At 43.1% G+C, this 72,089-nt stretch overlaps 2 protein-coding genes and 1 pseudogene across 12 annotated transcripts; 2 read left to right on the plus strand and 1 right to left on the minus strand.

Moving 5' to 3' along the window:
• The first annotated feature begins 9,764 nt into the window (after window positions 1-9,764).
• Window positions 9,765-13,013, plus strand: LOC127305464 (ABC transporter G family member 36-like; annotated as a pseudogene).
• Window positions 13,014-13,511: 498 nt separating this feature from the next.
• On the minus strand, window positions 13,512-26,899 carry LOC127305463 (stromal processing peptidase, chloroplastic). 2 transcript variants are annotated; one of them, XM_051335878.2, is made up of 25 exons: window positions 26,660-26,899; window positions 26,424-26,586; window positions 25,622-25,851; window positions 24,763-24,961; window positions 24,394-24,441; window positions 24,045-24,152; window positions 23,718-23,906; window positions 23,321-23,617; window positions 22,690-22,791; window positions 22,088-22,222; window positions 20,912-21,136; window positions 20,585-20,788; window positions 20,272-20,442; window positions 19,991-20,140; window positions 19,455-19,592; window positions 19,125-19,352; window positions 18,871-19,023; window positions 18,534-18,657; window positions 18,217-18,331; window positions 17,710-17,830; window positions 17,549-17,629; window positions 17,113-17,214; window positions 14,375-14,525; window positions 14,077-14,193; window positions 13,512-13,969 (listed from the first exon to the last, which is right to left on the minus strand). In XM_051335878.2, the coding sequence occupies exons 1-24, from the start codon at window positions 26,839-26,841 to the stop codon at window positions 14,111-14,113; spliced, it is 3,699 nt and encodes a 1,232-aa protein (XP_051191838.1). In that variant the 5' UTR covers window positions 26,842-26,899; the 3' UTR covers window positions 13,512-13,969; window positions 14,077-14,110. The 2 variants fall into 2 exon arrangements, with proteins under 2 accessions (XP_051191838.1, XP_071677356.1); XM_071821255.1 differs by having other exon boundaries at window positions 18,217-18,334.
• A 27-nt stretch (window positions 26,900-26,926) lies between these two features.
• On the plus strand, window positions 26,927-32,222 carry LOC127305466 (uncharacterized). Of its 10 annotated transcripts, none has more exons than XR_007853965.1 (6): window positions 26,927-27,694; window positions 27,866-28,474; window positions 28,659-28,766; window positions 28,844-29,010; window positions 31,301-31,385; window positions 31,973-32,222. XR_007853965.1 is itself a non-coding variant. In XM_051335881.1 (6 exons), the coding sequence occupies exons 3-6, from the start codon at window positions 28,714-28,716 to the stop codon at window positions 32,097-32,099; spliced, it is 369 nt and encodes a 122-aa protein (XP_051191841.1). In that variant the 5' UTR covers window positions 26,927-27,694; window positions 27,866-28,474; window positions 28,659-28,713; the 3' UTR covers window positions 32,100-32,222. The 10 variants fall into 10 exon arrangements, 3 of the variants coding, with proteins under 3 accessions (XP_051191841.1, XP_051191843.1, XP_051191842.1); XR_007853961.1 differs by having other exon boundaries at window positions 28,854-29,010; XM_051335881.1 differs by having other exon boundaries at window positions 28,907-29,010.
• Window positions 32,223-72,089: the final 39,867 nt, after the last annotated feature.

Genomic DNA, 72,089 nt, shown 5'->3' on the forward strand with positions numbered 1-72,089 from the left:
ACACCTAAGATAGGTGTAAGGACAGCTAGATATCTAGGGATAGCAAAGCTAAGAGAATACATCAAGTAAAGTACCGATGCTAACCCTAAAGTATCTACGATAACGGTGTTGCTCGTCATCAAAAAGGCTTCAGTACGAGCAACACATGAACAACGAATAAACAAGATACTGCCTAGATCGCAAGGCAGCATAGCACTTACCCGGGAGAAACCCTCGAAACAAGGGGTGGCGATGCGCCTAGATTGGTTTGTTGTGAACGTGTTCGTCCTCCTTTCTCAATAACCCTAGATACATATTTATAGTCCGTAGACTTTCTAACTCGGGAATAATTCCAACCGTGTACGAGCTAAACCCTATCTTTTAATTCTAACCGACACGTGAACCTACTATAATTTACAGATACACGGGCAATCTAGCCCAAACTCTTGCACGAGGCCGATTCATGAATATTTTCCGTGTATATTCTCCAAGCCCATCTCAATCACGGCCCACCTCCTGACTTGGTTAAAATCTGGTGATAACAAAGGGCAGTGGATGTGTTGGTTTTGGCCAACGGACGCTCCATTTTCATAACATGCTTAATTGCCATTGGAAGGTTTTATAAGGATGAGATAATGCTGAAGAAGATGCAAACATGGGAGCAACTTGTGTCTTGGTTGGGCAGTTGTAGCGTGACGAGGATGTGGGGCGTGCCATGTGGCCGCATCTGAAATTTGTGCATGGTGACCTGGTAGGGCCATGCGATGCGATTGGCAGGTACACGTCGCTTAGCTACATAAATTAGATTTTTTTTTTTGTCATCCATATCTTTTTCTCTCGCATACCAAGAGACGTTTTACTTATCCATATTATGGGTAAGCTAGTGCTGTTGCTAATGCAAGAGTCAGCTCTAGCACGTGTTTCTAGGCACTTTATGAGAGTAAAAAGTGGATCATACATTGATAAAGTAGCACATTTTTATACCTCACTATTGTACATGTTAACTCTAAGTTAGCTATAGATGATATGACACATGACTTACAACCAACAGCCGGCTATACTATTGAACTTGCTCTTACCTAGTTAGCAGCAAAGTAGACGATGTGGGACCTAGGTTGGAGTTGACAAGACCGGTGAGGAAAGGAAATATTATTCCTAGTCGGTTGCTAAAATGGTCGACCTCCACTCACGATTTTTGTTATAGGATTATGGACTTCCAATGAAACTCAATGTTGTCCTACGATGCAGGTTAGGTTATATTGGCCCAGAGGGGAAAGCATTACTCTCAATGTTCTAGGTCGTCCTAGCTAACTTAATTATTTATTCCGTGGATATAATTGTCTTTGTGGTTGATGGACATCTTGCACCAAGCAGGTGTTTTATCTAGACCATTATGCAGAGGAGAGGAGGGCTTACGTTTTCTGACGATTAACAATCCAGGCGGCGACCAATAATTCGAGCAAACAAATATTTCGAGCAAACAAATATTGCATCCTTCGTTTCGCCGTCAACCGCGCGCGTGAGGGAGTAGGGCAGACTCCGACCAACCAAGATCTGCAAGCCAACCAATGTCTGGTGGCTTGGGATAAGATCTGCAAGCCAACCAAGTTTGGGGGTTTAGGGGTGAAAAACCTGGAGTTACAAGGCCTGGCCTTAAGAGTTAGATGGGAATGGCTGAGGCGTACCGATCCTTTGCGACCTTGGCATGGGTTACCAATGGCCGGAGACAGGGAGGCCAGGGATCTTTTCTGTAGCCTTGCTGCAATTGAGATTGGAAGTGGCGCGAGGGTGATGTTCTGGTCGGACAGATGGATCTGGGGTCGCACGGTTGCTGAAATTGCTCCACTTTTGGTCACATTGGTTCCCACTAGGGTTCGTAACAGGAGAACGGTGGAGGAAGCATGCAGGAATAATGCATGGATTCTAGACTGTCAAGGTGTTTGGCCAGAGGGTGGAAGCGTGCAATGTGTCCGATTATGGGTTGCTATCAGTGGGATCAACTTGGATGAGACAAGGCCGGACAATTTTCTCTGGAAAGGAGCGAAGTCGGGGAAATATTCTGCCAGAGACACTTATAACCTGCTCTGCCTGGGACAGGTGAGTTTTGGCATGGCAGAGCCTATCTGGCGATCTCATGCGCCCCTCAAGTGTAAAATTTTTGCCTGGCTAGCTCTGAACTATCGGCTCTGGACGTCGGATAGGAGACAGCGACATGGACTTCAGACGTCGACAGATGCCTGCGCGGTTTGTCTGCAGGAGGAGGATCGGTTAGATCATATTCTAGTGCAGTGCAGCTACGCCAAACAGGTTTGGTTTGGGTGTCTAAGGAGGGCGCGTTTGCGTTTGCTGGAACCACAGGGGGAGACTACATGGGAGCGCTGGTGGAGTAGTACCAGGGTACAAGTCGCCAAGAAGGACCGGAGACGATTCGATACACTCACCATTCTGACAGCTTGGATGATATGGAAACAGAGGAATGCTCGAGTGTTTGGCAACAACAGAGACAGGTGCAGTGAGGCACAGCTGATTGACCGCATCCACGATGAATTCAAGATATGGGAAAGGGTGAGGAGGAGAGGTGGAGGAGAGGAGAGGGAGGTGTTAGATAGAGAGTAGGCTTTTGTGTGTACCGTGGAGTGTGTGGGTGGTGGCTGAATAGGTTGCTCACAACCGATTTCAGCTCTTGTATATGACTCTCTATCTTCTATAAAAATATGGCACGCAATTTGCGTGCTCTCGAAAAAAAAAAAGGGCAGACTCCGACGGAACTTGTTGCCAAATGCCAACTATCAATAATCCAGGCGTGCCCAATGAGGTGAGCAGCCTGATCAATGGATGCTTAGGCTCGACACCGGTTATAAAATAGTGTAATTTTTTCTTGGAAGTCTACACTGTATAGTCCTGCACTACATATATCAGCGTAATTTTAATGCGCTGTCAAGATCAACTAATTAGGCCGCGAACCATCTGGACAGGGCATGAGTGGGGCAGTGATCATCTGTCCATTTTTTAGGGAAGTGATCATCTGTCACTGGGTTTATTAATTTGAAGTTTTGCATTTATGCCTTCTGTTTTAAAATCATCCATGTGTCTCTGCCCTATGTTTTATACTCCTACATAATTACCTATACTATTATGCATTCTAAAAAGGAATTTTTCAGAGTGTAGAAGGATAGAGAGGGAGGAGAGATTGCGGAATATGATGGATGTAGTATTGCGCCTCATGGGCGAGTATATATAGTGGTACAAGACTTGGAGGCTAAGATAGCTCTCCTAGAGATATGGTAGGTAGAGATTACAAATCCTAGACTACCTAATATACCTATACCAAATATATCTCTAACACTCCCCCGCAGTCGTAGCGGTAGTGACGTGAACAACAGTAGCGTCGCGGACGGTCAGACTGGAGAGAAGCCGAAGGTAGGAACCAACGGGCTGACACTCCCCCGCAGTCATAGCGGGAGCGTCGTGGACGGAGTTGCGTCGCGGATGCTTGGACTGTAGAGGAAGCTGGTGAGGCGCAGGCGAGGTGGTAGCCCTTTGTGCCGATGTCGAGGTAGCCGAGAGCGTGGGTGCTGCAACCTTGGTCGAGGGATTGCCGTGGTCGATGTCGTGGGCGGGTGCCGGTGTCGATGTAGCCGCAAGCGCGTAGTGCGCGAGGAGAGTGACGGGGACGCATCGAGGCAGTCGTGGAGGTTGTCGATGCCGAAGTTGATGCAGTCCGAGCCATCGAGGACGAGGTGCGGCCCTAGTTTTGCCAGAACCAGGCGCACGTCGGGGACGAAGGCATACTTCGGTTTTGCCAGAACCGAGTACACATAGAAGAAGTCGGTGACGCGGTCGAGGCAGTCGTAGAGGCGATGCCGAAGAAGACGTTGTCGAAGCCGATGAAGACGAGACGTCCGGCGCGAGTTTGCCAGACTCGGGAACGTGTCGGGGACGAAGGCACTTCCGGTGTTGCCAGTACCGGGCATGCGAGGGGCAGGGACCATCATGAACTTATCGCCGTGTCAGAGGGACTAGCAGAGGAGGCCTCCGGAAGCGTCGCGGTCGCAGATCGACGGAGATGCCGACGCTGCCCGCGGTTCTCAGAGTAGAGTAGCAGGTGGTGTAGACGGGGACGAGGCGATGGCACGGGCGACGAAGTCGAGACGGTTGGAGACGTAGAAGGCGGCTAATCCAGCGGTGACCAGGGGTGGTCATGCTGGACGCCTAGACGGGCGTTGCGGTGGTCGGCGAGCTCAGCGCGACCTGAAGTGGTTGGCGAGCCCAGCGGCGACCTGGGGTGAAGCGCGGCGGCGGTACACGAAGTAGGCGAGGAAGACCCAGCGGCGTGACGAAGACCATGCGCGGACGGAGGCGACCCGCGCCGAAGGGGCGGCGCTGTGGTGGCCTCGGACGTCGATGCGCGGGGGACGGCGAAGGTGACCGCGTGCGGCGACGCCACGGCCTGAGGGGCCGGCGTAGCTGCAGTGGCGCAAGTCGGTGCAGCAGCCGGGACGCCACTGCCGACGTACGCGCCTCAGAAGGCGCGTCGTTGGCTAGCAGCATGGACCAAAGGCGGCGGCGCTGCGACCCGAAGGGGCGACGCAGCGGCAACCCGATGCTCGATCGGTGGTAGGCGTGTGCTCGGGGACGTGCTTGGCATAGACGTGTGCGGGGTCGGTTGATCATACCGACGGTGGCGCTACACGTGCCATGGCGTGGACGACGCGCCGCAGATCGGAGTCGTTGGCGACGTTGTCGGTGATGTCCTTGGCGATGACGGCGAAGACGAACCGGCGATGGAAACCGTGCAGGCGAAACAGCCTGCTGCGTCGCACGTAGGGGCGCCCCGTGTGCGGTACGTCCGGCTGTGCCATGCGGTTGATGGCCGGTGCATGTCGATGCAGTTGTCGGAGTAGAGGCGCAAGTGGATGACGGCGATGGGCGACTCAATCCGATCTATGATCGGTAAACCAAAAAAGAAAAAAACGCCGGTCGAGCGACCGGCGACGCAAAAAGAAAACCAATCTACAGATTGGAAAAAAAGGACTCGAGGGCAGCGGATCAACGGATCGGCGAACGAACCCTCATACGGATTGCGCGGCCCCCGGAGTAGATCATGGAGATCGACCTCCCCGGGGGCGGCGCGGCGCGGAAGCTTGGGCGGCGGCTAGGTCAAGGAGCGTGCCGCTCTGATACCATGTAGAAGGATAGAGAGGGAGGAGAGATTGCGGAATATGATGGATGTAGTATTGCGCCTCATGGGCGAGTATATATAGTGGTACAAGACTTGGAGGCTAAGATAGCTCTCCTAGAGATATGGTAGGTAGAGATTACAAATCCTAGACTACCTAATATACCTATACCAAATATATCTCTAACACAGAGGAGAAAAACCAAGTTGTTATTCACTTTAGAGCCACACCTTTATCTATTTTGTATAGCAAAAAATGCAACGTTGTATTTAAAAAAAAACTTTACAGATATGACCACTATCCAATGAAGGATTCAGTTTTTTTATTGAAACTTATAAATATATTTTTATTTGGATCTTAGGAAACTTATGAATGACTGCCTTCTCCAATGATTATACCGTCTAATTAAAGTGTTTGACATGCATACACAGCATATTAACAAAAGGTGTTTCCGCCCATGGTTTCTCTCTAGGGAGCCCATGGTTTCTCGTTTGTTTGAGTGGTTTTGTATGCAATCGTACAACAACAGACAACATATGAGATGAGTTGGCTTTGGCCGATTAAGTACAGCAGCTAATACTAGAATAATAGAAGATCATTAGGTCAAGATAATGTAGGAAGCACTGAAGCGGATCTGCGGATGCAAGCAAACATGGGACAAACAAACGTATGTATTAACTATGCAAGCAATGTGGCTTACCTGAAGCGTCACTGGTATGCCGGGCCATATTGGCCCCACCTGAGAATCCTGCATGGTGGGGACTGCATGAATGATGCGTGACAATTGGCAAGGTTTGTTAGCCTCTATTTTTCATTTTCTTTTCTCCGTAAGTAATCGAACTATAGACAATAACAAAATCTAATCAACTACTTTTAAAATCGTGATTCATTTTAAATAAAATCCCTGCTTCTCGACATCCGCCGATTGGTCGATGCAAAGGCAAAACATGGTGGACCAGCCATTGAGACTCGAGCGAGACATAACCATAGTTTGATAACAGCGAAAGGTTTTATGATCGGCGCGTGCATATGATTAGCAATAAAATAACCGAGGAAAATAAAATTGTGGGTTGGACTAGTACTCCATTTCCGGGGACAGAGCTGGGTGGTGTTTATCTTTTGTTCAAAGGCTCCAGATAACCTCGGAGGGTTGACTATTTTCTTTTTACAAAACATGGTACAAACGTGAATGCTCATAAATATGTACATATAATTGTCGAGGCTGATTCAAAAAATATGATCCGACGGATCTTGAGATTGACAAAGTCACCACATGCGTCTTACCGAAAGAATTTTCCGAATTTACGGAAACTAGAGTTTAAACTCTGTTTTGTTGGAGTGGCAATGCTCTTCTAACCATCTAACCACATGTTGGTTGCATGCTTTGATTAGGACATCCCATCTATTGATACAACCGTTATACCTACAGCCACACAAATACAAGGACCAATCACTTGAGCTCGTGCCAAACAACTTAACTATCAGGTACTTTCGTTTCTTGAAACTATTTCTCACATACATGAGAATATGATGCTGCCTAAATCAGATATGTTTGTTACTCTTAGCAATGATGGACCTAGCATGGATGAGGAGAACAAGCACTGGAGCATGATCACACATGGAGGAGATGGCAGCAAGCATTTGAGAATTGAAGATGACGCTGCAAGTGGAGATTTCAGAACTTTAAAGTCACCATAAGAAGAGATGAAGACATGGACCAAATATAGAGTTCTCCACTTCATAATTTCGTCCATAGCATAATATGGTGCTGCGTCGCCTTTAGTTTTGGGCCAGACCCATGTCATTTTTGTAGAAATTAAATCAGCCACTTCTTAGAGTCTGTATTGAAGGGGGAAAGGCCTTCTAGGGTTTGGTTCGGCCACCATACGTATGGCTGGCCGAAACCCCACCTTTTCCTCCATTAAATACCCCCATAGCCATCACATTTAGACTCGGATTTTGATTAGATTAAAAGTTAGCCATCGCTGCAACTCTCGTGTACTTCTTTTGAGGCCAACACCCAGAACAAGACCGACTATTTGGAATCCCACATTTTCAATAAAGCTTTCATCTATATCCGCAATATTCTGATTGCAATATTAGTTCTTACTTGCGCTCGATTTCAGGTAGGAATTAAGACCCTCGCTGGTCAGGCTGATCGTGCATCCGCAAGATCAGTAACTCCTGGAGATTGTTCTAGCGATTGCATTGGCGCACGAGCTTTGCACATGTAGTCGGATCGTCAAGCACGAACTACACCAACAAATCGAATTATCCACGTCTCATCGAAAGATCGGCCACCTTTGCCCCATCAATTGGTATCAGATTTCAGGTTGCTCGGTGAGATTTTACTGTTTTCCTAGTGTAGATTGCATCTGCCATCATACCCATGAACCACGAAAAAGCCAAAAAAATAAATACAGTTAGGGTATAGATCATATCGTCCCATAAACCCCCTGCCACGCCTTTGCATTGTCTTTTCAGTTTTGCGTGGTTGAATTTGTGTCTGCATCTTCATGTCGAGTTGCTGGTTTTAGTGTCTAGTTCCTTTAGAGTTTCGAGTTCTGGTCATATTAGTCACGCCGCCGCCACTCGCACCATACGCAGATCACCGCCGCCATCGCCATATACAACTGCATATACACCTGCCACATACTTCCGCCATCGCCATATACACCTTCCATATACACCTGCCATATACATCCGCATCTACCATATACCCCGTTTCCTACCACGACACGGATTGTTGTTGTTTCTCTGCCGCGATAGACTCCGAGTAGAATTAGGTTTTATTGTTTTCCTCCTTAGCTGTTGCCTTCTAATTTCGTCCATTGATGAGGACATCCCTACCACACTACTACCTCCGTCATTACCAAATGAAGATGAAGCTAATGTGAAGCTCAAGTCCAATGAAGTTCGGATTGGACCTATTACAAGGGCTCGTGCGAAGCTACTTAAACAACAGGTGAACTTGTTCCTAAACGATACTTTGATTGATGGGAACTTTATACTGCCTAAGTCATGTTACTTATGTATCATCAGGTATGAAGAGGAGACAAGCATCGCACGAGGAGGAGAGGAGCAGCTGGACGTGAAGATGGACGTGAAGCTGGACATGGAACTGGACATGAAGATATTCCATGGACGCGCGAGGGAGGAGCGGGAGGCATGCGCGAGAGAGGAAGACGAAGTCCAGGTCGGCCCAGCCCCCGGTCAGACCGCCGCCACGCCGGCGCGCCCGGTCCGACCGGGCGGTCCGCCGGATCCACCCCGGCGCCAACCGGGCGCCCTGCTGATGCCAACCGGATGGGCTACTGCGCGACAATTCCAGCCCCCGGTTGCCACCCGGTCCCTGGCCCGGTTTTAACCGGCCAGCCCGGTCCCAGGCCCGGTCGACCGGCCCCTAGACCGGCCGTGTCCGAGTCTGTCTCGACCAGATCTATTCTAGGTTGGTTATTTTCGTACTTTTTTGACCTGAGGTCGTCCCGAACGCCTATATAAGTGCCCAGGACGCCCCCAAAGTTGCTTTAGACCACGTTTAAGATAAACCCTAGTTCTTAGTTGTTTGCTCTGCAAAACTATTGAATTCCCTACACCATATTGCTTGATATTGGTGTAGATCTGAAAGTCTTGTGTAATCTGCTGTTCCATTGGGAATTAGAAGGTTGCAACTTACCGCTTCGTGGTCGGCGGCTACGTGCGCAAGTGTGTGGAGTTGCGAATATCTTGCAGGGTTGTGAGCTGTTGCATTGGCGACAGGGACCAATCGAGAGATCTCGTTGCGTCATACAAGTTATCATCCACTTCATCATCTGTGATTCTCCGCTGTGTTCATCCCGTGATCATCATCACCACCGTTGCTTACTGAGAAGATCGGGCCACCCCTTATCATCTTGGTATCAGATTTCAGCGTTTCCTTGGTAAGCCATCCACAATCCACCCCATAATTGAGTTGTGAGTATCATTGGTTGTATACGGTCAGCGCTAGAGCTTGTTATTGGTGCAAATAGGTAGCCCACCTACAGTCCCACATATATCCTGCTTTGCCGTGTGATTTGTTCTTATACCCTTGATATTCGCTTCGCTACATCCGTGCACTAGTTGTCACTATAAGTGGTAAGCAATACTAATTCACTTTGGAGCGGTAAGATTTCCTTTCCTTATCAGTTTTGAGTGAGTTGTGAGAGTACCACCATATATTTTTGATTTAGTGCACTAACCTACTAACCATGTCTGCTAGTGATGCCAAAATTGTTAACCAGGAGAACAAGAACTCTACGGATTTGATGACATGGAGGGAGTATGAGGCTCTCCGTAATGAGATGCGACGTGAATTCCGCGCACTTTATACCAATTGTTAGTTACTAAGTGACTGAAACTTTGGTCATCGCCAAATTTGCAGTAGATGCAGATATACTATTACACTGGTTGCCAACGGAAAAAGAAACCAACTAAACCTTCACAGATAAACACATCCCTTCCACCAACTAGCCCCACACCTGATCTAAAAGAAACCTGCCCCACACCTCTCCTGAGAAGATTTCTCATTTTTTTACAGCAATTGGTCACTCCTATCCATCAGTATCAGAAGAGGCGCTGAGGGAGAAAAAAGCAAATTCGACTGGCAGTGTTGTAGATGTGCTGTTTATAGGGAAGGGACCCGGCAACACTTGCTTGACATCTGGCAGTGCTCATCAGGCAACTGGCTGCCATAGTGAAACATGGTCATCTATTTTTGATCCCGATTCTATGCCCGCACAAAGGGGAATGATTCTCCCCTTCGTTCCACTCTCGCTTGCTTTTGACGATATACACTACTCCGTTGAGATCCCAAGGGTAAGTTGTTAAGTAATGAATTTACAAAGTTAGGACTAGTTGCACTGTCATTATTCATTATAAGCTCGTGATCTTGATGCAAAACTTCAGGAAATGAAAGTAGGAGTATTGCACGAACGGTTGGAGATCCTAAGGGGTGTCAGTGGGTATTTTAGACCAGGAGTACTGACCACACTGATGGGTATTAGTGGTGCTGGAAAGACAACTTTGATGGATGTGTTGGCTGGAAGAAAGACCAGTGGATTCATCAAGGGAAGCATCAGCCTTTCTGGCTATCTTAAGAAGCAGAAGACATTTGCACGCATTTCAGGGTACTGTGAGCAAACTGATATCCACTCTCCACATGTGACAGTGTATGACTCACTATTGTTTTCGGCGTGGCTCCGACTTCCACGGGATGTGGACTCAAACACAAGAAAGGTCAGTTAAGTAGGTTATGTCAAAACTTCACGTTGTTTGTTTGCTGAAATGTTGTGACTTGTGAGTGCAGATGTTCATTGAGGAGGTCATGGCACTCGTGGAGCTCACGACGATGAGGGATGCTTTGGTTGGACTGCCTGGAGTGAACGGTCTGTCAACCGAGCAGAGGAAAAGGTTGACAATCTCTGTGGAGCTTGTTGCAAACCCTTCAATCATTTTTATGGACGAACCAACATCAGGACTTGGTGCCCGGGCAGCAGCCATTGTCATGAGGACAATAAGAAACACTGTTGATACTGGTCGAACTGTTGTCTGCACAATTCATCAGCCTAGCATTGACATATTTGAATCTTTTGACGAGGTGAATAAGTTATTACCTCACAATATTAGAAAGTTCTTTTAGATAGACTCATTCCTTTGTAGACACAATGTGGGCCACATCAACCTTGGTTAATATTAAATATTTTCCTTTTAAACTAAGAATAGGGGGTTGCCTCTGAAAAAAATAGGTGGAGTCCAATTGACCTAGCAAGTGGTACAAACTTTTAAAAAGGATTCAGGAGGGACTGTGGGGGTTTATGATATAGAGGAAAAGAGGGGATGAATCGTCAACTTCAAGAGGAAACGAGGGGAACTTTTGAAAAGGATTCGGGAGGGACTGGGGGTTTACGATATAGAGGAAATGAGGGGATGAATCGTCAACTTCAAGAGATGAATACTATTACTGGCAATTAATTCTGTTTCTGATTGTGATTTTACGAATCCTGAATTTTTTTATTCTATTCACACAGCTTTTTCTGATGAAGCAAGGTGGAGAAGAGATCTATGTAGGTCCATTAGGACACCATTCTTCAAAACTGATGGAGTATTTCGAGGTACTGTGATATATTTTACAAATATGATAATTCAAATGTTCTTCACCTTATTTCTGTAGCTCATGCGGTTTGTTTCTATTCAGGCAATTGAAGGAGTCACTAAAATAAAGGCTTGTTTTACAATCCAGCAACATGGATGCTGGAAGTGACGACAGTATCACAAGAACGGCTATTGGGCATTGATTTCAGTGGCATATACAAGAAATCTAAACTCTACCAGTGAGTAACCTACTTCCTACTAATTAATATGGCCATCCCTTTCTTCTCTCCTGGTTGCTCCTAGTAGTAGATAAATAATCAAAATCACAAGCAAATGAAGCGATCTGATCAACATTGATTAGCCAACTGAAACTATCTGAAAGGCACTACTTGTTGTAATACCAACAGTAATTTTATGTTTACATTGCATAGGAGGAACAAAGCCTTGATAGATGAGCTGAGTACTCCACCATCTGGTTTGGACGCCCTCTACTTTCCTACCAAGCATTCAAGGTCTTTCTTCACACAATGCTTGGCATGCCTCTGGAAGCGGAACTTGTCATACTGGAGGAATCCCCAGTATAATGTTGTCCGTTTTTTCTCGACAACGATTATAGCTCTACTCTTTGGCACCATATTCTGGGATCTTGGCACCAAAAGGTACTTCCTCCGCATTCTTATAAATATCAATGATGACACGATCCTCGTGTCACTTTCAAAGTGATTCATTATGTAGTGCCTTTTGATTCAGAGAGAAACCACAAGACTTGTTCAATGCAATGGGCTCAATGTATGCTTCTGTTCTAACCATAGGCGTGCTCAATTCAGCATCAGTTCAACCAGTGGTGGCTGTTGAGCGGACTACCTTTTACCGTGAAAGAGCAGCCGGATTGTACTCAGCTTTCCCATATGCATTTGGACAGGTGCTTCTACGAACTTTGGACCTTTGATGCATTGGCAGGCTAAGCTTTTTTCTACTGCCTGAAATGCCCAGTAATTTGGAAGCTAGTACTGCTGGACCAATCAGTTGTTTTCTCACTTGTAGGTCGCCATTGAGATCCCGTACACATTGGTTCAGTCTGGCATATATGCGGTAATAGTGTATCCTATGATCGGATTCGAGTGGACAGTACCTAAATTCTTCTGGTATCTCTTTTTGATTTACTTTACGTTGCTCTACTTCATATTCTATGGTATGATGGCAGTCGGGTTGACAGAGAACCACACCATAGCATCCGTTGTATCCGCTTCGTGCTATGCCATATGGAATCTCTTCTCCGGGTTTGTGATCCCCAGAACTGTGAGTTAACTCTCCTTTCTCCATGCTTTTTCGATGATTAACCTGAAACGTAAGATTTTCAGATTTAAATGTCTAATATGTTGTATTTGCACATTACGTGCATCCAGAAAATTCCTATCTGGTGGAGATGGTACTATTGGATGTGCCCTGTTGCATGGAGTTTGTATGGGATGGTTGTGTCACAGTATGGTGATATTGATGATCCGTTGTATGATGGTGTCACCACCACTACCGTGGCAAGATTTGTCAGTGACTACTTCGGCTTCAAGCACAACTCGTTGATGGCAGTTGGCGCAGTTGTTGTGGCCTTTGGGCTGCTCTTTGCCTTCTTGTTCGGTTTTGCAATAATGAAGCTCGATTTTCATAGGAAATGATGTAGAGGACCTTGCTGACAATGAACAGTTCGAAATTTGGTATGTATTTACCGGGAAGATTCCAGCTTGATGTCATTAGAATATTCCTAGCATCATGAACCAACTGTGTCATGTGGGAAATAAGAGGTTCATATGTAAACCAAAAGTTGCTTTTGTTGGCAAAGGTGATAGCAAATCGTACTCAGCACATGATATTCTCCTGAACTGCTGATCGATCTATTTGTTAGACCTTGGGCTGTATTGGTTGTTCTTTCTTCTGCTGTTAATTTAGTGCCATTTCTTGAAACGGGATTTGTTTTGGGGGTTTGTGGCATATCAAATGGGCCACGACGACTTGTTATGCCATCCTTTGGAGATCAAAAGACTGTCCATGCCTAAAACTTAAATGCATGGTATGTTCATGCCTCAGAACTTTATTCATTTTGGACAAGGAGTATCATGAATATGAACCCTCCCCCTCAAAAATTCTCTGGCTGCTCTAAAAGACATATACGGGCTTCATTTATACACAGTATGAAGCAGCTCTCTCCTGTATTCATCAAGTCATTGCTTGCAATTCAATCCAACATTCTCAGCAAAATTGTATCCATTTCATTAGCAAGTTCACACTATCAGACAAAGATAACAGAATGTTACCAGCGTATGATATTATTACTATTGTGTTACAGATGCTCTATGCTACTTTGCCGTTGCTCAGTAACTTATCATCGATCCTATGGTCACTCTATCTTCTGCAATGACCTGAAGAATACTACTAGTTACAACAACGGGAATGTGCATGAATCAAATCGGTCTTTACTATACATCTGAAAATGGCCTTCCAGGGAAGGCTTTCAAGTTCCTTGGGAACATTCATATCTATTTTCTAGAAAATGCAACAATCAGAGCTTTCTGTTGCAATTGCTCAAGGAATACCAATTGGCTTGACCAAATGCATTGATGGGTATAGGGAGTACTTATAAAATCATCATATGTAGTCTCCACAGGGTCACATACAGATCCTCTCTTCAGGAGCTAGGTTGATGCCTGTGGTGTGGGTTTAACTGAATTAGAACAGAAATCTGCACGATTGGAAAAGTATTGAATGTAGAGCACTTAATATAGCACACTTTTGTCCAAAAATTCTAAGATACCTTGAGAAAGTTGGGGTGTGAAAAAGTGTACTACTCATGTGGTTGGTCTGGTCATGGTTGATAGACCCCGGCCGCCAATGGGAACCATACCAGGAACCCCCATATTAGGCTCATCATCTGCCAACATAACAAATAAATAAAGAAAAATTGGATAAAACTGCGAAATTTGATTAAAAAAATACATCTACACCATATTGCGAGTGCTGATCAGCACACACATTAAATTTCAAATTAACAATATACTGAGATACTTATGTAATAATTTTCATCACGAGCACTTAATATTCTGGTCCCGTACCATTCATGTCTTCACCAGACTCGGCACCAGCGATCCCGATGCAGGAAAATAAAGATGAATCATCAACTTTCAAGTGCTCATATGCGAGATACAAGTCCTCAATTGTGGCACTTTCATATAGGGTCGTCATTTCCTTAATACAGGATATATCCTGCATGTAATTGGAACAAATGAACTACAGTTAGACAGTGATACAACACAGGAAGAGAAAATAACAAAAATGCGCAAAATAATAGTCCAAAAATACTAATGAAGAATAAGATGTGGGTTGAATTCCAATAACTGATAAATGGGTAAAATACAATTTATAGAGATTTAACATGTGATCATACATTAGAAGGTACAATACGCTGACTGCTGTTTAAATTTTTTGTACAGCCCTAGAACCCAAATAGACCGGTCCTAGCCATATCAGTATTATTTCATATATGTATTTACAGTTTCCATTCAATTAAGGCCCTCCAGAAGCGTGGGTACAAAATCAGAAAAGCACAAGGTTTAGATGTACTTAATTCAGTAAATTACTTGATTAACCAACTGAATGCTACAGCATGGTAAGCTCAGATGGTCCCAAGCTCCCAAGTACCAAGTGTCAACCAAATCATATACTCCCTCCTTTCCAAATTGGTTACAGCTTTTCTTCCAAAATAAGCGACCCTACACATTGAAATGCGTCTAGATACATGTGTGCCTAGACCAAAGCTGCAACAACTAATTTGGAACGGATGAAGTAGTTATAATTGCAGCCTGAGCCTGGTGGAGTATACATAGAATAAAATTTTCATTTATTTTTCATCTGCTGCTCATACGACAACCCCTAGGATTTTTTTGCTATATCAACAAACTTCTCAACCCAGAAGTTTCTGAGAATAACTGTCACCAGGATGATGGTCCCAGGTATGGATGCTTCAAGAAGTTTGTCTACAAAACTTTCATGAAGAAAATCTAGCCGGAGTACCTATGCAGTCTTAACGATAGTAAAGTGTGACAAGAACAAGGCAACCGAAGTGCCCTGGCAACCGAAGTCCATTTCCTTTTCCGATTTTCTACAGAGTATGCGCGCTTATCTCTACTAATAAGTTACGGATCGGTGGTGTTGGTAGGTCAAAAAAAACCGGAACAAATTTTCGTCCATCAAAAAAACCGTTAAGAAAACGTTTTGTACGAATAAAATTCCGGAGGGATCCGTGTCATAGTCGAATTCCCTACTCTTCCTTCGTGTATGCTTCTAACTCCGTTGCTGACCGGCCTCTTAAAAGCGTCACCAACCCACGTTACCCGGCCACAGGTTCGCCGGTGAGCTGTGCTAGAAACATAACACGGGAGGGCGGCTAGATGTGTTGCAGGAGGACGGTGGCTAGATGCGTTGCAGCGTTGACGAACTGGACCACGACCAGTTCTGGATCAGGTCAGAGGACTTGGGGACGAGGTGGGACGAGGTGTGCTCTGTTGACGGATGGTTTGCTGGCGACATGCGGTGTTGTGGGACGTAGGGGGCGCCGGACTCAGGCGTGTACTCCCCTCCGTCTGGCCAGGAAAGGAAGTTGATCGGTCAGCTCGTCACCATCCTCAAGGGCAAGCAAGAGGCTGGCTGGCCTCGCTGTGATTCTGGACTCCACCGCTGCCTGCATCTTTGTTCTTGGTGTGTCCTTGTGCATAGCGTAGTCGTCCGAGTCATGGAGGAAAGAAGATACACGGGGCACAATTTTCTGCTGTAGCTAGAGCTCGGGCTCGGAGGCCGCCAGCGGGGTTTCCGTGAAAGCCGAGACCGACTTCAAGCTTTAGGATAGGTTCATGTTGTCGTGGGGTAATGGTGACGGAGGTGGGACGACTTTCACCGGCCTCGACCCCACCTTGCCAGCGGTGCGTTTCAGGCTGCTGTGTTATCAACACAGGCAGCCTCGATCAATACTTTGATGGCCATGGTTCTGCAACCTCTAATTCCGGTAACGACATCCATGGTTGAGACGGAGACTACTTGAGGTGAAGCAATATGGTTGTTCAGTTATATTTTCTGATCCGATTAGCTTATTCCGCATCCCGCTTTGTATGCACACATGCGACGGTGATAAGGGATGGGGCTGCAGAGAGTACACAAAAATTTGGGAGGGGGCGATTACAGAGTACAAACCGACGAGCAGCGGCATCGGAGCAGTGGCAAGCTATCAGCAGACGATTGGGCCTGCGTTTCCTTGAATATAGAGCAAGCTAGACTTCTAGAGCACGGACAAAAATACAGAGCAAGGCTAGCGCACAATTTTTTTAACAAGTACAAAACTTCACTCCTGAGTACACTGTTGTGAGTAATTCTTTCATGTTTGTTTACAACCTCAATAACTTTATTTTGGGCCCATAGGAGTACACTGGAGAAGACGGTGGAAGTCAAATTTCAGTCAAATTTCTGTGTGATTTTAATTATATATATACTGTGTGATTTTAATTATCCAATAAGTGGTCCGTTGAAGAAGACGGTGGAGTACAAAGGAGTTGCTGCACTAGCATTGAATTTGATGCAGATCATGCCGATGATAAATAGCTGCTTTATTATTGTGTATCTCGGTGGATGTATCGGGTGGCTTGGCTCAAATTACGGGCAGAGAAAGTAAGAATGCACAGAATTGCAATTCCCACCCTACCTCCTCATCTCCCCCATCAACAGTTCCTTCATTATAATGTTATTGGTGGTTCCGTGGCGAAGCACAGGTATTGTACTAGTAACACACATATATAGAATTTACCTTCCTAGGCACGGAAGAGGACTGCAGATGGGCTAGCAGACCAAGCCAATAAGCATTTGTCTTTGTCTCAGCCTCGTGTTTCATCAGCAATGTTCTCTTTGCCTAAACACAAGAAAAATGCTTACCAAATTAACAAGTAGAAAATGATGATGCTACATAATGTCCAATAGTCAAGTGTACACATTAGAACAGTACAGTTATGCTTAAAGCTTTGAGCTTGGTATTCAATCGACAAGGACATAATTTTTTCCAAAGATGCGTATTCAGCTTAAGTGCATGAACTTTAAACAAGATGTGCAATACTTCAAAATGCACGGTTTTCTTAAACTAAACTAACTGTCATGATTAAAAAGGATGGCAGTATTATTTGCATACTAGCCGGTATAATAGTAATATTAAAGCACATAATGCAAAATATAAAGAAAAATTGACTAACCCGGTCCAGCTCTCTTTCAACAATTTTGTTACTATGTAAACCTCTGAGAACACCTTTGCATGCATCCACAGCTTTATGGACCTGGCATCAAAGATCACAAAACGATAGTATTAGCAGCGGAAGAGCACAGAACAACAAGCTCAAGATCACAACTTAAATACCTTGCTCGGGGTTGAAGTTACCGCGATCACATACCAACCCAGCTCCAGTTTGTCAAAAAGATTTAATTCAAAAGAAACATCATAGGTTAATCCCATGGAATCTCGTACTGTTGTGAATAGCCTGAGAGAAAAAGGTGCATCTCATCACGTTAGTCCTATTAGGTAAAGACCAACAAAAATATGCAATGTCCTGAAAATCATGAAGTATCTTGTTTAATAGTGTAAAGTGAAAACTGAGATTCTTTTAGTCAAGAATAACGAGGCGTGGAACATTAGTAAGATGTGTAACGAAGTATATTGCTTTAATAGTGTAAAATGAATAAATAGGGGCATCATCAAGATTTTTGCAGAAGCAAACCACTTGTAACCTAGTTATCCAAAGGTACCACGGCACAGTAAATACACCATGCACTCTATAGTATTAGCAGCGGAGTAGAATATATTGCATGATAGAGCTTTACAATGATGTATAGTAAAAAAAGAAAAGAATGTACAGAAATTCTTTACCTGGAATTAATAATTTCAGCCAGCAAACTCAAAGTGATACCAAAGAAAAGAGGATGGTTGCGAACATTAATATGTGTCTTCTCCATTAGATCAGAGTTTGCTGGTTCAGAGATTTCTGCTGCGGTAGTAGGACAAATATCAGTCCACGTGTTCATACACTACTACACAAGGTCATTGATAGATGATGTGTAGGAATTCCTCAAATAGAAATAAAATCATGTCTAACTCAAAATATGTTAATATAAACTGCAATGGAGTCGGACATGGGACTCATGTGAGAGTGCAGCACACAGCACAGAGTATTAAGTTAGAATTACCATTTGCGCTAGAACTTCGAATTACATTAAAGAGGTCCTTTCCTTCAGTAGCAAACCCCCATCGATTAGGTGCCGGGCCAGCAATGTACGCACAAGCTCTCTCATCTGTATCCTTTATGTATACCTGGCAAAGAAGAATCCGCAGCCAAATTATGTCTAGATTATGGACGACAGAACAATCTGAGCTTTCAGACTCAAAATTTTCAGGAAAGTATCAAAATGTCCATGTGTCTTTTTCCCCAAAATGCTTCAGCATGAGGATTGTAATATAACTATCCCATTGCTTCTTTGCTTTACACAAGCCATGAATATGCAAAAGATGGTAATGAAGGCATACTTGCTGGGAATGCAGATCCGATGGAAACGGCAAGAATGAGATCTTCTCAATATGTTCCTTGGTGTTTGAAGAATTTGCGGCCCTCACAGTCCCGAGATAATCGAGAACACAAGATTCTACCTCTTCTTCTGTGAAATCACCAACTACGCTGACCTGTAAAAAAAATCAACATTAAACTTGAACAAAGTTAAGAAGAAATGTTAGAACGAGGTTTAGAGAACGGAAACTCAGAAATGACAAACTATTCAACAAACCTCCATGTTGCTACCCACGAATTGGTTCATGACGGCTTCTTTAACTGACTGAAGAGTCAGCTTTTGCAATGAATGTGGAGATGGCTCTACAAACCTTTCATCATGGTTCAACATGGCTACCATAAGCTTGTGAGCCGTGGCACGCTCCAAACTTTTGGGGATAGAGCGGTAGTAAGACAAATATAACTGAGCTGCTCTATCAAACGCATCTTCTAGCCACACATTATGCTGTAACACAAAGAAGTAAATTGTGTAAATGCAACCTCATGTTTCAGAGAGTTTTTCCTATGGTGAGACAGGTGAGTATGTTCGTAAGCTGAAAAGCCACACCTCGAGGACCATATGCAGGAGTTGGAAAGCAGCACGCATGCCATTATCTCTTAAGGCAAACCTAAATTCCATAAAGATGAACTCCTCGTTGGATTCCAGCGAGCAATTTATGAGATTGTTCACACAGAAAAGTTCAACCTGAAATAAAAATCATATGCAGATCGTGTGAAATGTTAAACAATTATCAGCATTAGTTAATAATACAATATGCAGACGATATGTGAACATCACTGGTGGATTACACATACTAATACAGGGGCCAGTGGGAATGAATTGGAAGGATAAAGTGAAATGGTGTATGCAATTAGTAAAAACAACAGTAACTTCAAATTTATTACTCCCTCTGGCCCCAATTAACTGCAGTTCAACTGCATGCTTGATTGTATATGGGATGCAACAAGTAATTGGGGCCAGAGGGAGTAGTAATTTTTTTTAATGAACAAGAATTTGGGGCTAGAACTACATTAGCAGAATAGACAGTGTAATCTTGCAATACGTGTATGTTTTAAATGTTGATCATAGAATGTGGAAGATACCTGTTCCCTTGAGAAGTTACCAACACAGCCACCTTCACTCAAAGTACGTACACCAACAATAACAGATCCCTTTGACTCAGAATCTTCGGTGGCTCTCCCACCACCTACTATCAGGCGCATAACACCAACCCTTGCCTCATTTTGTGTGATCTGTCATCAATAATTATTAAGTTTTTAGTATGAAACATGAAAGAAAAGCTAAACTATCCAGAATGGCTACTGAAGTGAAGATGATTATTTTGTCTTTAAAAAATACCCTAAGGTTTCAGTTGACTAAGTACCTTGTAGTTGACAGAAATTCCATTGGAAAGGCGGCGCTGTGTTATACCAGTTTCACTGTCAAATACTTTCACCACGTCCTGCTCTTTACCGAAAGGGGCAAATGATGGTTGGTGTTGCAATTTCAAGTCTTCAAGTTCTGATTGAGTAATCAATTCCTTTGGCACCTCAAGCTGCAACAGCACAACAACAATCAATAAAATGCCGCTTTACGGTTTTCACAGTGGCACGAAAACAAATTCAAGCATGAACCTTGCTAAGCCAGGTTAGTATAGTTTTATAACACGAAAAAGACATCAAAAATAACCAACATACCTCAGGCTCCGGGTAAATGGGTTCTTCAAGACCCGCCTTCATGGACTCAGTTATCTCTTCTGGATGTATCTCAAAATCACTTTCGCCTACTCCATCAATATGGACCTTTCTTGGTACACAGGCCACAATAGCAGCAGGAAGTGGTGCATTGGGTTTTCCAAAGTCGGAAATAAATTCAAGTACTTCTGCGCCAACAGTGTTAACCTGCATATGGTAAAATGTATTTATTACAATGTCATTAAAAACTAGCAGAAGGTAAAATGCAATGATGTCATTTATTTTGAGTATGGCCTTTGCAAGAGAAATGATAATGACATGATGTAGTACCTCTTCAAGCGTGACAGTTTCTGCAACTGCAAGCAAACTTTCATGTCCCTGCAACTGATCCATGACAGTATGGCCAAGTGCATCACTCTCCATAATGAAGTCCAAGTTGTCAACCGAGGGAACACTATCAATCATCATAGCGAGCTGCTCACTATCTTTTATTAGTGCATCCATATAACGGGTCATTTCTCCCATTGTGACACCAAACTCTTTGAGTCTTCGAACCTAAAACAACATAAGGAAAAGTTGGTAAACAGGAATTGAACACTTGCAAAGTTGCAATGAACCTGCTAGTTGGCTAGAGTTCAAGCTTGGCCTGGATTTGACCTAGGTTAATGTCAAACCTGAATCAGCTAGGGTTTGTTCTAGCTCACACTGGGGCTGGATTGGACTAGATCATGGTTTTGAAGGCGTTAAGGCGTCTTAGAGCGAAGGCGCGGGGGGCTCTGACGCCTAAAGCGGCCGTTTTTTTCAAGGCAGGGGAGGGAGCGCTTGGACGCCTAAGCGACGCCTTCAAAACCATGGCCTAGATTCGAGCTTAGATGCCATATTAGACTGGAATAGTAGAGGCTAGACAGTTCAGACCAGGCTAGGCTTGACATAGGAAGGGCTCATGCTAGGACAATCTTGCTGTAATATCTTCTGTTCAGTTCCTTATCATCTAATCTTTTTAACAATTGATGTTCATAAATCATTCCTTGTTTATCATCTGATCTTTTCAACAATTGATGTTCATAAATTATTCCTTGTGGCCAAATAGGGCAATAGTTCTTCATGTACTCCCTCCGTTCTGAGATAGTCTACATTTTAGCCCTAAAATTTGTTCTGAAATACTCTACATTCTAGCTTTTGGTCAACAACATAGAAAACGAGGTGGTTTTGCTCTCTTTATTGGATGTTGTAATTTTCAATGTAGCTTGGATTGGTTGTTCACATATCAAAGTAGTACTAATAAATGCAATACTAGTTTGTCTCATTTTTCCTAGAACATAGACTAAATCAGAACGGAGGGAGTACGTGCCAAGTTGACACTTACATTGGCAATAGATAATTATATATTAGTACTGAACTGGTTCGAGGATCATGTTATCTAGATAATTGGTCCATACTTCGAATGACGCAATACAGCCAGCTAAAACGATATATACAGGATAACTGAGCCATGAAAGCACAAACCTCATGAACAGCAACTTTGATAGCACTCCTCCAATTTTGGGGTTCAGCTGTCACTGTTAGAGTAGTCACCGTGCACCCTTCCCTTCCGGAGTCGCTGTGATCCAGCTCAACTGATGTAAAGGGAGGATTTGAGCTCTGCATCAAAGAAGGAAAAGGGAGACTTCGCTCAGTCGGAGAAGCCATGTAACTACCAGTTCCATTGTAAAATATGTAGTGCGCAAACATGTGCAAACTCCTCACTGGGAGAACCTGGCTATTCTGACTCGCATTCAAGTCCAATATCAAGTCTAACTGATCCTAAGTAGCTAATAGTTGAGCTAAGAGACAAAAACAAATATGAATCCTCTTCACATATAAAATGTCATTTTATGTGAACCATGGCAAGACTGATAGCCACAAAGCTCCTAACAATGAGAAAATAACATGTGCAATTTGCATAAATATGAAAATGTGAAGCGCTCTAATTATATAAGGATATAAAGTTACAAACCAAAAAAAAACAAGATTCTCATACAACAACAAAAATGGAAAATAACATCTATAAGATTTGAAAATAGTGTCCATAGGACATCAGATCATGAATGTTTCTCAAAATCACAAACCTTGTATCTTGTATTGATTCGAAAATGCAGAGCAGATAAAAATATCCGTTTCATCAGGACACTGCGCAGGTCTTTGTATGTCTGAACTTGGTTGACGGGTATCTGTCAAACAATGGAAAGCAATAGTTAGCCATGGGCAGCATGATTAAGGAACTGCGCTTATAGAAGCAAGTAAATTAGTTGCAGAAATCGGTATATTAAAATATCTTTAAAGAAGACCATATTAAGGGCACCATGTTAACATAAGACTTCAATATTACCCAAAAATAGATGGACTATGAAACTCTACGTGGTGGATGCATTACAGCAATACCAATATGGTTTCTTTATCAACCAATATTATAAGATGAACTAAAGCAGTAAATTAGTTGCAGACATCAGTATATCAAAATAGCTTTAAAAAAGACCAAATTAAGGGCACCATTGTTAACATGAGTCTTTTCAATACTACCCAAAAATAGATGGACTATAAAGCTCCACATGGTGGATGCATTACAGCAATGCTGATATGGCCTCTTTATCTACCAACTATTATAATATGAACTACTATCAGAATTAACATTTTAGTGGGTAAACTAGTCACGACGGTGCAAAACATAAATTAAGTGTTAAGACTAGCAGCAAACCATACCTTACAAAACATGTTGATAGAGAAACTCTGAATTAACTCATGTTGAAAAATCACTGGAGGCTTAGCATCTTGATGAACATCAGGAAGAGACCATTTATGCTCTACGGGAGGTCTAACTGCCTGTCTTTCCCTTTTTACAGGTTTTATTTTATCTGTGGCAGGTGATCTGTCACCACTTAGGCTTGCAGCCAAGCTACCTGGCAGCTTTGGGGCAAACAGGCTTGATATGGCCCCAAACGGACCTGCAGTCGACATAGGGGCTGCTTCGTTTCCAGTAAGTGTATGTTCAAACACAGCCTGCATTGTGATGGGTCAACTAACAAGCCTGCTACTTAATCATACTGGAATCAGCTAATCTATCAACAACAATGTTTAGTAGGATGTAGTTTCTAATTACCTCTATCTCCCGCACTGCTCTGGGAATATCATCAATTTCTCCTACCAGGTATAAAGTGGCATTCGCAGGGTAATACCATCTCTCATGGAATTTGCGGATCTTATCAGGATCCCATTTAAGTATTTGCTCCTCAAGTCCAATTGGAAATCTGTTGCTCAATTTGTTTTCCGAGTGTAAATGTTGCAACAACTGCAGCATAGGAGCCACAATCAGTACAGAAAGATAGTGCCCTGGAATATAAAATGATTCAGCACTGTTCCAGGAATATTAAAATAATATCCCTTCTTGGAATTTTTCTCAAGTAGTAGCAGTGGGAAAAAGACTTGCCTGACAATCAACACGGTACTCGATTGTGTTCATCATCTGGAGCTCTGACAGAATTGCTCTTCTCTCTTTCTCGACACGAGATGAAGAAAACTTTGGATGAAAAGCTATCTGAAGAGAATATAAAGTGAACAACTTGATTATGCATCTACGTAATAACGTCAAGAGATCTGTCAAACAGACTAATAGCATGCATCTATATTTTAGCTAGCAGTTTGAATGTGTTGCTGTAACAACAACAAAAAGTGATAGTGGGTAGTTCAAGAGTCTGTAATTGCTATGGGCCTCCAACCAATTGAATATGCTCTTAAAAAGTGGCCTAAATAAGAATGCAATTGAGTAAATATCTTACCTCATTCAAAGCATCCAGCACAGAAGGGAGCAAGGCTTCACCGTATTCCTGCCACATGGAAGACAAACTAATATGTCAGATCATAGATAAACAAGAGAAGAAATCTAAGATGAACCATCAGTTCTTTTAGAAAATGTTATGTATATGGTACATATCCAGATTTATATGCAAGTCCTTGTCAAATAAAATATGCAACAACAACAACAACAACAACAATCAAGCCTTTCAGTGCCAAACAAGTTGGGGTAGGCTAGAGTTGAAACCCAAATAAAATATGCAAACAGAAAACAAAAGAAGGCATCGAACAAATCACCAGGAGTTAATGTCTAATTCCAAAATTGATATTGAGAAAATAAGCAAAATAAGGACCTTTGTTTTAGTTGGAGAATGGATATGGAAGACTGTATGGTGGAAGTCTGTATATGCATTAGACCTTGCACCTGTCCCCAAGAGTTTCTCGCGCTTTTTACTCCCAAGGAATGCAACATGCTCAATCATATGTGCAATTCCCTGCTCATCCTCTTCCTCGTCAATTGATCCAACATGAACTTCCATGTGAGCCTCAAACCTGCAAACTCAAATAGTTAGAAGTCCATAGTGCACATATTCCATATGTATAACAAAGTAATTTTGCTTGGTCCAACTTGGCCAAAGTTTCTGTGTGACATGAATTAACCATGGTTCCATATTTACTGAGGATCCATGTGCTGGGGTACACTTTTCATGTTCAAGAACTTAAATTAACACCTTGTCCCAGAGGATTTGATCTATATACTTCTTCAAATGTCACGAAAATTGAATACAAGATAACAGAAGAGCACGAAAAGCCACAATGTTTGCTGATGTATCCAACTATCCATGTACAAGCACGCATATTTTATGCTAGCTAATCAAGACAAATCAAAATAATATACTAGCTCAACCATTCAAGGGTTTCACCGATAGTTCTGCCACATATCTTTGAACATTAAATTAATTTAAAAAAAGCACACAAATTGATAGATGACTGGAAAATTGTAGTTGTGATTGTGCAAAGAGTTGAATATTAATTCAGTTGCAAGGAAATGACCATGGCAGTACAGCCTATGTCATACTCATAACCACAAGTCCCCACTATGCTGGGAAATCCAGCTAGAAGCAGAAAATCATATGCTAGATAGTTTCGTTTCAGCAAAAGAAAATCATGGAAGTGTAATATATGGATGGAGGTGAAAAGAAGTTCCATCACCTATCAGCTGGAACTTTGTTTGGCAAAATAAGATATCTGAGGCCATTCTTCAACTGGCCCCGGATTAGCTTTGGATGGGAAGGAAGAGGAGTGTCCAGGACAGCTTCAAGCTCCTCACTTCCGATGGCTTCATCAAGATAAGGCTTATCAAGAGCTGCCTCGGACCATGTTGGGCTTGCAACATGTGGCTCGTCAGGTCCAGCAGCACGCAGTATGTGACTATGCCTGGTCTGAAAAGCAAATAGTCAAGTCAGAAAATGATACTACTTAACTGGTTTTCAACATGAACAAGTGAAGGGATGGATATGATCATGATACACCCTGCGAATCTGCAATATATACTATGTACAACTTTTAAAAAGATTATATATTTTCTCATAACAAAACTGCATCATTGATTTGCAAGTACAAGACCCACTCGTTAACTTGAGAATTCAATGTTCCTTGAATATTTAGGTTGCTGCATACTCAAAACACCCACAGGCAACTGCCCCCTTGTTTGTAGAATGCTACTTGGTAGAATGATTTAAGCCCAGCACTAATTGTTTTAAACTTGTCCTGATGGTCAATTCACAATTATTGTGCTAATCATAAGAACCTAGGAAAATCAGTAAGAAAGAAGACAGCTTTTCCCAACATTGGCCACGAACTGATGGTCAATTCACAATTGTTGTGCTAACTATCAGAACCTAGCAAAATCAGAGCACGGAAGTAGGAAAGAAGAATTTTTTTTGCCAGCAGTCGCGCAATCCATTGACAAGGGAAACAGCTTCCCTGATTTACGAGTTGAGACGGAACGAACCTTGGGCCTGCCCCAGCGGCCGTGAAGCGATAAGCCCGAGGCGTGCGGGAGCGCGCAGGGCGCGAAGCTGGCGAGGCCCGGGCGCCCGCGCCTCCGGGTCCTGGGGAAGCACGAGAGGCACCCGTCCCTCTCCTCGCCGAGCCCTTGCGCCCGCTTCCTCAACCTGCAGGCAGGCACGTGTAGGAGTTAGCCATGATGAACCATGGAAGATGGCGGGGGTGATTGTAGGTGCTGACCGGGGCGAGACGGCGCGGCGGTAGGAGCATCGGAGGGGCGCGGCGATGGCGATGGCGGAGGGGCGGAGGGCGAGGGACGGGCGGCGGCGCGGGCGGAAGTGGGAGGAGTGGTGGACGGCGGCGGCGGACAGGGAGAGGCCTGGGGCGAGGCGCGGGGGCGCCGCCGGCGCGACGGAGGCCATGGTGGGGATGGCCCGTGCTCCGTCTCCGTGGGGGGAGGATAGGAGAGCGAGAGAACAACGCTGCTCGCTATATATATATATTACTACAAGAGTTAATCCTGTTGAATACCCAGCCTGCTGAGGGCACTCTTCCCGCACGCGGTTTGGACCATAGGATCTTTCTTAAAATCGATCAAGGCCGTCAGTTTCCATTGTTTTCACAGATTTTTTTCACCGTGGGTTGTCTTTTTACGTAGATTGTAACTGGATCCGGTGTAATCTGGCCCCATCCGTCAGTCTCATCCCACGATGAAGGCGTCGTAGAAAAAAGTCACCGCTCCCCTGCTTCTCCTTCATCTCTGCCCTTCCTTCGTTCTCCCCTAATCCGTGGCCCATCCCCACCTCGGAACCCTAGCGGCGGCCTCCTTCGACGCCTGCTGCGCGTGTGCACGGGCCTCGCTGCCGCTGGCACAGCTCCTCCGCGTGTCTGCCCCGGTCTGCACCGTTGCGGGGGCACCCTGCGGTTCCAGCCCGACGAGGACGGCGGCAACGGGAAGGTTGCGGCTGAGCTTGCGCCGGGGGAGATCGCAAAGAGGTGCGGCCCCGAGGATTTTGGAAGGGATGAAAAGAGGGGGTTGGTTTGTGGATCCCGTGCTATTCCCGTACATCTCGCAGCTGGTGTTGTCGGCGCTCGTGTTTGCCGGCACCCTGAAGGATGACGCAGACGTCTGGGGCAGGGTGGTTTCCGGTGCTGCTAGGAAGGGGTTGTCGGACTATCGGTGCAGGAGTTCACGTCCTGGGTGTTCTGCGAGTCAGAGCCAACAATTATATGCAGTTTGCTAGCAGAGGGCAGCCTCTGGTTTGATCTAAAAAGGTCAGCCCTTGGCTCACATTGTCTCTGCACAAATAATTTCTAATGACCGCACCATTTGAATTGATTTAGTTGTCTACTATTTCATTGCTCTTATGTTGGATCAAATCATTAGAGATTTTATTTCAATATATGTACCCGTCTCTATCTTAATTTATTTCTACATGTTGTTAGGATATGTAGTCTGCTTGATTGGTGCCTTTCTTGGCTTCAGAGGAAGATTCCCGTGGATTTCCTTTCCAAGTGCATGCTGTTACTATACTTGTTAGACCAGTGCCTCTTCCATGTATTAGTTCTTAATCAGCATGTATATTACTCTCCCCCATCACGGGGTCAGGAGCCGTGGAGGCGGCGCTTAGTTGTACAGGCCGACGAACGTCAAGGCATCATAGGAGCCACAATGATGGATAACGCTGAGGGGGAGAAGAAGGCGCTCTAGCGGCGCTTGGTCGGGCAGAGGAGGCATGGGGATGTGGAGATCTGGTGCAGAACAACAGAGGCGTGTGGTGTAGAGAAGTGCTGGGGAGAGAGGATACGTCGTTGGTTTTGTTGATGCTACTTGCCACTACCAGAACAAGGCTACAGCCTGTGAGAAGCACTGTGCTTCTGCTTGCTGCTAACGTTGAGTGGAGTCAGCGATTAGTGAGAGAGATCGGGAGATGGAGACATGGAGTGCTGCTAGCTGATGTGCTACTTATTTCTTGGACAGTGAGTTGAGTGATGGTGCTGCATTTTGATTACAAAGAAATTCAGAGAGGGAGCTTCAGAGCTGGACTGTTTTTGGTATGGTATTTTAGAATTTTCATTGCCATAATTTAGATAAATATTAGTCTCTAATCTGATTTGTTGGACTGTGAGTTCAGTGATGGTGTTGAATGTTGACTACATAGAAATTCAAAGAGAGAGCTGGAATGTTGGTATTTTAGATTTTCATATGTAGATGCCATAATTTCGTTATTGCTCACAGCCCTCTACACATCCGGTCCGAGGGTGAAGTGCAACTGTATCTGCCGAGCACACATATGGTAGAGGGTGGTACAAGGGTCTCCTTCGACCAAACCGTGGCAGGTCCAAGGTAGTCGTCTCTGAGAGTCATCTTTATATCAGTTTACAACAATTATTTTCTTCGTTTCCTTGCCTAATCCTTATCAGCGCGAACTAGATTGCGCCATCCAGGAGCTGTGTTGAACATGACCCACCTCCGCTTGCTCTCAGACCGGCTGCCACACCCTGGAGTGGTGCTGAATCAGGACCTGCCACCACTCAATCTCGGACCGGCTGCCGCAAACCTGCAAGGATGACGAACATGACCCTTTATGGTGCGGTCCATTGATGTTTCAAACTAATAATTCAGTGTTACAAGATATTGCTTCCAAACCCTGGGTTTTACTCCTTAGCTTGATTTTTGTTTCACTGTTATTGGATTACAAATCAATAGTATGCTATTTCCCTGGAATTACTCAGCCTGATAGGAGGCAGAGGTAGGTATGCATGACGATATGCTTTAGTGGATTTGCAGTTGTGGTGTGATTTAGATGTGAGTTCCAGTAGCGTCTGATTGTTTGAATCTATATTTTGATATGTCTGGTTTGTTCTCATTGGATTTTGGGGACAAAGATAAGAGCTGAACGCTGATGTTGATCAAGAGTTGATGCCTGTATCATTTTATTTCCAAATAAAACCATCCCGGTAATTTTTTATTGGATCTATATTCTTGCCAAGAGCATACATAGTGTGGCTGCAGATTGATACCACGAGTATAAGGGGTACACTTTTATTTTTTTCCATTTTCTTTACCTGCATAGATGATTTTCCCTGATGACGTTTTAGCAAGTATTAGGAGTAATGTGTAGTTGTTTGCTACTAGATTATACCTACAAGCTCTATTCCCTATTCTATGTTTCTTTGCCAAAAATTCAGCATTGCTAGCTAACAGTTTTTTTCCTGTGTTCAAAGTGATGTGATTTCGAAACTGAGCATTTGTGTTTTACCTCTTTCATTGCATTATATATATATATAATAGTACTCACATGTCATTTCTTATTTCTCGCTAATGCTTATTCACCTTTTAACTATTATAAAGTTTTCTTCTTTTTCTAGCCCTTCGGCCAACAAGATTAATGCTTCCATTTATTTTCACTTTTTTTTATCTGACGTGCCATCTAGAAGTTCAATAAAAGTGTGTTAGCTACTTGGTTGCCATTTGTATAATGTATAGTCATTTTTTTTGCATCTTTTGATCTTATTAGCCGCCTCCTCTGTTTACAAAGCTTTTGATGTAGTTGCATTCATTTTGTAACTGCTAAAAATATTGTGGTGCATTTATTTATCATTTTCTATTTTTTGAGTGGAGATGATTTGGAGATAATTGTGCTAAAATACCACAGTGAGTCAGTCACCTGTTTACCGAGACTCCTATTGCTTGCGGATGTTGTCCAATAAATGGAAAATTGACTGTATCTAAAGAAGGTGCTATTACTAATATATCAAGCTCTTAGCTAAATTAGTTAGGAACTTGGTCATTTTTGTCTGGTTTACAACATAAGCTTGCTAGAAGAAGTCCTTAATTAGCAACTATGTTTCTTCGTTGTAGTCACAATGTCAGATCCATTTAGATCCCATATGAGCCCATTCAAATCTTTCTGCAACCATTTGCATTATTTCTACTGCGACCCATCTCATCATATCTAATAGATTCATTCCAGTTATGAATCTACCAATTGATTTTATGGGGCTACTTCAGTAGGCCGAACTTTAGTCCGTACATTGTTTTCACTGGAATTTCTTATATAAATAGTGTATGTGCCCATAAAAAAACTATTGGAGTACCCTAAATATTTTTGTACTCACTAACCAACTTTAACCTTTGTCAATTCATTTTGAATAACCACACAAACTTACCAAATATCTTTTTGGGACATATGAACCACCTGTTTTAATTTCAAGCCGATTAGAATTTGAGGTAGATATATATCAGTGTTTGTATGTCCCACTCCGTTGCAGGTAATGGGGCTTAAGACCATCCGACCATAGGATCCTATGCTTACCTTTCTCACCAACCTTTAGGGAGAAGGTTACCTTTTCTGTGCCCTGTCAGCTACAGTAGCTTCCCATTTGGATATCCAAGGTTTTAGTTTCTTGATGTTTTTTTCAAGATATTGTGAGAATGTTTTTTTTTTCGTTATAGTTGAAATAGTTTGATGTTGTCAGGTGTACATGGCTAGGAGATCTACCAAAAGGTAGATTCGATATAATAGCATTGCTAGAGATATGCTGCCAATTACATGTCCAGTTGTCGACCTGCAAACAGCTGTGAACATAAACTTATTATCTAAACTAGGTATTGAACATAGCTAAAATTGTGATTACCGATTTTGTTGTTTGGTGAAATCACACATATATAGCTAATCCACATAATCAATCTTTTTTATTTCAGAATCAAGAGTGTACAAACATAGTTCCTGTAACACATATATAGCTAATCCACGTAATCAATCTTTTTTATTTCAGAATCAAGAGTGTACAAACATAGTTCCTGTAATTTTGTGAGGTATAAAGAATATTTCAATTTATTGTGTTGCAATTTTTTTTTTCGTATCAATTTCCCAGCACGAGGCGGCACCATGGGGAAACCGAATAGACATATCCAGCTGAGGAAAAACTACCCATTTGCCAGGCTTCACCGGTTTACAAGGTAATTATTCATTTGCCCATTTACAAGCTCATGTAAAGGTGAAAATTCTATGTAACCTTGATGCATCTCCTGCCTACTAGCATGTTCTCAGATTGCCGATTCTACATAAGCTCTCTAAGTTGTACCAAATTAATTAATAAAGGACGTACCCAGTGCTGAGAGCTCCCGCACTGTGCGGGGTCTGGGGAAGGTGTTAGTGGCAAGCCTTACCCTCACAAAGTGCAATGTGAGGAGACCGCGATTCGAACTTGGGACCTCTCGGTCACAGGTGGTGAGGCTCTACCGCTGCACCAGGCCCGCCCTTCACCTAATTAATTAATGCTTAGAGATTATTTAGAGCACCTAAATACATCGCCGCATCTTTGTACATAGTAACACACAACCTCAAACACACCACCTCAACTCGCGGCTCTATCTGATTGCAGGGATCTTTTTAGTACATACACATATATGACTAATGACTCTACCTAAAGAGCTATGTTAGCCACATTGTTTGTTGATTTCCTGCATATAAATGTTCCGAACATTATCCTTTTTACCTTTCTACGAACTGATTACTTCTCCTTATCAATCTTGGATGCTTACAGGAAGATTATAGTTGAGCTCATCATCAGCCCTTCCAGTGTCATTCTGCCGTATAGGCTGATCAGTTATGCTATTCCCAGTAGCCACACTGCATGCGTAGCTAGATCTACTAAGAGTGCTTGTGGTTGATATTAAATTTTACATTTACCTCCGTAAAGACTCTTTATGTACTCATGAAGTCATGATATAGTATCTCAGCTTATACCAACCAACTATTGAGCGCAGTACAGTACACTGAGTTTTGTTTCTCCAGATTTTGAGTCAATTATTGAAATACATACGCCCTCTGTTTCATAAAACTTATCTTATATTTGTTTAAATTTGAATGTATCTAATACTATATAGTGTCTAGATACACTTAAATTTGGACAAAGTTAAGACATGTTTCATGTAACGGAGGGAGTAGTATGGACTTGTACATGTTCATCTGTGAGAATGAATTCAGTTTTGTTTTTGTCTCCGGTCGTCTGTCCAAACTATTCTCGGTGAGAAGCAGGAGGCGACCAAGAAGGCATAGCTTGAGTGCCACCACAGATAGTGAAATTAAAAACATAGACACTTTAGGACCAACTATGTCACAAATCGAAGTGACATTAAAAACATACACATTAAGACCAACATCATAAATCAAAGCACCCCTTGAGTGTATCGCAACGGCCACGGTATGTGATAACGATATGTAGCCGGCGAGGCGAAGCTCGCCTATTCATCTAGTTTTTTTTAATGCTGGTTTTGTTTGTAAAGGGTAAAATAGGAGTTTGGGGCCGGCACGGCGGCTTTCGCGGCTACCAGAGAGTGAGACGCTGACGCAAATATCATCCCGTCGCTCGAGTCGTTCCTGCCTTCTTTTTTTTTTTACAATCAATACCACATATGTTCATAATAATAAATAGTACATGGTAGAGATATACGAGCTGTCTCCAGCAATTACAAAATAAAGTCTAAAAGATACTAGCAAATCTTCGAGGTCTTCAAACTTTTTCTTCTTCCAAGACATAATCTTGTACTTTTCGGGAGGCAGCTAAAAATAGATAACAAACCATAGACCTGTAAATACCAACGAAGGTTCTCCCATAATTTTAATTTGAGCCGCAATGCCAAGGCTATGTGCACGCGCGCAACCATTAAAGTAGTCAATCAACATCGGCAAGAGTACCAACACCAGTACATCAGGGAATAAAAACTGATCTGCCTTGTCGACGTTGATGGAGAGCCGAGAGTACGAATCACCATTGTCGAGGATGTAGCAACCGGGACAAAAACTGCGAGGATAATCCTCCTCGCGGCAACCATGAGAAAAGATCCAAGATCGATCTGGCGAAGCAAGATATGAACACCCATACCTAGATAATTGTAATCTTTCAACACCACCATTGACGCCGGGAAGGAGATCTCGTCGTCGAACGAAAGGCCGAAGATCACTTATTGCATACGATGTCATCTCCATTGGGGGGAAACCAACAAGAAAACGGCGACCAAAACCCTAACATAGATTACTAAAAAGACTATTTTTATTAAAAACTCCACGCATAGATCGGGTTCCCCACTCCTCCCGACGCCGGCGAAGCCGGCCGGAAGAGGGGGAACCGATCTATGGAGAAGGCTGAAATGGAGGCAGCTAGGGCTTTTTCTCTCTGAAGGCAGCGGCTATTGCTCGTTTCTCTATGTCACTGTTAGTCGTTCCTGCCTTCTTGGAGAGAGCATCCCAGCCTACATTAACATTAGCTTTAACCTATCCGATCCAAGGAGCTACCCAGGGGCTGGATGCATCTGGGCCCGCAGGAGATAAATCATTGCCAAGGGGGAGAGAACTTTTTCCCTCTTGACATCCACATGTGGATCCGAAACTGGGGAGAAAGACTCGAGATAATTCACCAGATAAGGAACCGACGCAGAGGCTGACGCTTTGCCATCTCCATGAACAATGTTGTTTCGATGGTGCCACACACGCCAGAGGAGAAACATCACCTTTGCACACATATCAGTATCGAGGCTCTGGAGAAGATTAAGCAACCACTCTGAGCCCGAGTAACCGAACGCAAATTCAGGAGGAAGCCGCCAGAAATCCCTCATTTGTTCATGTAGAACTCTAGCCATGTACTGGGATGCCATGCTTGAACCGTGTGGAAAAATAAATTTGCATTTTTCATATGTATATATTTTCTATAAAATATTCGTATGAGCTTGTTTTCTACGAGATACGATCCTACGAATCATACATACGCTAGAGGAAAGTTTTCATAGGATTGTAATCCTACACAAATCTTTTAAAAATCCTACAAATCAAAGGAGGCATGAATGTTTATGCATCCTCTAGGTGATATCTAGATCATTCCAATTCATATGGTCCAAATAAGAGAGACTGCGACGATGTTGCTAGCATGTGTAGCATGAGTTAGGGACTTTGAGTCGATGACAAACGCAAACGTTCATACAACCGAGTGCTCTCCCTGCATTGTTGGGGATTGAGCTTATGTATACAATAGATGGACAGAAGCTAGCATGCAAGAATTGATTGATATCTTGGGTATGTTTGGATTGTGCCTACAGAGCAGCCCTACCAAATTTGGTTAGCCAATTTTTTGGTGTGGGATTCTACCGCCTATGGGCTGCCAAAATTTTGGCTATAACTAGTGAAGGAAACAACAAGTAGTCCATTGGCAGCCAAAAAATTGGCAATGAACCAAACATGTGGGTGGCTATGTATTTGGCATGACCAATTTGTTTGGTAGGGTGAGCTAGGCCACAAACCAAACAGGCCCATTGCCCCAAGTAAAAGGTTTTAACGTAACACCTAACGATTTCTCTGTCGCCAGTGGTTTGAATGCTTCATCAGAATATGCTATCAGGCCTGCAAGCAAATAAGCTCGAAGAGGAAGCAAAGCAGCTTAACAATAATTATGCAAAGAAGGGGCAAGAAATGTTGGACCATTGATAAAAAAACAAGCAAAGTGGACCTCCTTAACAATACAACAAAATGTTTGGGAGCATTCATTCGGCTTGATGGAGTTTAATATGATGGTTTCCATGGATTTCCTCCCATCAACCATGATGCACACATGGATGTGAGAACCACTATCATTCTACTAGTACTCCTTGGTAACCCCCAAGTGCAGGGGATCACCACAGTATAATTCGATATCTATTTGAGTGTCGAACCCACAAGAACCCCCAAGTGCAGGGGATCACCACAGTATAATTCGATATATATATATATATATATATATATATATATATATATATATATATATATATGTTTATACTATAAAACTACGAGTGCTGAAATTAAAATGCAATAAGTAAAATTAATGCAAGATTAGTAAAGTGATATGAATTGGGGTAATAGAATGTAACTCAAGGGAGTAAGTGTCTTGACAAATTGCTATTTCATTTGTGTGGTTGTCACAATTAGTGAAGCTTAGTATAGTCTTCTTAGTGTTTTCTTCTAGAGAGGAGCCATAGATAGGTGCAGTCATTGATATGAGCAATTGCACCACTAGTGATTGATTCCAAGACCAATTAAGAACAAACAAGAGAATTATTAAGACATAAAGTCCAACCACTGTTGTAAGTTTAAAGTCCCCCATAGTTATGCCCCCGTTGATTAACCATGAATTAATACAACATGGATATAAGAATTGTAACATAGTTTCTGTCAAGCTCCAGTTGTCCCTCCTCCTATCATCATGCAACGGTGACAACCTCATGCATTCCCCAACATATGTGTGCACTCATATATCATTACAAGAGATCATCATATAAGATAACAAATACTTATATGCAACCATCAACAAATTATCTCACAATTGCCAAGAACAAGTCACTATTCAAACAAAGACATAGAGGTACAATACATCATGGGAAAACGATAAATTGCCAAGAGATTACAAAGGGGTAGATTAAGATGGTGTTGAGGGTGTTGATGAAGAGGTGCAGCCCGTGGAGGAGATGTCAATGAAGATCCCAGTGGCGGCGGCCACGGGAGGCAGCGGCGCATGGAGGGGGGGTGGCTGCCCTTCGGGGAAGCGGCCCCTTGTCTCTTCTTATTCCTTGGACTTGTTGCTGGTGTGTAGGAGCTTTTTCCCCTCCTTGGCGGGTGCTAAGGAGGGGAAATTTTCGTGGCTATGGGTGGATGCCACTTGATCAAAGATAAATGATAATGCTCCAAGAGCTTTTCAAGCTATGAGAAAATTGATACCTACTAGATAGAAGCAAAAAAAACCTAAGGATCGCGACTAAAAGCAATATGATAAACTAAAAAAGCATAAAAGACTGAATAGAACTCCCCAAGCTTGAGTGTTGATGTAGATCTTCAAGCAATGGCTTTCATCAACTCATCATCAATAGTGTTCCTGATCTTCACCAAGGTTGTGTGCAACTTCCTGTTGACTTCAACTTGCTCCTCCCACTTGACCTTGTAACTCTTAAGCTTCTCCTCCCAGATGACAGTTTGGTATTCTTCTAAGTAAATATTGATCAAGTTGGAGTTATAAAGTTGTGATAGGTATTTTTGAAGTGGGCTCTCGACAACTAGTGAACCTATCTACATTCTTTGCTTGCACCCAAAAAACCTAGGATGACACAAAAGCAATTCTTGAAGTAGATCGTATCTCCTTCGTAGAAAAATATTTGGGACTGTCCACACTAGAAGGAAGGATGAAGCCTCAAAATTCCAACCAATAAAAAAGGTTCAGTAAAAGACTTACATTCGAGTTCAAAAAAATTATGTCAATGCCGCTAAGGAAGCCTTAATAAAATATGTACCCCAAGATACCTATCTGTTTTGCCATGCATGGGAGTGTTCGAAATTCTTGTTGGCTTCCACGAAGATTACATGCAGGAGATAAGAAAATTTTGGTGGAGAGAAAAAAGAGAAGAAAAAAGTATAGTGGAACTAGCGGTGGGAAAAAAAACCAATGACCGAAAACCGAATCTGAAAAGTCTGAGACCGAACCCGAAAAGACCGAGACCGAAATGATCGATAAAGAAATTGGGTAGAAAATTTTATAGACCGAAATTAGTTTGATCAATTCGGTCATTTCTTCCAAGTAACCGAATAGACCAAACTGACCGAAATTTACGTGAGACTGTCCCAATCTTTAGAATTGTGTGATGTGCATGAGATGTGATATTCTTGAATGTTGATCAAACTTCTCTAGGATTATTACATTTTTGTTTAGATTGTTTAATATTTATTCCTGCCAATTGATAATAATATATGCAATGAAAAAACGTCCAAAATACATCTAAAATGTTGCCAACTTTTTACTAAATAATACCTAATATTTATGTTGCCAACATTGACCATGATGTTCGGTCATGACCGAACCCGAAACCGAACTATTGGGTACCCGAATTTGTCGGGTAGTAAAATGAGCAAGTATATTTTGATCTTCATTTTTTATGACCGAATTCAAAATAGACCAAAATACAAAAACCGAATTGTCGGTCGTGACCGAATGCCCACCCCTAAGTGGGACTAATACTCACCAACCCAAAAGTTATCGGAGGTATGGGCTTTATAGACTCTAAGTTTATTAACCGGGCACTTCTTGCATGCCAAACCTGGAGACTCATCGACAAACACAATTCGTTAGGTGCTCGTGGTTTGTTGAAATATACATATTAGCCAAATGGCAATTTATTAGATGCTGTCTTTGCTAGTGATGCATCAGTCAGTTGGAGATGGGTGGAACATGGCTTGGATCTACTAAAGAAAGGAGCAATTTGGCATTTATTGGGAATGGGAAGAAAGTTAATATATGGAGATATAATCGGCTAAGTCGTGATGGGGCTCTAAAGGTCGCTGGAGGTATTATAGACTTAAGACCGAGAAGAGTGAAAGCTTTATTTGGAAATGTACCAAATGGATGAAATGTGTGACTAATACAATATATGTTTTACCACATGATGTTGAAGAGATCATGAAGATAAAAGTCCCAACATATGAAATAGTTGCTTGACACTATGAAAAACATGGAAAACTCATGGTAATAAGTGCATATAGACTTGTTGAATCTCTGAAACATCAAACAACCAACTGCACGCAGTAATGCCCCAAATGGTGAGCGCAAGTTGTGGAAGAATATCTTGATAACACCAGTACCTAATAAAATCTACATATTCAGTTGGCGTATTGTCTGTGATAATCCTCCAACTCAATAGAATAAATGGAGAAGAACGCTGGAACTACAGAGCTAGCACTTGCAAAATTTGATGTGTTGAAGCTGCAGACAATCACCATGTTGCAGTCCAATGCACTAAGGCAATGAATCTACGTTCTAGAATAAGGGAGTTCTAGAAACTGTTAAAGGAGGAACTCTTCTCGAAACGTGGAGATGATTGGCTGCCGATCCTTCTAGAGAACACTAAAAAGGAGATGGACCAGGGGATTCTTATGCCTTTGTGGGGATCATGGCATGCATCTAAGAAATGCCATTGTGGGTGCAAAGGGAAAAGCCTCAGTTGACCAATCGGTGAACATCATTATCTCTTATGCAAGGACCCTAAATTTAATCCTAACTTTGATGTTAGAGCAGATCGAGACATAAATACAACTGACTGAGCATAGTCCAAAGGAAAAAAAACACTACTGAATTTGAAACCGTCTATAAACGGACAAAATGGTGTGCACACTAGCAATATGGACCAAAACAGATGTAAACCACCACATATTGGATGGCTAAAAACTAATGTTGGCGGTTCTTTGTTGCTTAAACATCTGTTGTTGTTGGTGGTGGTGGTGCGGCAATCCATGATTATCTTGGTAATGTAGGATAACGTTGCATAGAAAACAAAAAATTTCCTACCGCGAACACGCAATCCAAGCCAAGATGCAATCTAGAAGACGGTAGCAACGAGGGGGTATCGAGTCTCACCCTTGAAGAGATTCCAAAGCCTACAAGATGAGGCTCTTGTTGCTGCGGTAGACGATCACTTGCCGCTTGCAAAAGCGCGTAGAAGATCTTGATCACGATCGGTTCCGGCGCCACGAACGGGCAGCACCTCCGTACTCGGTCACACGTTCGGTTGTTGATGAAGACGACGTCCACCTCCCGTTCCAGCGGGCAGCGGAAGTAGTAGCTCCTCTTGAATCCGACAGCACGACGGCGTGGTGTCGGTGGCGGTGGAGAAGTCCGGCGGAGCTTCGCTAAGCTACGCGGGAGATATGGAGGAGAGGGGGGCGGCTAGGGTTTGGGAGGGGTGGCCGGCCACTTCAAGGGGGGCGGCCAGCTTGTGGTCTTTGGGTTGGCCGGCCCCCTCCCTTGGCCCCTCATTATATAGGTGGATCCCCAAGTGTTGGTGTCCAAGTCTTCGAATAAGACCCGAACCAAAAACCTTCCATAAGAGGGGGAAACCTAGCCCAACTAGGACTCCCACCAAAGGTGGGGTTTCCACCTCCCATGTGGGGGGGTGGCCGGCCCCCTAAGGGGGAGTCCACTTGGGACTCCTCCCCCACTAGGGTTGGCCGGCCATGGAGGTGGAGTCCCATGTGGACTCCACCTTCCTAGGTGGTTTCTTCCGGACTTTTCTAGAACCTTCTAGAACCTTCCATAGAACCTTCCGCGACATTTTAATTCACATAAAATGACATCCTATATATGAATCTTATTCTCCGGACCATTCCGGAACTCCTCGTGATGTCCGGGATCTCATCCGGGACTCCGAACAAATATTCGAACTCCATTCCATATTCAAGTACTACCATTTCAACATCCAACTTTAAGTGTGTCACCCTACGGTTCGTGAACTATGCGGACATGGTTGAGTACTCACTCCGACCAATAACCAATAGCGGGATCTGGAGATCCATAATGGCTCCCACATATTCAACGATGACTTTAGTGATCGAATGAACCATTCACATATAATACCAATTCCCTTTGTCTCGCGATATTTTACTTGTCCGAGGTTTGATCTTCGGTATCACTTCTATACCTTGTTCAACCTCGTCTCCTGACAAGTACTCTTTACTCGTACCGTGGTATGTGGTCTCTTATGAACTCATTCATATGCTTGCAAGACATTAGACGACATTCCACCGAGAGGGCCCAGAGTATATCTATCCGTCATCGGGATGGACAAAACCCACTGTTGATCCATATGCCTCAACTCATACTTTCCGGATACTTAATCCCACCTTTATAGCCACCCATTTACGCAGTGGTGTTTGGTGTAATCAAAGTACCTTTCCGGTATAAGTGATTTACATGATCTCATGGTCATAAGGACTAGGTAACTATGTATCGAAAGCTTATAGCAAATAACTTAATGATGAGATCTTATGCTACGCTTAATTGGGTGTGTCCATTACATCATTCATATAATGACATAACCTTGTTATTAATAACATCCAATGTTCATGATTATGAAACTAATCATCCATTAATCAACAAGCTAGTTTAAGAGGCATACTAGGGACTTCTTGTTTGTCTACATATCACACATGTACTAATGTTTCGGTTAATACAATTCTAGCATGATATATAAACATTTATCATAAACATAAAGATATAAATAATAACCACTTTATTATTGCCTCTAGGGCATATCTCCTTGATCTCCCACTTGCACTAGAGTCAATAATCTAGATTACATTGTAATATACCTAACACCCATGGCATTCTGGTGTTGGTCATGCTTTGCCCTAGGGAGAGCTTTAGTCAACGGATCTGCTACATTCAGATCAATGTGTACTTTGCAAATCTTTACTTCTCCATCTTCGATGTACTCGCGAATCGAGTGGTAACGCAGCTTGATATGCTTCAGCCTCTTGTGTGACCTTGGCTCTTGTGCATTGGCGATGGCACCCATGTTATCACAGTAAATGATTTAATGGGTCCAATGCACTAGGAACCACACCGAGCTCTACAATGAACCTCTTCATCCATACCGCTTCTGATGAAGCCTCTGAAGCCGCTATGTACTCTGATTCTGTTGAAGACTTCGCCACCGTGCACCTTCGAGCTTGCCCGACTTACTGCGGCACCATTCAATATAAACACGTACCAGATTGTGACTTAGAGTCATCGGGATCAGTGTTCCAACTTGCATCGGTGTAACCGTTTACAACGAGCTCTTGGTCACCTCCATAACAAAGAAACATATCCTTAGTTCTTTTCAAGTACTTCGGGATATTCTTGACCAGTCCGATGTTCCATTCCTGGATCACTTTGATATCTGCTAGTCAAACTAACGACATGTGCTATATCCGGTCTAGTACATAGCATGGCATACATGATAGATCCTCTGCCGAGGCATAGGGGATATTACTCATCCTTTCTCTTTCTTCTGCCGTAGCCGGTCCTTGAGTCTTACTCAATACCTTGCACAGTAACATAGGTAAGAACCCTTTCTTACTTTCGTCCATTCTAAACTTTTTTAGAATCTTGTCCAGATATGTACTCTGTGATAGCCCTATTAGGCGTCTTGATCTATCTCTATAAATCTTGATGCCTAATATATACGATGCTTCACCAAGATCTTTCATTGAAAAACTATTATTCAAATAACCTTTAACAACACTTAATAGTTCTATATCATTCCCGATCAATAATATGCCATCTACATATAATATCGGGAATGCTACGGAGCTCCCACTCACTTTCTTGTAAATACGAGGCCTCTCCATGACACTTTGTATAAACCCGAAGTCTTTGATCACCTTATCAAACCGTCGGTTCCAACTTCTTGATGCTTGCTTCAGTCCATAGATTGAAGCATTTGAAGTTTGCATACTTTGTCAAGATTTTTAGGATCGACAAAACCTTTGGGTTGTACCATATACAACTCTTCCTCAATGTCTCCATTAAGGAACGCCATTTTGACATCCATCTGCCAAATCTCATAATCGAAAAATGCAGCTATTGCTAACAAAATCCTCACAGATTTTAGCTTCGCTACAGGTGAGAAAGTCTCATCGTAGTCAACTCCTTGAATTTGTCGGAAACCCTTTGCGACAAGTCGAGCTTTATAGACGATAATATTACCATCAAGATCTGTTTTTCTCTTGAAGATCCATTTATTCTCGACAGCCTTTCGGCTATCGGGTAAGTCTACCAAAGTCCATACTTTGTTATCATACATGGATCCCATTTCGGATTTCATGGCTTCTTGCCATTTGTTGGAATACGGGCTCATCATCGCTTCTTCATATGTCGCAGGTCCTCATCATTGTTATCCACAATCATGACATTTAGACAAGGATCATACCAATCGGGAGTGGCACGTTCCCTTGTCGATCTGCGAGGTTCGATGGTTTCCTCGTTCGAAGTTTCATGATCATTATCATTAGCCTCCTCTTGTTCTTTGGTGTAGGCGGTACAGTACAACTTCCGATCTTTGCGCTACTCGATCAACGAGTATAGATTCATCAATCTCATCGAGTTCTACTTTTCTTCCAGTCACTTCTTTAGTGAGAAATTCTTTCTCAAGAAAGGTTCCGTTCTTAGCAACAAAGATTTTGCCTTCGGATCTGTGATAGAAAGTGTACCCTATAGTTTCCTTAGGGTATCCTATGAAGACGCATTTCTCCGCTTTGGGTTCTAGCTTGTCCGGTTGTAACTTCTTTACATAGGCTTCGCAACCCCAAACTTTTAGGAACGACAGCTTAGGTTTCTTATTAAACCACAATTCATACGGTGTCGTTTCTACGGATTTTGATGGTGCTCTATTTAAAGTGAATGCGGCTGTCTCTAATGCATAACTCCAAAATGATAACGGCAAATCAGTAAGAGACATCATACTACGAACCATATCTAAGAGAGTTCGATTACGACGTTCGGACACACCGTTTCGTTGAGGTGTTCCGGCGGTGTCAATTGTGAAAGTATTCCGCATTTCTTTAAATGCATGCCAAACTCATAACTCAGATATTCACCTCCACGATCAGATCGTAGAAATTTGATCTTCTTGTTACGTTGATTTTCTACTTCACTTTGAAATTCCTTAAACTTCTCAAAAGTTTCGGATTTATGTTTCATAAAATAGATATACCCATATCTACTCAGATCATCTGTGAAGGTTAGAACATAACGATAACCACCGCGCGATGCTACGCTCATTGGTCCACATACATCGGTGTGTATGATTTCCAATAAGTCAGTAGCTCGCTCCATCATACCAGAAAATGGAGTCTTTGTCATTTTTCCCATTAGACATGCTTCGCATCTATCAAGTGACTCAAAGTCAAGTGATTCAAGTAATCCATCAGTATGGAGTTTCTTCATGCGTTTCACTCCAATATGACCAAGACGACAGTGCCACATATAAGTAGAATTATCATTCAAATTAATTCGCTTAGCATCAATGTTATGTATATGCGTATCACTACTATCGAGATCTAACAGAAATAAGCCATTCTTTTGTGGTGCTCGACCATAAAAGATATTATTCATAAAAATAGAACAACCATTATTCTCAGACTTGAATGAATAACCATCTTGCATTAAACAAGATCCAGATATAATGTTCATGCTCAACGCGGGTACAAAATAACAATTATTTAGGCTTAAAACTAATCCCGAAGGTAGATGTAGAGGAAGTGTGCCGACAGCGATCACATCGACTTTGGATCCATTTCCAACGCGCATCGTCACTTCATCTTTCAGTAGTCTTCGTTTATTCTTTAGTTCTGTTTGGATTCTGAGATATGAGCAACCGAACCAGTATCAAATACCCAGGTACTAGAACGAGAACCAGTGAGATAAACATCTATAACATGTATATCAAATATACCTTCTTTCTTCTTCTTGACAAGGCCGCTCTTCAGATCAGCCAGATACTTGGAGCAATTACGCTTCCAGTGTCCCTTCTCCTTGTAGTAATAGCACTCAGCATCAGGCTTAGGGCCGTTCTTAGGTTTCATAGGAGGCGTGGCAGCTTTCTTGCCACCCTTCTTGAATTTTCCCTTAGACTTGCCCTGTTTCTTGAAACTGGTGGTCTTGTTGACCATCAACACTTGGTGCTCTTTCTTGATCTCAATCTCAGCAGCTTTTAGCATGCCAAAGAGTTCAGGTAACTCCTTGTTCATGTTCTGCATATTGTAGTTCATCACAAAGTTCTTGTAACTTGGTGGCAGTGATTGAAGGACACGATTAATCCCCAGTCTATTAGGAATCACTATTCCCAAGTCATTGAGTTTCTTCGCATGCCCGGTCATGGCGAGCATGTGCTCACTAACGGAGCTGCCTTCTTCCATCATACAGCTGAAGAAATGTTTCGATGCTTCATAGCATTCCACGGCCGCATGAGTCTCGAATATAGCTTTCAGCTCATTCATCAACTCATGAGGATCATGGTGCTCAAAACGTTTTTGAAGATCGGATTCCAGACTGCACAGGATGGCACACTGAACTTGAGAGTACCGAGTTTTCCGAGTCACGTAAACAGCTGACATAGGCATCCCAAATGGGCCTGCCGAAGATAGTACCCGGGGTTTACTGGAGGCCCAATACTCGAAGAATAAAAAGATTCGGGAGCCCAAGATCTATTAAGGAAAGATAAGAGTTGTAATAGGAAGTGTTATTTGTAATCTGGCGGGATGAGTTAGAAACCGTCCCGGACTCTGTAACTTGTATAGCACGAATCCCTCGGCTCCACCTCCTATATAAAGGGGGAGTCGAGGGACGAAGAAATAATCGAATCATTGTCTGCAAACTCTAGTTTTCATAATCGTCGAGTACTTTTCGGCTGAAACCTTCGAGATCTACTTACCCTCTACTTCCAACTAAACCCTAGCCTACAATTCATAGGCATTGACAAGTTGATACCTTGTCAATTGGTGCCGTCTGTGGGAACTAGAGGCGTAAGGATCTGATCTCGATGGCACGCTCAAGATCTTCGACATCGTCAACCGCAAGCAACACAATGGATCGAGGTAAACAGATCGCTGCTGGTCTTGTCGATTTTGTTCCTCACCCACCCTCCCGTTTGGATGCATACGCGTATCTGGCGGAGCCCATGGAGATGACGTTTGGAAGGTTTCACTTTCGCGTCGAGAAGGAAGGATCGTACCGTGTCGAGATTCCTATTTCGTCGGGATCGTCGGCGGTCGATTCCGATTTTTCAAGCTATACATCGTCAACCGAGTCAGGAGAAGAAGAAACCTCGGCGACACGCTACGTCAGCACCAGAGCAAGAGAGAAACTCGCCAAGATCTTCAGCAACATGTCGTGTGAGTCATCTGCGGACTCATATATAAGCGGTGGCTCAAGCGATGTCGACAGTTACGACTTCATCGACAAATCTATCACAGTGGGCAAGGTCCTCATCAATCTTAACGATGATGTCACCAAACCCAACATAGATCTGAGTACAAAGTATCATCAGATTTATGCTATTGAAGAGCAAGAGGAAACATCTGAGGCTTTCGATAGTTTGGGAAATCCATACATCGATCCCTCCAATCTGCGACAAGGCCTGGGCAACAAATACGTCGGGCCAGAGCCGCGAGACAGAGTTCAACTTTCACAAGCAGCGTGGGACAGAGCCGCGAGAGCTATGAACGGCACAGAACCAATGGCTACCACAGCCACACCAGAAGAATTGCAAGCATATCAATATAGGCTCGCACGAGCTGCCAGGGAATTGGAAAAACAGACAGCTGAGTTGAACAGGAGAAAGGAGGCAGCTTCTGCATCCAGCAGGAGAAGGGCAGATCTAAGTCGACAATCTAGAACTACGAGTGATAGCCACAGGGAGGCGCGAAACAGAGCAAGATCAAGGCTGCAACATATACCCGAAGCAGAAAGAGAGCACTTGGTCCAAAACCTCGACATGTCCTTTATGTCGATAGATACAAGAGGAAACATCATCCCTAAGACACCAGAGGCCGGGTATATGGCGACACATGCTTTTATCCTTGCATCTAAACCACCTCCAGGTGACCCAAGGGAAACATTGTACAATATGGCGGTAGCAGGAGTTGGAGCTATGGGGACAGCGTTTGTATCAACGCCTCCCGAAGGAGCGGCAAGGCAAAATAGTCCACGACCCGCACGACAACGGCGGCGGCTTTGAAGGACCAAGTGGAGCAAGAGACATAGCAGCACAAGCAAGGGTCGACAGAGCGCGGCAAAGCAGAAGGGATCATCGGCAATCTCCGGAGCTTAACGACGAAGATATGTGCGGTTTACCATGCTTCACGAGGAGAGTCCGAAAAACTCGAGTCCCCTCAGGATTCAAGTTACCCGATAATTTCAAGAAGTTCAACGGCCTTCAAGATCCAGAGGATTGGCTAGTCGACTATCTGGAGACGGTGAAGCTCACGGGAGGAACCAGGGCAACAGCTATGCAAAGCATCCAGGTGCATTTGAGCGGAGCCGCACGATCTTGGATAAAGAAACTCACTCCAGGATCCATCGACAGCTGGGAAAGTTTCGAGGATGTGTTCGTCAAGAATTTCAGATCCACGTGCAAAAAACCTGCATCGTTAGAGGAGTTGAGAGCATGTCGACAAAAGCCAGACGAGTCAATGAGAAAGTACATCCAAAGGTGGAATATCATCAAAAACTCGGCAGAAAATATATCTGACGAGAGAGCAATAGATGCGTTTGTCGCAGGAGTCAGGCGTGGAGATTTTGTCGAGGACTTGGGAAGGACCAATCCAAAGACAGTATCCGCGTTAATGGAGATAGCAAATAAATGGGCAGATGGAGAAGACGCTGTCCACAACAAACGACACAGGTCGCCAGAGGAGGACCGCGGTCGAAACTATCAACCGAGGCGAAGATTTCCTCGGACGTACCAGAACTACGACGCTCCAGGACAAATTTCGGCAGGTTTTCGGACAAATACAGGAGGAGGCAACAGAGATGATTACCAGAGAAGCAGTGAACAGCGAGGTGATAACAGGGATGATTCACGCAACAGGCAAAATAGCGGGCCTAGGTTCCCAAGACCTTTCGTGTCTCCTGAAGAGATGATGAACGGACCGTGCCAGATGCACTTTTTCCTCGCGATGTGGCAAAAGACGGTCGGGGCACTTGCGGAAGGACTGTCGAAATTTTCAAGCAATGTTGCGGTATGCGAGAGAAACGCTAATGCGCGGGCAGCACAGAGAAATCCTCGAGAACCCGAAGCGAGATTCACTTGCCGCCTCCTCCCGCGATTACGAAGACAATCGGCATCGGCTCGTAATAGCGGCGGCACCTTTGCACCACCACCTTATGTTGATCCTAACTCCAATGGAGCAGTGTCGATGATTCGAAGGGAAGGCCGTCCAATAGAGCTCGGAAAGTAATCTCACGACGGTGTTTATGGCGAGAAGATGCCTCCACCAACGATTGAATACCTTAATTGGTCGGGACAAGATATCGGCTTCACAATAGCAGATCATCCGCAGCAAGTTCCTCGACCAGAGGCGATCAACACTTATTCTGCCGCCGGTTATCGCGGGATTTGATGTCTCTCGAGTGTTCATAGATGGCGGCAGCAGCTTAAACCTTATGTATGCAGATACATTGAGGAAGATGAACATATCCTTAGCAAACTTGAAACCAACAGACACAAGGTTCCACGGCATCACACCGGAGAAACCAAGTTATCCATTGGGAAAGATCAATCTCGACGTTCAGTTTGGGACCCGAGAAAATTATAGAATCGAGAGGCTCGAGTTTGAAGTCGTGGATTTTCCGTCGCAATACCACGCTCTGTTGGGACGACCAGCATATGCTAGATTTATGGCGGTACCACACTATACATACTTGTTGTGGAGGATGCCTGGACCAAAGGGACCAATCACAGTCAAAGGAAGCTTTGCCTTAGCCGATAAGTGCGACAAGGATTTCCACCGGTTGTCAGAAACTTTCGGGATGCAAGCTGAGTACTTGGCGTAAAAAAGCATGACTGATTACGACATACTGCCAGACGTTGGAAGGCCAAACAAAGAATCAACTTTCAATACTGAGAAAAATTCAAAAGAGGTGCAGATTCATCCGACAGATCCCAAAAAGACGACATCTATCGCAAACGACATGGATATCGCATAGGAAAGCGCGCTCGTCAAGTTCCTCCGTGAGAACTGGAAAATCTTTGCATGGTGTCCAGCTGACATGCCAGGAGTACCCAGGGAACTTGCCGAGCACCACCTAAACTTGGATCCAGTAGCGAAACCAATCAGACAACCTTTGCGGCGTTTTTCGGAACCAAACCGCAAAGCCATGCTTTCCGAAATAAATCGACTTGAGGAGGCTGGTTTTATTAGAGAGATATCTACAGAAGCCACATGGGTAGCTAACCCAGTGATGGTGCCGAAGAAAAACACGACAGTCCTTCGCATGTGCGTCGACTTTACGTGTCTAAATAAACATTGTCCTAAGGATCACTTTCCACTCCCAAGGATCGATCAAATCATCGATTCCACGGCAGGTTGTGAACGTCTTTCCTTTTTGGACGCATACTCTGGTTATAACCAGATCAGATTAAAAGAAGATGATGAAGCCAAAACAGCGTTTATTACACCTTACGGCGTGTTCTGCTACAAGACAATGCCCTTTGGTTTAAAAAATGCGGGAGCAACATATCAGAGGATGATGCAGAAGTGTTTAGCAACACAGATCGGGAAAAACGTGCAAGTATACATCGATGATGTCGTCATAACGTCAAAAAAGGGGGCAACGCTGATCGAGGATCTCAAAGAAACTTTTGACAACCTCGACAAATTCTGCCTCAAACTGAACCCGACGAAGTGTTCTTTTGGCGTCCCAATGAGAGAACTTCCGGGGTTTCTAGTTTCAGCAAGAGGGATTGAAGCAAATCCGACAAAATACAAGCCATAGTAACAATGAGAAAGCCAACGAAGTTGAAAGAGATACGACAGCTAATCGGGCGAGTCGCAGCTACGGCGGAGTTCGTCGCCAGGCTGGGAGAAAAAGCGTTACCATTTTACGCTCTGATAAAACAAGGAGATAAATTCCAGTGGAACGAAGAGGCCAACAGGGCTTTCGAGGATCTGAAACGCACAATTTCGACACCACCAATCTTGGTGGCGCCAAAGGAAAGGGAACCTCTCCTGCTGTATATTGCAGCCACACCCCAAGTGGTTAGCACTGTGTTAGTTGTCGAAAGAGAAGAAGAAGGGAAAATCCATGGAGTGCAGCGGCCAGTATACTTCGTGAGCGAAGTTTTGTCGCCCTCAAAACAAAGGTACCCTCAGTACCAAAAGCTAGCATATGGAGTGTTCACAACAGCACGAAAACTGCGCCACTATTTTTCGGCACACCCGATCATAGTGGTCAATGAAGATCCCTTGTCAAATATATTGAACAATCCAGAAGCTACGGGTCGTGTCTCCCTTTGGGGAATAGAACTTTCCCCTCGGGACATCACGTATGAAAAAAGAAAAGCAATCAAGTCGCAAGTTCTGCCGGACTTCATCGCAGAGTGGATGGAGTTGCAAAACACAGGACCCCCAGACTTATCGAGAACCTGGACCATGAACTTTGATGGGTCCAAGAGACTAGAAGGGGCTGGCGCAGGAGTAGTACTCATATCACCTGAAGGCGACAAGTTGAAGTACATCCTTCGGATGACGTTCCCTAACGCATCTAACAATGAAGCAGAATATGAGGCTCTCATACACGGGATGAAGATGGCAAAAGCCTGCGGTGCAACTCGACTAAAAATCTTTGGCGACTCACAGTTGGTGGCTCAGCAAGTTATGAACCAATGTGACGCAGTCAACGATAGCATGATGGCATACAAGGAGGTGTACAACGAGCTCGAGAAGTTGTTCGATGGATGCGAAGTAAACCATATTAGTAGATTGAGCAACGACGAAGCCGACGTTCTTGCAAACATCGGGTCGCAATGCCTTGCAGTCCCGACAGGTGTATTCTGGGAAGAGATAACAGAGAGATCCACTAAGTCGACAAAATCAAAAAAGAGGGAGAAGAAACCCTCGGGGGCTACCAAGGAAAAGCAAGAGGAAGAAGAAGAAGATCAGGACCTGGTCATGGTGATACAAATACCATGGATGCAGCCGTACATATCATACATCCTCAGGAAAGAAATACCCGACGATCCAGTTGAAGCAAGGCGAGTAATTCGACGCTCCAAAGCTTTCACGGTGGTCAAGGGAGAATTGTATAAGCGAAGTATTTCAGGCGTCTTGCAAAGGTGCGTCACACCCGAAGAAGGAAGAATAATCCTGAAGGATGTACACGAAGGAATATGTGGCCAACACGCAAGTAGTCGAGCTATCGCAGCCAAGGTTTTTCGGGCAGGATTCTACTGGTTGACAGCAATCGAAGACGCCAAGGACATAGTAAGAACTTGCGACGCGTGTCAAAGGTTTGCCGCAAAACCTCACTCTCCAGCAGCAGAGCTAGCACCAATACCATTGTCATGGCCCTTTGCTCAATGGGGACTTGATATGGTGGGCAAGTTACACAAATCCTGGCCAGGAGGAAAGGAATACATGCTAGTAGCTGTCGACAAATTTACGAAGTGGATAGAAGCAAAGCCGATAAATTCACCAGACGGAGCATCCGCAGTAAAATTCGTAAAAGGCCTCGTCTTCAGATTTGGAGTGCCACACAGCATCGTCACAGACAACGGCAGTAACTTCACATCACACGAATTCAAAGATTATTGTGAAGAGGTGGGTATCAAGTTCCACTTTGCGTCAGTTGCACATCCTCAAACCAATGGGCAAGTCGAGAAAGCCAATGGCATCATCTGCAACGGCATCAAGAAACGCTTGTTAGGACCACTGGAAAAGGCTCGACATACCTGGCCAGAAGAACTACCAAGTGTGTTGTGGAGTATCCGAACAACACCAAACACAGCAACACAGGAAACTCCGTTTTTCTTGGTTCATGGAGCAGAAGCAGTATTACCAATCGAGATAGAGCACAACTCTCCACGCGTTGTCGAATATGACGAAGAGGTGTCGAGAAAAGCGCTAGAAGATGACGTCGATGCACTCGATGAAGCTCGAGATGAAGTACTGTCTCGGGTAACCAAATACCAACAGGACTTGAAGAATTACCACAGCCGACGTTTGCGGCCAAGATCTTTTCAGGTGGGAGACTTGGTTCTTCGGCTCACGCAAAAAACTCATGAAAAACTCGAGTCACCATGGCTTGGTCCCTATATCGTCACGGAAGTAATCGGAGGAGGAGCATACAGGATAAAGGACAAGAAGACAGGGGTGGAGGAGCAAAACCCCTGGAACGTGGCGCAACTCAGGCGGTTCTACGCCTAGAGCTAAAATATAGTCCTTGTAAAACTTCAATGTACTGAAACGCCCACGAGTTTTCAGACGCACTCTTTTCCTTTTTCGGGGCACCGAGTGGGGCCGGGAAAGGTTTTTAATGAGGCGGGCTCGTGGTGCTGCAATATAATAAAGATAGTGGAGATATACTTCTTATCTTTTCCGACACACTCGGGGGCTCAACGCCTAAGTTTCAAAATACATACAATATAGATTCACTGAAATATTTCGCCTTGGTACATTAATACCTCGCCAAATATAAACATCGGAAGCCAGCAATATAGTGTACACGTCAAAAAATTTAAAGTGCTCTGGTCTAAGAACCTCGCAATAAAAAAATATAGAACTTCGACATCAAAGATACTCGAAGATTGGCAATCCATCCAAGGGAAAAACAAGGATGTCTTATTACAATAGACAAGATAGATTTCAAGAAGGAAAAAATAGTACAACCTTTGCCCAGATAGGCACGGGGGCTTCAACAATATAGAAGACTTCGGCAATATACAATAAATTTCTTCGAAAATACAAAAAAGAAATCAAAAAAGAAGTGAGATACAAGGCTTCCAATATAGTACAAATCAGTTAAATCCCAAGATACTATCTACAGACAAGCCTCTGGTTGTTTTATGCTCAGCATAAGAACCCTTGATAAAGAACTCTGAGTCCATCCGAAGAAGTTCATCTATCATCGATTCGGCCACGGGAGCTACCATATCATCAATTGAGTCAATATCATTTTTCCGACGCGTTTTCTTGGCCAGGCAACCAGCAACAATCTTCGTCAGGTCTAAATTTGGATAACAGATGTTTATCATAATCATGGCGAATCTCGCTCCAGCAGTGAGTTGAGCCCGCACAAAGTTATGAATGCGGGGAGCATCTCTGAATACCTCTAATAATTCAGGAAGAGTTTTTGGAACCTCATTTCGAGGAAATAAATTCCTATAGACAAGGGTTAATGTTGCCGTGCAAAAACTGAGAAAGTCGCGCACTTGGCAAGCACGATCTTGGAACCTAACAATTTGTTGGGTTCGTTCAGGAGTGGCCCAGAACAAACAGCCATGATTAAGGGAAAGATTGACAAGAAGATTTGTTCTCTCATTCACTCTCTGATCTTCGGCAGCAGAATCAAGAACTGAGCCTGTTAAAGCAACAGGGCAAGAAATTGGAAGAAAGGCACAGCAAAATAAAGAGAAGGCATCTTAAGATCGCAAAAACGTACCTAACATATCTGTGCTAGCTTCCAGCATTAGCTCAAGCATACTATTTTCTCGGTTCGTGGCTCCCTTTGCTTCCAATACAGCAGCATCCTTAGCAGCAGTAGCTTCTTGGGCTTGTTGAAGAGCAAGTTTTTCTCCTTCAGATGCTTTCCGAGATTGTTCCATCATGGCCAAAGTTTGTTTCTTCATAGATTGAAGTTGTTGTCGAAGTTCTTGCAAATCTTCCGACAAATGTCCGCTTGATGAACTCCCGAGGGGATTATGGTCGACTAGTACTTTCTTCGAGAAGGAAGATGCAGGTGAAGCAGCGGCAGAACAAGGAGTGGTCGAGTAATTATCAAATATTAACTGGAAAAGAAAGGCCCAGGATCAATGACAAGCACGAAGAGGAATTTCATTACTTTCTAGAAAATTTACACGGACATTACAAAAGAAGTTCTCCAGAGGGACTAACAGAGTAATTGTCGCCAAGGCTAAAATGGCGACAAGAGCAAAAGAAACAGAGAAAGAAAAAAGGAGGCATGCAACTAGACCTCCGGCCTCGATGAGCTAGGAGTCGAAGCTGGCTTGATCCCGAGATACGCCAAGATCTTCTTCGTGTTGGGCTTGGCTGCCTTAATCAGCGACCTCCATCTCGACTGCTCTATCTGATCGGTGTCGCCAACTTTCATCCAATCAAGCGTCTGTTGGCTGTCAGCAACCAGGGCAACAGTGTTTTCGACAGCAACCTTCATATTTTCCTGACGCATCTTCAGTCCAAGGTCTTCTGATGAATTGAAAATCTTGGCAAGGGCAAGGAAAGTCGAAGGTTCCTCTTTCTTCGGGAAGAAGTAGGGGAACAACGCCGACAAACCTGCACTAGCATTTGCCACGCCTTCACGAATTTCGCGCCCATGAAACTCCAGAAGAGAAAGTGCGTCAAGGAGAGGGTCGTTGACGGGATTATCCAGATCAAAATCCTGGTTTGTTTGGGCTGCCACATGAGACAAAACATTAGCCAAAAACCAAGAAACAGGAAGTACAATAAAATAGAAGGGATTGATAAAATTACTCAGAGTACGTCGACTTTGCGACTTCAGACGCTTGAGGATCCCTTGCTCACGAGCAGCTTGTGCAGCTTTCTGCTCGTCTAAAGCAGATTCAGCATCTTTAAGCCTTTTCTGCAGTACCTCGACACTAGCAGCCTTTGCTTTGGCATCATCAGCCTCGGCCTTGGCTTCGCTAGCAGCGAGTTCGGCTTTCTTGCGAGCCGCTTCACTTTGCTCAAGTTTTTGAGCAAGTGCGTCGGCACGTTCGTTGGCCTCTGCAAGTTTCTCTGTCGAGATATGAAAAAGAGCGAGAAGAAAGATCAAAAATCGCGACAAGCAACAGGAATAGAAAGTCAAGGAAAAATGGCAAGTATAAAAGTCGTTACCTTCGGCTCTGTTGGCATATTCACGGTACCCAATAAATTGGGATCCGATGCGGAGAAGCTCTTTGATCATGGGCTGTTCAAAGACGAACACAGCAAAAGAAACATTGGCATGAAAAATAGAGTGAAGGTGCGAAAAGACAAAATAAAGAAAATATAGATGTCGATAAACTTACATCATCTAAAAGCGGAGTCGACGAACTGCCCAACTGAGGGGCAGGTTCAACAATCGTTTCAACCCTTGCCCTTTTTGGTGAAGGAGCAAGGGGGCTTGCTGGCGGAGTTGTGGTGACGACGTTTTGTTGAGGAGGCGAGGATTCTTCTCCTTCAACTAGCGTGTCTGAGGCAGGTACAGTGTATGACGTGCTTGTCCGAGGAGCTACGTCAACGGTTGGTACTTCTTCTTCGTCATCACTATTGATCAAAAAATCGGCAGCATAAAAAGCAGGACAAGATAAATATTTCAAGTACAAACATAGAAAGAAATAAAGACAACTTACGAGCTGACGAGGGATCCAAGATAAGGATCGTAAGCTGCCTTCTGATGAGAAAGATCAACTTCTTCGGCTTTGGAAGTGCCGGAATCTTCGACATCATTCCTTTTCCTTTTGCCTTTTGGAGAGACAGCGGGAGGAGGAGATTGTGCCGATAAAGTATCTTCGGAATTACCCGCAGATTTTCGAGAATCCACGGGTTCGTTCACAAAAGATGGAGCTTCCTGATTGTCATCCGTGACAATGGCCCGTTCTTCGACTTCTCCATCCTCAGGAAGAGGAGGAAGGGAAGCCATAGTAGGATGGTTCTGCAAGAAAATAGCGACAAAAGAAAATTAGCGAGATAACAATACAATAAGATGCAAGGAAAGTTTGGAACAAGACAGAAACTCGAGAAGACAAAATACCTCGGGAAGAGGATTGGTAGCACTGTATGGTTCCACTCGACAAGAGGAGGGAATAGGATCCTTCTTAGCTAGTCGAGAAACTCTTCGAATTAGTTTCTCCAAGTCCTTTGCAGAAAGATCACTGGAGATTCTGTTGGCGTCGTTTTCACCAGAATATGTCCAAAGGGGATTTTTGCGAGCCTGAAGAGGCTGCACTCTAATCCTAAGGAAGTAGGCAGTGATTTGAACACCAGATAGCTCTTTGCCTCGAGTGTTTTGAAGCTGACGAATACGAGACATGAGTGCCTCTGTCGCCTTTTTCTCTTCCTCAGAAGCTTCGGCATCCCAGGAGCGGCGGCGCTGAATTCTGGCACTTCCGTCGAAAGGAACTATGTTGTGCTCAACGGAGTTGGCGCTTTCTTCGTGAATGTAGAGCCACTTTTTGTGCCATCCTTGGACAGAATCAGGAAATTTGACGTCGAAATAATCGACATCAGTACGAACACAGATAACAACGCCACCTATGTTATAAGTGACGTTGTGGGAGCCATTGCGGCGGAGGCAGAAAATGCGTTTCCACAAAGCCCAATTGGGAGGGATTCCGAGGAAGCATTCGCAAAGTGTGATGAAAATAGAAATGTGAAGGATGGAATTGGGGGTCAACTGGTGCAGTTGAATCCCATAAACGAAAAGAAGGCCGCGGAGGAAATCATGAATTGGGGCCGAAAGGCCGCGGATGAGGTGATCAACGAAACTAACCCGGTACTCCATTGGAGGCTTGGGGTAGCTTTCTTCGCTGGGAAAGCGGATGGCGTCTTCCTTCTTCATGAGGCCAAGCCTCTTCAGCATATTGATGTCCTGGTTGGAGATTTTAGATCTCTCCCACTCAAGATCCTCGGCGGCCATCTTGGATTCTGGAGTGCTGTGGCGAGTGAGTCGCGTGCGCGGTGGCATCAACGGCAATGGGCAGAGCAATGTTCGTGAGTGCGGAAGATCAGAGAGAGTTGGGCGCAGGGGAAGCTTTTGCGAAGAGGAACAGATGAGCGGCGCAAGCGAGGGGATGAACGGAGGTTGAAGAAAGGTTTATATAAGAATCGGGTGAAGCAGTGTGCCGTTGGATGAAGAAATCGTGTGGTGCAAAAAGATCTTCTCGATACAAGGGTAAAAAAGTATTTTTACTGAGATAGGCGTTACCGTACGTGCGCCAGAAAAAGCGGAGGACGTGTGTCCCCCACTTGCCCGACGTGTCAACATGGTACAAACAATGGACCCACAAGGCAGAAAAATCAAGACTACTAACAGGGATGAAGCAATTTTGATTAAGGGAAGAATGTCGACAAGAAAAATAAAAGAAGATTGGCGACAGGAGGAATTATTAAATACTTCGGGAGCCTTTGATCAAATACAAGTTTTTGCCCAAATGCTCGGGGGCTACTCTGACGAAAAGTAAAATTTCGAGTATGGCAATATAGAAATTGCGGGAGCCTACAACCAAGCACAAGTCCTTGGTTGTAGCCTCGGGGGCTACTCCCATCGGGAGCGCTGTTCGCGCACCCGAGAGATAAAAAAAGAGGAGAGAGATCATATTGGGAAATAATGACAATATAGCGACAAGGTGGACTAAAATGTTGAGCCTACAACCAAGCACAAGTTCTTGCTTGTAGCCTCGGGGGCTACTCCCATCGGGAACGCTGTTCGCGTGCCCGATGAAATTAATAAAAAGAAAGATAGAAAAGCAAGAGAGTATATTTCGAGTTATAATTAACTCTACATATACTCCCATCGGGAGAGCAATATAAGTCATATTTGACTCGATAAAATGTGCCATTCCAACAGCCGGAAAAGCACTCGACAATATATTCTCAGAACGCCGAAGTTGCGATCAATTTCTGAATGCCGCAAATTTGCGAAGGTAAGACCCCAGATCCGTTCTGCTGGGCGTGGCATCGCCAAAGACTGCGCTCTGCTACTTTTATCCGTATCAACAGATACGAAGAAAAATCCTAACGGACGCGTTAGGTACCCGATAAAATTGACTGGGACTCGACAGAATGGTAAGACCTTAAGCGGCACCTGTCGAAGTTTACACCAGTATCCCGAGATCATGTCCAGGGACGTGATTTTGAAGTAGGTTTTTGCGGATTGCCACTAGAGCAGTTAACTAGTACCTGATCCGTCAGATGAACTAGCCCCAACTACCATTATCCCTGTACAATATAGAATTTTATGTGAAGAGATATAAAAAAGTTGAAGCTTTCGAATAAAAATAGACAGTGGAGATTTTCCTTGATTCTACGATTCAAGCAAAATCTCGGGGGCTACTGACATAGGCATCCCAAATGGGCCTGCCGAAGATAGTACCCGGGGTTTACTGGAGGCCCAATACTGGAAGAATAAAAAGATTCGGGAGCCCAAGATCTATTAAGGAAAGATAAGAGTTGTAATAGGAAGTGTTATTTGTAATCTGGCGGGATGAGTTAGAAACCGTCCCGGACTCTGTAACTTGTATAGCACGAATCCCTCGGCTCCACCTCCTATATAAAGGGGGAGTCGAGGGACGAAGAAATAATCGAATCATTGTCTGCAAACTCTAGTTTTCATAATCGTCGAGTACTTTTCGGCTGAAACCTTCGAGATCTACTTACCCTCTACTTCCAACTAAACCCTAGCCTACAATTCATAGGCATTGACAAGTTGATACCTTGTCAACAGCTTTTACTTCATCGGTTTCATCTTCTGCAGGAGGGTCACCTAGCGGTGCATCAAGCACAAATTGCAGATTTCCGCCAGAGAGGAAGATCCTCACATGACGGAACCAGTCGGTGAAGTTGCTACCGTTGCTCTTAAGTTTCTCTTTCTCTAGGAACTGATTAAAATTGATTGGGGACGCCATCTCTACAACATATATTTGCAATAGTTTAGACTAAGTTTATGACAAATTGAGTTCAAATTTTAATTCAACATAATTAAAAATCTAGGTGAACTCCCACTCAAAACAATATCCCTCGCATTGTCTTAGTGATCACACGAACCAAATCCACCGCACCTAAACCCGATCATCACGAGAAAAGGTGTGACTTCAATGGCGAACACTCAAAGTGTTCATCATATCAACCATATGATTCATGCTCTACCTTTCGGTATCACGTGTTCCGAGACCATGTCTGTACATGCTAGGCTCGTCAAGGCCACCTTAGTATCCGCATGTGCAAAACTGTCTTGCACCCGTTGTATGCACTTGTTGATTCTATCACACCCGATCATCACGAGATGCTTCGAAACGACAAGTCTTGGCAACGGTGCTACTAAGGATGAACACTTTATTATCTTGAGATTTTAGTGAGGGATCATCTTATAATGCTACCGTCGCGATCTAAGCAAAATAAGATGCATAAAAGGATTAACATCACATGCAGTTCATATGTGATATGATATGGCCCTTTTGTCTTTGCGCCTTTGATCTTCATCTCCAAAGCACGGACATGATCTCCATCATCTTCGGGCATGATATCCATCATCGTCGGCGTAGCGTCAAGGTCAATGACGCCGTCTTCATGATTGTCCTCCATGTAGCAACTATTACAACTACTTTGAAATACTACTCAACATGAAATTTAAAGACAACCATAAGGCTCCTGCCGGTTGCCACAATACAATAATGATCATCTCATACATATTCATCATCACATTATGGCCATATCACATCACCAAACCCTGCAAAAACAAGTTAGACGTCTCTAATTTGGTTTGCATATTTTACGTGGTTTAGGGTTTTCGAGAGAGATCTAATCTACCTACGAACATGAACCACAACGTTGATACTAATGTTTTCAATAGAAGAGTAAATTGAATCTTCACTATAGTAGGAGAGACAGACACCCGCAAAGCCTCTTATGCAATACAAGTTGCATGTCGAACGAGGAACAAGTCTCATGAACGCGGTCATGTAAAGTTAGTCCGAGCCGCTTCATCCCACTATGCCACAAAGATGCAAAGTACTCAAACTAAAGATAACAAGAGCATCAACGCCCACAAACCATTGTGTTCTACTCGTGCAACCATCTATGCATAGACACGGCTCTGATACCACTGTAGGATAACGTTGCATAGAAAACAAAAAATTTCCTACCGCGAACACGCAATCCAAGCCAAGATGCAATCTAGAAGACGGTAGCAACGAGGGGGTATCGAGTCTCACCCTTGAAGAGATTCCAAAGCCTACAAGATGAGGCTCTTGTTGCTGCGGTAGATGATCACTTGCCGCTTGCAAAAGCGCGTAGAAGATCTTGATCACGATCGGTTCCGGCGCCACGAGCAGGGCAGCACCTCCGTGCTCGGTCACACGTTCGGTTGTTGATGAAGACGACGTCCACCTCCCGTTCCGGCGGGCAGCGGAAGTAGTAGCTCCTCTTGAATCCGACGACACGACGGCGTGGTGTCGGTGGCGGTGGAGAAGTCCGGCGGAGCTTCGCTAAGCTACGCGGGAGATATGGAGGAGAGGGGGGCGGCTAGGGTTTGGGAGGGGTGGCCGGCCACTTCAAGGGGGGCGGCCAGCTTGTGGTCTTTGGGTTGGCCGGCCCCCTCCCTTGGCCCCTCATTATATAGGTGGATCCCCAAGTGTTGGTGTCCAAGTCTTCGAATAAGACCCGAACCAAAAACCTTCCATAAGAGGGGGAAACCTAGCCCAACTAGGACTCCCACCAAAGGTGGGGTTTCCACCTCCCATGTGGGGGGGTGGCCGGCCCCCTAAGGGGGAGTCCACTTGGGACTCCTCCCCCACTAGGGTTGGCCGGCCATGGAGGTGGAGTCCCATGTGGACTCCACCTTCCTAGGTGGTTTCTTCCGGACTTTTTTAGAACCTTCTAGAACCTTCCATAGAACCTTCTGCGACATTTTAATTCACATAAAATGACATCCTATATATGAATCTTATTCTCCGGACCATTCCGGAACTCCTCGTGATGTCCGGGATCTCATCCGGGACTCCGAACAAATATTCGAACTCCATTCCATATTCAAGTACTACCATTTCAACATCCAACTTTAAGTGTGTCACCCTACGGTTCGTGAACTATGCGGACATGGTTGAGTACTCACTCCGACCAATAACCAATAGCGGGATCTGGAGATCCATAATGGCTCCCACATATTCAATGATGACTTTAGTGATCGAATGAACCATTCACATATAATACCAATTCCCTTTGTCTCGCGATATTTTACTTGTCCGAGGTTTGATCTTCGGTATCACTTCTATACCTTGTTCAACCTCGTCTCCTGACAAGTACTCTTTACTCGTACCGTGGTATGTGGTCTCTTATGAACTCATTCATATGCTTGCAAGACATTAGACGACATTCCACCGAGAGGGCCCAGAGTATATCTATCCGTCATCGGGATGGACAAATCCCACTGTTGATCCATATGCCTCAACTCATACTTTCCGGATACTTAATCCCACCTTTATAGCCACCCATTTACGCAGTGGTGTTTGGTGTAATCAAAGTACCTTTCCGGTATAAGTGATTTACATGATCTCATGGTCATAAGGACTAGGTAACTATGTATCGAAAGCTTATAGCAAATAACTTAATGACGAGATCTTATGCTACGCTTAATTGGGTGTGTCCATTACATCATTCATATAATGACATAACCTTGTTATTAATAACATCCAATGTTCATGATTATGAAACTAATCATCCATTAATCAACAAGCTAGTTTAAGAGGCATACTAGGGACTTCTTGTTTGTCTACATATCACACATGTACTAATGTTTCGGTTAATACAATTCTAGCATGATATATAAACATTTATCATAAACATAAAGATATAAATAATAACCACTTTATTATTGCCTCTAGGGCATATCTCCTTCAGGTAAAACCATTGCGGCCACGGGAAAAGTGTTGGAACATTACCACAACATGAAGGATCGATGCCGAATTTATAACAGTAACTGAAGGTGCACGCTAGCCACAAGCTGGACAAGGAGCCCAATGATCTTCCAAGCTAATCAACAATGAAATCATAGATTCTGAAACATCACTCTCTTGCTGGAGAAGTACTATGCACAATTTCGTTTCTTTTTCTTCAACACAACAAAACTGGATGTGCATCTTTGCCAAATGTTTACAAACCGATGTTGCCCATGAGGTGGCAGCTTATGTTAGGAAAACTGTTGTAGATTCAATCTGAAACTATAGTGACCGTGACTCCTTGACTATGAAATAAATTTGTTTGGCTTTCGAAAAAAGAGATGATTGTCATCCAGATGTCGCCAGATCCCCAACTCCCAAAACTCGGGCAGTCCTGCATTCTATGGCCTATGAGTTTGGTTTAGGCGTCCACTCTATAATGTGCCAATCACTTAGCATGCCATGCCAAAACGATATGATAGAGATGACAACTGTTGTGATAGGTGACAATGATATGACGATGCTCGAATCCCCCACTTAAGTTCAATGGAAGTTAAGGATGAATGCTAATTTCTTCAGTTATACTTTCGTTGCCTTATCTTATGTGCAGAATGTTTATATTGGTAGCCATGTTTTAAATTTTGTTTGATTGCCCCATAGAAAAAATAATAATTCATGTCTAAGAGGTCAAAAGTTTATTTGTTATTTCAAGAACGACTTGTTTAGCTTTTAGAAAATCGATTGTTATGGAATTCACTTGTGAATTTCACGATTTTCATGGTATGCCTAACTTCAATTTCTTCTGGCATCATTTGTATGCTGCCATTTCTTTCAAATAAAATGTAATGAATGATCGTCACCAAACGAGCTCTAGGATGTTTGAGTTGTCATGATTATAAGATTCTAATAAAGACTGTACAATCAGTAGATAAACTTTTTATGGCCTAATTTCCTGTTCTTGGTCTAACATCAAGAAAATTCTCAATCACAAAAGATAACCAATGTGGGGGAACTCTCATTTGCACCCCATTTTTGTTGTGACATTTTCAAGTTTTTTTAAAATTCAAACTAAAATTCTAGACATACATTGTGTTGTATTTTTAAATATTTGAAAGTTCACAATAAAATGGAATACACGTGCAACTAGTTCCGAAATATCCCTCTTCGTGAAAGGGTAGCTCTTTCCCAAAGCCCAGCAACGCAAAATCCACCTGACGCCGCCATGCCTTGTCCACCCGCCCCTGCAAAAGGCCAACTCCCGCCGCTCGGAGAGTCACTCTCCCCAAATCCCCCACCCTAGCCTCGTCCTCCCAAAGTCAAACACACACCAAGAATTTCCTCCAACACCTACCCACCATGGCCACCTCCACCCTCGCCACCCTCTCGGCCACTGCCGCCGCCGTCGGGATCAAGCGCGCCCTCCTCGCGTGCCCCTCCTCCACCCTCTCCTTCGCCTCCCGCCTCCTCGCCTCCGCGGCCCCCCTCCGCGTGGCCCCGCTCCGCAACGCGCCGCCTCGTCCATTCTCGCTAGGTCCTGGACCTTTGGATAGAGACACACATGACTAGGCCCGCATATTTCACCATTTTTAGGGCTCCTGTGATTCAATGGAGTTCCATAGAAATTTCGGAGGGAGTTTGATCCTTAAGGATTTTTTCTATGTGCATAGATTGATTCGTTGGATTAGATCCTTAGAATTTTTCGCCATAGGAGTGCATTGCACTATGTTTTGGAGAAAATTTTCCATCACCCAAAGTCCGAAACCTCATGTAACAATTCCTTTATTTTTCGTAAAGAAAATTGTGTAGATTTCAAATCTTGTAGACATGACACTCTAATCCTGTGTTTTCTCTACTCATATGTTCTGAAAATTCTGCGAATCAAAGAGGCTACAGTTAAGTTTGAAGATATATGATGTAGCCCCTCTCACCGACGACACTACACCAAGACCAACAAGTCCCCCAAGTGGACCAATGACGCGGGCTCGAGTCAAAGTGCTACATGATAAGGTGAACTCGCTCCTCAGTACCCTCGATCTCGGTACCCCATGTGATGACCCAGCGTACCACTGCATGGTGTAGTACACAAGTGTTTGATATAACACAAGTGAAACACCGTTCCACTCATATTACATCTCTCAGAGTGGTACAACAGAAACATATGCGAGTCCAAGGTATGTCTATAGAAGTACACACGAGCTATTTACATAAGATCAACACAGCCTCCTACTTTACAGTGAGGTAAAACTTCAAATAAAGCTCTAGAAGAACGACTCGTAATCTATTTTATTGCTAACTCAATTTAAGAGCTACTTGGCTTGCTATAGAAATCTAGCTACTTAGGTGCTAGGATTAGGCAAAGGTTCCCTTTTATTACTAGTCTAGGTTTCCATTATAGCTGATGCAGAAGTTGACTCCATTGACTTCTTTGACTGGATTCTTCATCTTGTTGCAGTTGACTCCTTTGTCTTCGAGTTCCACGGTAGTTTCTCCTTCGGTGCCTTGATCTAAGAAGGGGGTTCAAATGGGAGGGAATGAGTACGAGCGTACTCAGCAAGTTCATATTAGGAAAATATGTGTATAATGCACTAGCTACAGCCATAGACCAGAAAGTCATAGGCGAATGCAAGTTTTTGTAAACATTTCTTCAAAAGGTTTATTTTATTCTGAAAACTATGCCCGTCAGCGTTCACAGGTTGAACAGAACTTCGTGGAGTTCCTTTCCTGCCACGTTCGCAGTTCCCTTCCCGGAACAGGGAGTGACAGTCACAATTCTTGATACCCTCTGCAGAGGTGCGTTACTTTACCCCATAAGAGAACTTATCCTTGTTGCCGGCCGAGAGTATGTCCTCGTCCACACTTCCTTTGGTGTGAGGCCCAGTATAAGAACCAAGCCAATCACTGCCTTCTCCGCGACCCTGCAAACCCGCCCTTTTGTCCAACCGTACACCCCCAGTAGACTTCTCCCGATAATACGGCTTTACTCACGGTGTACTCCAGACAATCCATCATAGACCGTACAGCTAAACATCACTAATGGATGGGGATTTAAAAGGCTATCCCAACCTACGGCAGTGCCTCCAACACCCCGCAGCTCTACCAGTCCGTTGGCGTGCAGAAGGGAAAAGATACAGCTGACTTCCCCAGATCCATTGTAGATCTTATGGATAACGCGATATGTACGGCGCTAGAATCACTGGACGGCATTGGTACTTAGTCCTAGATGAGTAGTACCCATGCAATGGAAACTCCACCATATCAACACATACCATGGTTCCATTGCCCACCACATAGTCATATTCATAATTGTAAAATAATACTTTGCTTTTCAATGCATGAGTGATAAGTATAGTACTTTGTATATAGTTTGATACAAATAATCAAATGACATGAGCAAGCGATGAACTTGCCTTTCTTGACTGCAAGATTATGCAGGCAAAAGCTTCGATACGTGATAACTCCAAATTCTGAAATACCATCATCGTCCGGTAAGGACAATGTTTAAAGAACTAGCAAAGATGCTATAATGCATAGTATGAGATGCAATCGTCCCGAGCGTAACCTAATCTCGATGATTTAAGTTTGACGAGTTGTAAAGATTTCTTTAGAGTTGGTTGCACTTTTAGAATGGTTCTCAAACAAGGTTCTTATTAGGGTTTGGTTATATTAGCATCATAATCAAGTGATATAAGACATCATAACAATCATACACATAAGGAATAGTGGTTGCATAACAATACAAGAATAGTTGTCAGTTTTATGTTCTACAGGACATGGTTGATGATTACTTATCCTATACTTCAAAAGATTAACTTTTGAAGAACATGTTGTTTAAGAAATAATGAGTATTTCAAATAAGGATTAGGCTTCTAAGGTTGGATTGACATTTGTACTTCAAAAGAATAACTTTTGAAGAACAGGTTAAATAAGAATATGAACTACTATACATAGGAGCTATGGCTTTCTAGGGTTTACTATGGGATTCATTTAGTTCTCTAATAGGAACTAGTTGGGTTCTTTAAGTAGAATGGGTTTATATGTAGCAAGTATTGGTAGGGTTATTACTATGGTTTCCCATATACATCATATCAAAGGATGGTTATTAAGATGGTTCCATAGGTTTGGTATTAGGTTTACTATGGCTTCACAATTGCTTTACTAAATAATCTCTAATGGTTTCTAAGCTAAGTGACTTATCATTTCCTAAGTAGGGTTTAGTGGAATAGGAGCATGTGATGTGATTTGCTACACAAGGTTGGTACTAGAGTTTATCATTATGGTTTTACTAGGGTTTGATGATTGAGGTTGATTCTAATGTATGCTATATAGGAGTGGTGATCAATGGTACTAATCCAATTAACAAGTTAGGGTTTATACCTAGGTGATACTAGTGAATCATACAGGTTTTAAATTAGAAATAGAGGCATGAAATGTTGACTCATGTGAATTGGTTTATGCTAGTGGACCATAAGCATGCATTCATTGGTCACATAATATGGTTCTCTAGGTAAGGTGAAATTCACATGATCACCTGTGATAAGCAACTAAGGTTTTAGGGTTTAAAACATTTTGACATGATCACATAAAATAATGGGATCCAGATTCTAACTTATAATAAAACTAGGGTTTCTAACTTATGATCCAATTCTTAAAGTAATACTTGGTTCTAGAATTAATGTGATTAAGTACTTGAAATAAAGTTATTAATAATTTTAACTTGCTATTAATTTTTAGAGGGTTTAAGAATTAAACTAATTACTGTTTAGGGTTTAATTAGAAACTAGGGTTTTATAAGTGTTATTAAGATTTAACTAATTAACTTGGGAATTAGATATGTTTAAATATACAAGTTTTGAATTACCAAAATAACATTAACTTTTAGTATTTTCTTGGTTTATTTTATTTAAAGAAAATGGTAAATGGTAATTTGCAAATTAGGGTTTATGAATTACCACTAATATTTAAATAATGACATTATGGTAAAGAAAATTAATCTTAACATTTTACTTAGTTACTGAATAGTTAGAATTTAAATTTGAAACCTCACTAATTATTGAATTCAAATTGTATTTTAAATAATTGAAATGGCTTACTTAATAAGATTAAAAATAAGTGAATTTTTATTTTGACACACATTTTTGTTTTATATTTTATTTGGATAGAGTTTATTTTTGTGAGCATTTTGATATATTATTTATATTTTTATGAGTTGAAATGAAATTTCTATGATTTTGCAAAGTTTCAGTGATTTTCTGGAATTTGAAATAAAGCAAAAACACTAAATGTACCGGTTCACACCTAGCTACAGACACTGACGAGTGGGACCGTTGACTAGGTCAGTTGCCATGATGGCAACGACCAGTCAACATTGTGACCCCACACGACACGTTGGCGTTGCCGGCGGCTAAACACCGGCGACCAATTTACGGCGGCGCTACGCTACAGGGCCTCCCAGGACGGGCTACTGATGGTTTCCGAATCTCCTCAACATGCTGAGAATGATGGTGGCGTTGGTTTAGTAAGGGAATCACCGGAGCTTCGTCGGAAACCATGTCCCGCGGCGGTGCACTCCGGCGAGGTGGCTAAACGGAGCTACAGACGTCGATAGGATGCGGGAGTATGCTCTACAGACGCGGAATCTCACCGTGAAGCTCAAGGTGTGGTCGGCTCCGGCGATGGTCGACGGAGACGACGGCGATTGATGATTTCCCGGCGAACTGCTGCAGAAGGGAACGTCGAAATTGAGTCGATTCCTTGCTCCCCTTGATGCTCTGCTCCTCCAGTGTGCTCATGGAGTCAAGGCGCTCCTCCTGGACTGCTCAATCGAGCTCGGGGTGGCCTCCTCCGTCGAACTCGTCCTCGACTCCGGCGACACAGAGTAGAAGATGGCGAGAGTTTGGTTGAGTTCGAGAGGGAATGGTGAGGCAGTGAAGCATTAGGGTTTCAGTGCGGAGCTCCAGGCGTATTTATAGACCACTGATGTCTACGGGAGCTTCTATTCTTGTAGACAGTGTTGGGCCTCCAAGAGCAGAGGTTTGTAGAACAGCAGCAAGTTTCCCTTAAGTGGATCACCCAAGGTTTATCGATCTCAGGGAGGAAGAGGTCAAAGATATCCCTCTCAAGCAACCCTGCAACCACAAAGCAAGAAGTCTCTTGTGTCCCCAACACACCTAATACAATAGGTGCACTAGTTCGACGAAGAGATAGTGAGATACAAGTAATATGGATGAGTGTGAGTGGTAATAGCAATCTGAATGAAATATGGCAGCGAGCAAACATTCAACAAAACAGTAGACAAACGGAGATTCGATGCTTGGAAGCAAGGCCCAGGGATCCTGCTTTCACTAGTGGACACTCTCAACAATGATCACATAATAGGACTACTCTACACCCTCTTGTTGGATGATGAACATCATTGTGTAGGATTACACGAACCCTCAATGCCGGAGTTAACAAGCTCCACAATATTCAATGTTCATATTTAAATAACCTTAGAGTGCAAGATAGATCAACACAACCAAACCAAGTACTAACATAGCATGCACACCGTAACCTTCACACTATGAAAGGAGGAATAGATCGCATCAATACCATCATAGTAATAGTTAACTTCATAATCTACAAGAGATCACAATCATAGCATAAACCAAGTACTTCATGATGCACACACTGCCAACATTACATCATGGAGGAGGAGTAAACTACTTTAATAACATCACTAGAGTAGCACATAGATAATATTCAACTTGATCACAAAGAGAGAGAGATGAACCACATAGCTACAGCGGAGCCCTCAGCCCCGGGGGTGAATTACTCCCTCCTCATCATGGAGGCAGCGATGGCGGTGAAGATGGCGGTGGAGACGGTGGTGGAGATGGCTCTGGGGGCAATTCCCCGTCCCGGCAGGGTGCCGGAACAGAGACTTCTGTCCCCCGAATTGGAGTTTCGCGATGTGGCGGCGCCCCTGGAGTCTTTCTGGAGTTTCATCAAGCGGTGTCGAAGTTTTAGGTCACGACGGCTTAAATAGGCGAAGAGTCGGAGTCGGAAGAGTCCCGAGGCGACGACACCATAGGGTGGGGTGACCACCCTCCAGGCCGCGCCGGCCTATGGTGAGGAGGACCTGGGCCTCCCCCGGCTTGCCCTTCGGCTCCGTGAGTCTTCCAAACGAAATAGAATTTCTGTAATTTTTCTGGATTTTTCCGAGCACTTTGGTTTTTGGGCCTTTTCTGCAATAAACAGACATAATAAACAGAAACTGGCACTGTGGCATCTTGTTAATAGGTTAGTCCAATAAATGCCATAATATGATATAAAGTGCAAGCAAAACATGTAGGTATTGTCATAAAACAAGCATGGAACATCAGAAATTATAGATACGTTGGAGACGTATCAGCATCCCCAAGCTTAGTTCCTACTCGTCCTCGAGTAGGTAAACGATAAAAAGATAATTTCTGAAGTGACATGCTACCAACATAATCTTGATCATACTATTGTAAATCATATGAGATGAATGCAGCGATTCGAAGCAATGTTAATGCAATGAGTAAACAATTAATCATATAGCAAAGACTTTTCATGAATAGTACTTTCAAGACAAGCATCAATGAGTCTTGCATAAGAGTTACTCATAAAGCAATAAATTCTTAGTAAAGACATTGAAGCAACACAATGGAAGATTAAGTTTCAGCGGTTGCTTTCAACTTGTAACATGTATATCTTATGGATAGTTGTCAATGCAAAGCGATATAACAAGTGCAATAAGCAAGTATGTAAGAATCAATGCACAGTTAATACAAGTGTTTACTTCTAAGATAGAGAGAAATGGGTAAACTGACTCAACATAAAAGTAGAAGAAAGGCCCTTCGCAGAGGGAAGCATTGATTGCTATATTTGTGCTAGAGCTTTTATTTTGAAAACAAGAAACAATTTTGTCAACGGTAGTAATAAAGCATATGTATCATGTAAATTATATCTTACAAGTTGCAAGCCTCATGCATAGTATACTAATAGTGCCCGCACCTTGTCCTAATTAGCTTGGACTACCGGAATTATCGCAATGCACATGTTTTAACCAAGTGTCACAAAGGGGTACCTCTATGCCGCCTGTACAAAGGTCTAAGGAGAAAGCTCGCATTGGATTTCTCGCTATTGATTATTCTCAACTTAGACATCCATACCGGGACAACATAGACAACAGATAATGGACTCCTCTTTTATGCATAAGCATGTAGCAACAATTAATTTTCTCATATGAGATTGAGGATATATGTCCAAAACTGAAACTTCCACCATGGATCATGGCTTTAGTTAGCGGCCCAATGTTCTTCTCTAACAATATGCACGCTCTAACCATAAGGTGGTAGATCGCCCTTACTTCAGACAAGACGAACATGCATAGCAACTCACATGATATTCAACAAAGAGTAGTTGATGGCGTCCCCAGGAACATGGTTATCGCACAACAAGCAACTTAATAAGAGATAAAGTGCATAAGTACATATTCAATACCACAATAGTTTTTAAGCTATTTGTCCCATGAGATATATATTGCAAAGGTAGAGGATAGAAATTTAAAGGTAGCACTTCAAGCAATTTACTTTGGAATGGCGGAGAAATACCATGTAGTAGGTACGTATGGTGGACACAAATGGCATAGTGGTTGGCTCAAGTATTTTGGATGCATGAGAAGTATTCCCTCTCGATACAAGGCTTAGGCTAGCAAGGTTGTTTGAAGCAAACACAAGCATAAACTAGTACATCAAAACTTACATAAAAGACATATTACAAGCATTATAAGACTATACATCGTCTTCCTTGTTGTTCAAACACCTCACTAGAAAATATCTAGACTCTAGAGAAACCACTCATGCAAACCAAATTTTAACAAGCTCTATGTATTTTTTCACTAATAGGTGCAAAGTATATGATGCAAGAGCTTAAACAAGAGCACAACAATTGCCAAGTATCAAGTTATTCAAGACATCATACCAATTACTACATGTAGCATTTTCTGTTTCCAACCATATAACAATTAACGAAGCAGTTTCAACCTTCGCCATGAACATTAAAAGCTAAGAACACATGTGTTCATACGAACCAGCGGAGCGTGTCTCTCTCCCACACAAGCATTTATTCAAAAAAGAACAAAAACAAGAAACATACAGACGCTCCAAGTAAAGTACATAAGATGTGACCGAATAAAAATATAGTTTCAAGAGAAGGAACCTGATAATTTGTCGATGAAGAAGGGGATGCCTTGGGCATCCCCAAGCTTAGATGCTTGAGTCTTCTTGAAATATGCAGGGATGAACCACCGGGGCATCCCCAAGCTTAGACTTTTCACTCTTCTTGATCACATTGTATCATCCTCCTCTCTTGACCCTTGAAAACTTCCTTCACACCAAACTCAAAACAACTCATTAGAGGGTTAGTGCATAATCAAAAATTCACATGTTCAGAGGTGATACAATCATTCTTAACACTTCTGGACATTGCCCAAAGCTACTGGAAGTCAATGGAACAAAGAAATCTATCCCACATAGCAAAAGAGGCAATGCGAAATAAAAGGCAGAATCTGTCAAAACAGAACAGTCCGTAAAGACGAATTTTATTGAGGCACCAGACTTGCTCAAATGAAAATGCTCAAATTGAATGAAAGTTGCGTACATATCTGAGGATCACTCACGTAAATTTTCATAATTTTTTGAGTTACCTACAGAGAATTTTGCCCAGATTCGTGACGGCAAAGAAATCTGTTTCTGCGCAGTAATCCAAATCTAGTATGAACCTTACTATCAACGACTTTACTTGGCACAACAAAACACAAAACTAAGATAAGGAGAGATTGCTACAGTAGTAAACAACTTCCAAGACACAAATATAAAACAAAGTACTGTAGCAAAATTACACATGGGTTATCTCCCAAGAAGTTCTTTCTTTATAGCCATTAAGATGGGCTCAGCAGTTTTAATGATCCACTCGCAAGAAATAGTATTTGAAGCAAAAGAGAGCTTCAAGAGGCAAATTCAAAACACATTTAAGTCTAACATGCTTCCTATGAAGAGGAATCTTGTACACAAATGAATTCATGAAGAACAAAGTGACAAGCATAAGAGGATAAAACACGAGTAACTTCAAGATTCTCAACATAAAGAGGGGAAACTTAATATTATTAAGATGCATATAACCATACTTCCCTCTCTCATAATAACTTTCAGTAGCATCATTGATGAAATCCACAATATACCCATCACTTAAAACATTCTTATCATGGTTCATATGCATAGAAGTATCATTAATTTTGGCATAAGAAGAGTTCTTCTCATTAATAGTAATTGGAGCAAGATTATTATCAAGAATTTGAACATGGTAAACAAGTTGCATATTAAAAGAATTGTTTTTGGTAATCCAATCATGACTATGACAAGTTTCATAAGGATAGTTATAACCTATATCATAGCATCCTTTATAATAATCATCAAAGATCGGAGGCACAGTGTCATCATAAGAAATAGAATAGTTATCTTTCAAAGTCGGTTTGTCTTTGACCATACCATCATTGTTATTAGAAGGAGATGTATCAAACACATAATGATCAGTAGCAAAAGGATTTTCAAACACATCTTCCCCAAGCTTAGAGCTTTCTATATCATTATGGGAGGAAGCATGGATAGCACTGACACTATGGCAATTATTATCATCATCATTTTCAGAATTAGTTTCCCAGAGATTTGCAATATCAAAAGTAGTATGCTCATTCAAATCATGATCACTAATGTATGTAGAGAGCATAGGAAGATCATCGTATTCAGATTCATTATCATAATAATCATTAGGAGCAACATACTTACGGTTACCTAGCGTTATCTCATTCACGCGGGGATACGCCGTTACCTCTTTCTTTTTTATTCTCCTTCTTCTTCTTCTTCTTCTTCTTCTTCTTCGTTCCCTTCTTCTTCCCTTTCTTCTCCTCGTTCCCTTCTTTAGGAGGAAGAGGTTTGAAGGGTGGCTTGTCCGCATAACCTGATTTTCTTTCAGAAACAATAGAAGAAACTTGGGAGGATCCCTCCTTTTCATTAATTAGTTGAAAACACACAGCGGTCCTATCATATTTTGGCAAGGTGTCATCTTCTAAAATATTTTGTATGTAAGTATTTGTATGGCTATTATCAATGCAATAAGAAAAACACCCATGCATGACATCATCAATATCAAGATCACTCATATGTAACAAAGAGATTTTTCTCGACAGTTCTTCACACCCCAAAAATAAAGTAAGTTCATCATGCTGATTAGGAGTAATTTCATCATCACAATACAAATTTGAAGCACTCATTGGGTTCAAATTATCATTGGAGGAGCATTGAAAATTAAAATGACCCACTTCATGGCAAACTTCACAAATAAAAGGATAAAGGGCACAAACTTTTTTACCAAGATCATCTAGAGCCCTAAGCCACTTTCTAGTTTTTT

Source organism: Lolium perenne, chromosome 6 (genome assembly GCF_019359855.2).
Source record: "Lolium perenne isolate Kyuss_39 chromosome 6, Kyuss_2.0, whole genome shotgun sequence".
NCBI lineage: Eukaryota > Viridiplantae > Streptophyta > Magnoliopsida > Poales > Poaceae > Lolium > Lolium perenne.

Coding starts and splice junctions, on each gene's coding strand:
- LOC127305463 (XM_071821255.1), bottom strand. CDS start 26,841: ATGGCCTCCGTCGCGCCGGCGGCGCCCCCGCGCCTCGCCCCAGGCCTC. Junction 19,353..19,454: donor TCCTGCATATGGTCCTCGAG/GTGTGGCTTTTC, acceptor TTTGTGTTACAG/CATAATGTGTGGCTAGAAGA. Junction 14,526..17,112: donor CCTCTTCCGTGCCTAGGAAG/GTAAATTCTATA, acceptor AATTACATGCAG/GATATATCCTGTATTAAGGA.
- LOC127305466 (XM_051335881.1), top strand. CDS start 28,714: ATGGTAGAGGGTGGTACAAGGGTCTCCTTCGACCAAACCGTGGCAGGT. Junction 28,767..28,906: donor CAAACCGTGGCAGGTCCAAG/GTAGTCGTCTCT, acceptor GCTTGCTCTCAG/ACCGGCTGCCACACCCTGGA. Junction 31,386..31,972: donor AGGCTTCACCGGTTTACAAG/GTAATTATTCAT, acceptor GGATGCTTACAG/GAAGATTATAGTTGAGCTCA.